Below are 72,089 nucleotides of genomic sequence, written 5' to 3'. Positions count from 1 at the left end.
CAATAAGATTCGTTCAGCACGACATACCCTTCACAAAACCGTGCTGACTGTCCCTGATCAGATTATTCTTTTCTAGATGGTTATAAATCCTATCTCTTATAAACTTTTCCAATACTTTACCAACAACTGAAGTGAGACTCATTGGTCTGTAATTACTAGGGTTGTCTCTACTACCCTTTTTGAACAAGGGAACCACATTTGCTATCCTCCAGTCCTCAAGCACTATTTCTGTAGACAATGATGATTTGAAGATCAATGCCAAAGGCTTGGCAATCTCTTCCCTTGCTTCCCAGAGGATCCTAGGATAAATTCCATCCGGCCCAGGGGACTTGTCTATTTTCACACTCTAATATCTCTTCCTTGTGAACCTCAATCTCTTCTAGTCCAGATGCAAGTATCTCTGTATCTTCATTTTCTATAGTGAACACTGTCAAAAAGTATTTATTTAGTGCTTCCCCTATCTCCTCTGACTCCATACACAACTTCCCACTATTATCCTTGATTGGCCCTAATTTAACTCTCGTCATTCTTTTATTCCTGACATACCTATGGAAAGCCTGAGGGTTAACCCTGATCCTATTCTCCAACAACTTCTCATGTCTCCTCCTGGCTCTTCTGAGCTCTCTTTTTCGGTCTTTTCTGACTTCCTTGTAATCCTTGTGTACCTGACATATGCTTCCTTCTTTTTCTTAACCAAACCCTCAATTTCTGTAGTCATCCAACATTCCTGATGCCTAGCATCCTTTCCTTTCACCCTAACAGGAATATACTGTCTCTGGATTCTTGTTATCTTATTTCTGAAGGCTTCCCATTTTCCAGCGGTCTCTTTACCGGTGATCATCTGCCCCCAATCAGCTTTTGAAAGGACTTGCCTCGTACCATCAAAATTAGCCTTCTTCTAATTTAGAACTTCAACTTTTAGATCTAGTCTATCCTTTTCTATCACTATTTTAAAACTAATAGAATTATGGTCACTGGCCACAAATGCTTCCCCACAGACAGCTCAGGTGCCTGCACTGCCTTATTTCCCAAGAGTAGGTCAAGTTTCTCTTGTAGGTAAATCCACATACTGAATCAGAACATTTTCTTGTACACACTTTACAAATTCATCTCCATTAAACCCTTAACACTATGGCAGTCCCAGTTGGACTACAGCAATTCAAACAGAGGACTGACCACCATCTTTGGGCATCAAGGAATGGTCAATAAAAAACAATCTTGTCAGAATCTCCCACACCCCAAGAAGGAGCAAACAACACTGAGTGTCTGCAATGTGAAATTCCTAAACCAATCATGTTTCTGTTCATGTGTTTTCCAGCTTCATTTTTTTGATGTCAATGAAGAACACCTGAACTACCTCTAAAGATGAACATCAGCTCCAGCCATTGCTCTGAAATGCAGACCCTGTAAATGTCTGATGGACGTGTGGAATTTAGCTTCAGGTCTGCCTTTTGAGTTTGACTTTACTTCAGTGAATATTGGGTGGTCCAGATTTGACCAACATTTACACCATTGCTGTTCATGAGCGAGATACTGAGCTAATTTTATTACTTTGCATAAAGAGACACGCAAGTCACCATTTGGCCCATTTCACAATAATGTCTCCATGGTGATACAACATTTTAACATTGAACCGTGAGACATGCAAAGAAATATTGTTAAGAGGCATAAAGTGACTTCATCCACACCAGGACCATCCAAATCCCTGAATTTGACTAACTGCAAATTTTACAACATGAGACACAAAATGTACCTGTCACTCTCCCAGGCTCTTTACTCCCTGGAACAGTGACAAATCTTGTGGTAAAACCTGAACCAAGCAGGAACGAGGGGGTGGGTGGTGGATGGGAGAGTGATACCACACGGCATGGGGACACCATCTGAGACTGGAGGGAATGATCCCTGGATTCACAAAAGTGGTCTAGGAAGAGGTCTGGGAGAGATTACAACTGGGGAAGGGGAAGAGAAGCCTGGAGCAGGGAATGGTGAAGAGATGGGAGTGAGAGCTGGAGTGACACTTGGACAGACCAGAGGGTGGGAATGGAGGGACAGTCTCGAGGGGTTAAATATCCTATTCCACCATCTTTTCTCAAGAAAAAAAAATTCAAAACATTAAATCCTTACATTTAGCTGGGCTTCTCCAACTAAAATGTGAAAATACATCGGGTTTGACCTGACAGATCTCACAAGAGGAGTCACAGTCTCACTGCCTGTGTCAGTAGTTATAATGGAGGAGAGCGTGTGGTCTGCAGATGCTGGAGATCAGAGCTAAAAATGTGTTGCTGGAACAGCGCAGCAGGTCAGGCAGCATCCAGGGAACAGGAGAATCGAAGAAGGGCTTATGCCCAAAACGTCGATTCTCCTGTTCCCTGGATGCTGCATGACCTGCTGCGCTGTTCCAGCAACACATTTTCAGCTCAGTGGTTATAATCACATCTGTAGGGAGGAAAAACATTTCATTGGAGGAGATTGAAAAATGCAGTCAGGGAGGGGAATGAGGAAAAGGCTGTAAACTTTGATTGAATGTCAGAGGGCTCCGTCACCGGGTTTACAGCAGAACAACAGTCAAAATTGATGAAGGGAATGCTGAGAGATGGGTTCAACCCATCGGGCCATCCCCACCCCAGGGGAAAATGTTCATGGATGGTTCTGAAGAATGATAAAGATCAGAAAGGAGGAGTGATCATCATCACTTTATATTTACAGTTGTGTCGATGAGTTAATACTAATACAAGAAGAAACGGTGAGTCAGTGGTTGCAGCAGGTGTCGATGAGGATAAGGTAGAAACAGCTGAAAAATGGGCAGTAGACAGGGACACCCCGTATACTGAATCACAGCTGTGTACCTCACCACACTGCACGGAGGTGGGAACTCACCCCATAGTTAAAGAGGGCTCACTGAAAATTAGGCTGTTGTTCATGCACAACATCAAAGATTCAATATTGGATTAATAATGAATTTCAAACCTTTGGGAATAGAGTGAACTGTATGTTTTTGATTCTAATTAAAAACAAGATTTTGTGCTTTACACCCTCAGGTTGTTCTCACAATCTCGATAAACTATCGTTTGGCAAATATCAAACTGAACTCAGCTTTTGAAAAAGTTAATGAACAGCAGATTGCAGCAGTTTTCCTGAACATAATTACAACAACATCACTCAGAGAGTTGGCTCCACCCCCCTGTCTCAGACCCACAGTGAGTTAACTCTTTCTGCTGGCAGCTTCCTTTCAATTCCCCCAGACACCTTCCATATCTCTAAATGTGTATTAATGGAAATTTACAGACATCCCATTGGGATTTGCCTGTTAGAGACTTGGCCTTGACCAGCCAAGACATGTGTTATCTTCTGAGACAAAGTGTTTGTAAATGGGAGAACCTGAAACTGACTCCAATCTCTTGGGTGTCTGATCTTGAAGAAAACTGTTTCACACCACCAAACCTGGAGAGTTGTTTCTGAAACTGGGATGACAGTCACCAAGTCATGCAGCACGGAAACAGACCCTTTGGTCAAACCTAGGATTATGTGGGAAGCAAGAGAGGAAATTGCAGAGCCGTTGGCAATGATCTTTTTGTCTTCACTGTCAACAGGGGTGGTACCAGGGGACTGGAAAGTGGCGAATGTGGTGCCCCTGTTCAAAAATGGGAATAGGGATTACCCCGGGAATTACAGGCCAATTAGACTTACTTTGGTGGTAGGCAAAGTAATGGAAAGGGTACTGAGGGATAGGATTTATGAGTATCTGGAAAGACACTGCTTGATTAGGGACAGCCACCACGGATTTGTGAGGGGTAGGTCTTGCCTTACAAGTCTTATTGAATTCTTTGAGGAGGTGACCAAGCATGTGGATGAGGGTAGAGCAGTGGATGTAGTGTACATGGATTTTAGTAAGGCATTTGGTAAGGTTCCCCATGGTAGGCTGATGCGGAATGTCAGGAGGCATGGGATAGTGGGAAATTTGGCCAGTTGGATAGAGAACTGGCTAACCGGACGAAGTCAGAGAGTGGTGGTAGATGGTAAATATTCAGACTGGAGCCCAGTTACAAGAGGGGTTCCGCAGGGATCAGTTCTGGGTCCTCTGCTGTTTGTAATTTTTGTTAATGACTTGGATGAGGGAGTCAAAGGGTGGGTCAGTAAATTTGCAGACGATACGAAGATTGGTGGAGTTGTGGATAGTAAGGAGGGCTGTTGTCAGCTGCAAAGGGACTTAGATATGATGCAGAGCTGGGCTGAGGAGTGGCAGATGGAGTTCAACCCTGTCAAGTGTGAGGTTGTCCATTTTGGAAGGACAAATAAGAATGCGGAATACAGGGTTAGCGGAAGGGTTCTTAGTAAGGTGGAGGAGCAGAGGGATCTTGGGGTCTATGTTCATAGCACTTTGAAAATTGCCACTCAGGTGGATAGAGCTTGTAAGAAGGCCTATGGTGTATTAGCGTTCATTAGCAGAGGGATTGAATTCAAGAGTCGTGAGGTGATGTTACAGCTGTACAGAACCTTGGTTAGGCCACATTTGGAGTACTGTGTGCAGTTCTGGTCGCCTCACTTTAGGAAAGATGTGGAAGCTTTGGAGAGGGTGCAGAGGAGATTTACCACGATGTTGCCTGGAATGGAGAATAGGTCGTACAAAGGTAGGTAGAGAGTGCTAGACTTTTTCTCATTGGAATGGCGAAGGATGACGGGTGACTTGATAGAGGTTTATAAGATGATCAGGGGAATAGATAGAGTAGACAGTCAGAGACTTTTTCCCCGGGTACAACAGAGTGTTACATGGGGACATAAATTTAAGGTGAAGGGTGGAAGGTATGGGGGGGTGTCAGGGGTAGGTTCTTTACCCAGAGAGTGGTGGGGACATGGAATGCGCTGCCTGTGGGAGGGGCAGAGTCAGAATCATTGGTGTCCTTTAGGCGGCAATTGGATAGGTACATGGATAGGTGCTAAAGAGAGGACAAATGTTCGGCACAACATCGTGGGCCGAAGGGCCTGTTCTGTGCTGTATTGTTCTATGTTCTATGTTCAGTTCATATTGACCATAATCCCAAACTAAACTCATCCCACCTGCCTGCGCTTGGCCCATATCCCTCCAAACAATTCTTATTCATGTGGTTATCGCAACGTCTTTTAAATGTTGTAACTGTAGCTGCATCCACCACTTCCTTTGGAAGCTCATTCCACACATGAACCACTCTGTGTAAAAAACTTGCATCTCGTGTCGTTATTAAATCTTTCTCCTCTCATCCTAAACATATACCCTCTTGTCTTGAAATCACTCACCCGAAGGAACAGGCACCTGTCATTCATCTTGTCTGTACCCCTCGTGATTTTATAAACTTCTATAAGGTCATCTCTCACCCTCCGACACCCCAGTGAAAACATTCTCAGCCTGTCTAGCATTTCATTATAACCCGAATCCTCCATTCCTGGGAACATCCTGGTGAACCTCTTCTGAAATAAATTGATAAATGCATTGATAATCAGTGCTATTTTATGCACTCAATGGTGAAATTACATGACGTTTAAGAAGCAGTTCAGTGATCTAGTCTGTGAGCAGCGTTCTGATCACCTCGGGAGCTGTTCAGGAACACAGAGGGCTTTACTGCATATCCTCAAGTTGCTGAAAGCAGCTGGTTTTATTGATATTTGAAAAGTGAAATATTGGAAGAAATTGAGCAAATTCTGTTTCTCCATCACTGCATTTTACAGCTGCATTCACGTGGCTATGACTTCCACCTCATTTGCTTTTCCAACTATCTTCCGGGCCATCAGCCAGTACAGATACAACACATTTTACCTCTCCTTCCAAGGAATTAATTTGTAAGTCCATAATGCATTGGAGCAGAATTTGGCCATTCAGCCCATTGAGTCTACTCTGCTATTCTATCATGGCTGATAAGTTTCTCAACACCATCCTCCTGCCTTTTGCCTGTAGCCCTTGATTACTTGTAAACAATGTTGTACAAACATATGAATTAAGATCATAATTAGGCCATTTGCCAGAATCAGGAAACAGTGGAGAGTAAATGCCAAGGCAGTGGTGACCCAGTGACGGTCAGTGCCTGGGAAGTATTGGTCCAATCACAGTCAGTGCCAAGACAACAATGATCCAGTGAGTTTTCATGCCAGGGAAATGGTCATCCAGTGCGAGTCAGTGTCAGGGAAATGGCGATCTAATGAGAGCCAGTGCCAGGGAAATGGTGACCCAATGAGAGCCAATGCCAGGAAAATGCTGATTCAGTGAGAGACAGAGTCAGAGAAAGAGTGACCCCGCCAGAGTCAATGCCATGTGAACACTAATGCAGTGATAAACAGTGCCAGGGGAAGTGTACCCTAGTGACAGGCTGTGTCAGGATCTGGATATCAGTGGGAGTAGTTTTGAAGGGGGCGTAGGAATCATTCAGCCAGTCTCAGGGAAGGAGGGAAAGACACAAACAGGATCTTTATGAGATGCTGCAATCGTAGGGCAGTGAACACCCACTGGCCTGACCCTCCTACTGTGAGTAAACAGTGGTCTGTCCATGGTCAGGGAGCAGAATAGCCCCGTGTTCAAGCTGACTGCAGAGAAAGCTGCAGGAAACCCAGGAAATGAAGATGTACAAAACTGAACCCCAAAGGTGAAATTGTTTTCTCCTCATCACCAGTGACTGGGAGATTAATCTTCCAATCCAGTGCATTCCCAAACCGGGAAGAGTGACAACCCTGACCATGTATTAGATTAGATTAGATTAGATTACATTAGATTACATTACAGTGTGGAAACAGGCCCTTCGGCCCACCAAGTCCACACCGACCCGCCGAAGCGCAACCCACCCATACCCCTGCATTTACCCCTTACCTAACACTACGGGCAATTTAGCATGGCCAATTTACCTGACCTGCACATCTTTGGACTGTGGGAGGAAACTGGAGCACCCGGAGGAAACCCATGCAGACACGGGGAGAACGTGCAAACTCCACACAGTCAGTCGCCTGAGGCGGGAATTGAACCCGAGTCTCAGGCGTTGTGAGGCAGCAGTGCTAACCACTGTGCCACCCTGTGAGTGGGTAGCAATTACAAAAACAGCTTTCCCAAGTGTTCAGTGTTCCCATGAGCCAGCACACAGAGAGTTAAGGATTTCTGAATCCATTGTAAAGTCAGAGCTAAGAGAAATTTCCATAATTAATCAGCTGGAATGTTTCTCCACCATGACGTTCTTACCTAAGGATAAGCTGTATTCAAAACCATCTTCATCAAAGAGTATATAACGAGTGTAACTCTGTGCTCCAACTGCAGATCCACCTGAAGGTGCTGAGAGTCAGTCAGTGCGTTCACCAGTGATCTGAGAGAACACCAAGATGCTGAGAATCTTCTTCACTGTGTCTGTCCTCTTTGGGCATCAAATTGCTGCTCAGGATCCAGAGCAGGAGGTGATCGACCTCTGTAAGGGTGTTGTCTGTGTCGGGCCAGAACAAGTCATCCAGGACAAGGTCAGTACAGCTGAGAGTTTCCTCTGTTCTGTTGTGTTTGTACCAGTGGAAATTATTCCATGTTGTTTTTAGTCCCTAACCTGCAGTGCACCGACAGTGCACATCCCAACCCTGAACCATGAGGCTGGACTGAAATTACTCCTCGGGCCTCATTAACACTTTCTACATGAGCTGCAATCGCCTGCCTGGCTCCCACTGCCAGCTTGTACAGTAAGAAGAATATCAGGGCTTCCATCTCCAGCAGCAGGTGAAGGGAGGGGTCAGTGTGCTCACAGAGAGGGGGCTGGTGGGGGACAACACAAGGACTGTAGAGTCAGGGAGCTCTCCTACTGCTCCTGTCTTCACTCAATCTAACTCTGTTTCTGAAAGGCAGCTGATCATAGGCTGATGGTCTCTGTGTTCAATGTGGAAGAGGCCAAGTCTGGTTGTGAGTGGAATCCCCTCAACCCCAACCCTGGAAAGCCCCTTAATTCCATATTTTTTTTGAGATTAGATTAGAGTCCCTAGTGTGGAAACAGGCCCTTCGGCCCAACAAGTCCACGCCAATCCTCCGAAGAGCAACCCACCCAGACCCATTCCTCTACATTTACCCCAGACTAATGCACCTGACACTCCGGGCAATTTATCATGGCCAATTCACCTAACCTGCACAACTTTGGATTGTGGGAGCAAACCGGAACACCCGGGGAAAACCCACGCAGACATGGGAAGAATGTGAAAACTTCACACTGTTGCCCGGTGCTGGAATCAAACCTGGGACCGTGGTGCTGTGAGGCAGCAATGCTAACCACTGAGCCACCGTACCACCTTGAATTTAAATTCTATAATCTGCCCTGGTGGGTTTCAACCCAGGTCCCCAGAACCTGACCTGGGTCTCTGGATTAATAGCCTTGTTATAAATCCCATGAGGCCATCACATGCCCCAATCCAGCAGGGTGGAAGTAATGATGTTGTTATCCTTTCATTCAGTGAAGGTGTCACTGGCATGGCTGCTATTTGATGCCCATCCATCATTCCCCAAGGCATTTCTCTGTTTAAATAATTTATTAAAACAGACAGAGAGATGCACAACACCGGGACATGTGGGCATTAACATTGGCTCAATGTCGGAGCATTTCAATAACATTATCTCAATGTTGTTATTGATAACCCAAAGGGACAGAACAGGACAACATGAAAGATGAGCGAGTGAGAGAGAAAGGGAATGAATCAGGAGGTGCTGCTGTCAGGAATCCCATTAAAAACTCCAAACTCTGTTTCAGACTCAGTCCCTCCAGAACATGAAGGCTCTTCCACACCTGGACACTTGGGACAGTTCTCTCAGCATTGATGCACTTTGGTGGGAGTACAGTTTATACCATACAGTGACATTTTTTACTCTCATTTCAGAATTATGATGACGTGACATACGTAAACGCACAATATGTTGAGACAGAGGTTCATGGAACGGATTTGGAGCAAGTAGTGGAGCTCGATCTGGACAAACTGTTCAAGTATTCACGTTTTGGCAATGCTGAAGGTATATCAGATATCCCATCAAAGTAACAACAGAATATAGTGACTGTTCACTCTTTCACATTTCTTGCTTAATACTTTCTACATTGACAAACACATTGACAAAAGATTCCACAACTGTCAATCCCTGGGGATCCCTTGGTCACATGCTGCTATTTAGTCAAAGTGTCACCCTCTTTTGATACTTGGCTTTATGGTCCCAGAATCTGGGAAGGTTTCCCTCTTGTGGTGGGAATGGGATTTCAATCTCACTGCCTGACTTCAGCCATGATCGCTGAATTGTCCTCACACAAATAAAGGCTCCCTGCCAGGCTTGAAGCCCACTGTTGGATTCCTTATGGAAGGTGACACACTGCACATTCACCATCTGCTATTCCCTCCATCTCTCCCAAAGACCCACAAACAGCCTCACTCACTGACATCTCATTAATGTTGAATGTTATAAGACAATTAAAACAGCTGCAGTCCTCTTTCCAGCTCTGATGTCTTCGACACTGTCCAAAACTATACTGCTGTCCTGTTGGTACGGTATTTGTCTTGTCTCCTTGTGGTCTCTGGGCTCTCCTTCTAAAGATGACAAATAAAATCTCAGCATTGTTAACACTGCAAATCGATTATTTCACCATTTAGGGAAGGTCTAATTCTTTCTTGGAATAACTGTTGTGAACCAAAGTTTAAAACAGAATTTCTTTGTTCTGCCTCTCACAATGTGATCTATTTAACGCTGGGGAAATCGAGCAGAGGGAAAACCTGTTTACTGTATTGTAAGAGGCCATTCAGCCCATCATGCCTGTGCCAGCTCTCTTAAGGACCACTCACAAAAGGCCACTTCTCCACCTTCTCCTCATAGCTCAGCACATTCTCCCCTTTCAGCATCAAATTCAATTTCAGCTCAAATGGGTTTTTGGTCACATTGGGAAACTTTTATTTGTGAACAGGGGAAACAGATGTGTATTGTTGTCTCGTTTAGAAGATCAAGAATGGATTTTGTTGATGGGCCAAAACACCTATCAGTTGGGAAAAAATGGGATTGCTTTATGGTTTATGAGTTAGCTTCTATTTGGGGATTTTCTGTAGTGTTCTTCACTGATGGCAGATGTGTAAAACAGTTGCTCAAGACAGAAAGAGAGACTAAAGTTTGCAGAAGCTCTGTAGGGGAAGATAGAGAATGGAATTGTCGCTCGTGTGACTCTTGTCAAAGGTGCTTTTGGAACACACTTTTGGGGTGTGTTTTGAAATCATTAATTTTACGCTCTATGAAAATAATCCACTTCAATCTGTTTTATTTTCACTCCTTATAAACATTGCCTGCTTTACTGTTCAAAGCAATCTGCACGTTTGAGTGCTTGTGGTTTTTGTGACTGGTCTCTCTCTGAACTAAGAACATTTCACAATATGATCGATCCAGCCACAGGCCCATCTGGGATTTGATTTCGGCTGTAATACCATCAGCTGGGATCATCATATTTTGATTTGTGGCAGAATTTTTTAAAATACTGCATTTAAGAAAGATCTATGTCTTTCTTTTTAAAGTCACAACTTGGCGGTGGTTCGGGACCTAAAACAGCAGCATTGTGGTGATGTTTGTTGCACATTTTAATGTTGCTGACAGCTTTGTGGGAGTTAAAGTAATAACAGTGGGTTATTTGATCAAAATTAAAACTAGGGAATTATCAGATAAATGGAAGGTACAATGCAAAGTAGGATCTCATGCAGATGAGATTGTTCAAGTAATGATCCAACAATGAGAATGTGTTTCATTCATTCCTGGGGTGTTGGCATTGCTGGCTACACCAGCCTTTATTCCCTATCCCTCCCTGTCGAGACGGCTGTTCAAAGTCAACCACTTTTCTGCAGGTTTGGTGTCACATATAGACTAGTCCAGGCAAGGGCAGCATTTATGTCTCCAAAGGGGTGTTACTGAACCAGAATGGTGTTTTATCCCCAATAGTGGTTACATGGCTATCAGCGGATACTTAATTCCAGGTTTTTGTTCACCTTTGAACTCAAATTCTACCCTGACAGGATCTGAACCGGAGTCCCCAGGACATTACCGAGCTCTCTAGATTAATACATGAGCAATAATACCATGAGACCATGATGTCTCCCCAGTTGAAGAAAGGAAAATGAAAGTATGAGGTCACAGGTGAAAGTAACACAGTTAGGGATAGAAATGACAGGCCTTCAGTTTGGAGAAGAACAGAAATAAGGGAAAGAGAATTCAGAGAAAGTTGAAATAGAATGGGAGGAAAAGGTAAGAAAAATTAAAATGGAGGCAAGGTGAAACCAAGGAATCTGAAAGAAAGATAACTTGAATTCTAAAGAGCCAGGGAACTCTGAGAACTGGAGGAGCGAAAGAAAAGCTTCAGTGGGAAATTGAAGAAAGAAGGAGGGAGGAGCTTGGAGGATGATTCTGGTTCCAATCAGGGATTTCCTTAAACCAAGAATCTACACAGAATCCTTACATTTACTGACAATGGAGTCAAAAGGTCTTGTGCCTCATCTGAAAAGGTTGTTGAACAGAGGATGTGGCTTCGAGAGGTCTGGACCTGAACAGGACAGTGTGTTTTGGCAGGTACAGCTCTGACTGAGTGTGTCAGATTGTCAGAGGGACAAGCGGAGTAGAACTGCAGAGTACAACACAGTCAAAGACACAGTGCTCAATATTTAGGAGATTGTGCCTGAAGCTTCGCAATTAACAATTAGAATCGCAAGGAAGAAACCTAATTAAAAATTGTCAAATTTACAAAAGAGAAAGAATTACTGTGGGATCAGTGGTTCAGGTGTGAGGGGTTGAATGACCTTTTCCTGCTCTCCGTTTGTATGTTTGTGTCCACGTGTGTTCCTGTATGATGTGGAATTCACTGCCTGGAATAGTGCAGGAAGCAGCTTCAATCACAGCGTTCGAAGATGAACATCTAAATAATGAGAGAAAAGATGTGGATGTTTGGGAAGAGAGTAGATCCGTGTAATGAGCTGGTTACATCAACCAAACAGCCAGCACAGGAGACCCCTCTCCCAGCGCTGTGTCACTCTGTGAGGCTATAATTCAATCTGTCACATCAGTGTCTGCCCCACTTCAGCAATGTCAGCCTGATCCCTCACCTGTAACCTCTGACTCACTGTCAGTGACACCACAAATGATCACTGAGTAAAATGTTATAACAGAGTTTTTCCCTTTCTACAGAAACAATAGTTCCTATCTCTGCACCTTGGGTACTCACTGGATACTTGGTAAATGGAACATTTCCACAGAGATTCAATGTAAGTGAGACCATCGTTCCTGAAGTTAACTGTCCGCCCACACCTACAGATCAAACAATTAAACAAAGATCGTTCTTTTCGGGTCGGTTCTTTGTGAGGTGAGTTTTGATGTTGCAATATTGTGATTAATGTTTCTTTATGTGATTGGGTGAAAGGAAAGACTGGTAGGTATAGGGAATGCTGGATGACTAAAACCCTTCATTCCCGGAAACATCCTTAGAAATCTCTTCTGAAACCTCTCTCCAGCTTTAATAATGCCCATCCTATAACAGAGTGACCAGAACGAGACACATTACTCCAGAAGAGGCCTCACCAATCTCCTGTACAACCTCAACACAGTGTCCCAACTCTGATACTCAAACATCTGAGCAAGAAGGCTCAATGCCTTCTTAACCACTCTGTCTACATTTGATGCAAACTTCAAAGAATTATGTATCTGAACCATTGGGTCTCCCTGTTCTCCAAAATCATGAAAGATCCTACTTTTAATTGCATAAGTCTTGCTCTTGCTTGTTTTAGCAAAATGCAATACTTTGCACTTATCCAAATTAAACAGCCCTGGAGATGGCGACGGTGAGCTGAGTTCACAAACTGCTGCCATCCTTTCGGTACTTGGGCATCCACAATGCTGTCAGAAAGGGAGTTCCAGGTATTTGATCCAGTGACACTGAAGGAACCCTATTTTCAAGTCAGGGTTGTGTGTGGTTTGGAGGGGATCTTACAGGAGGTGGTGTTCTCATGTAATTACTGCCCTTAGTCCTTCTAGGGAGAGCACAGATTTAGACGTTGATGCCAAAGAAGCAAGCTGATTGGTTGAAATACAATCTGAGTGATTTTCCAGCCTTCCCTGTACAGGCAAGTGGTGTGTAGTCTATCCCACTCCTGACCTGTATCTTGTCGATGGTGGACAGGGTTCAGTGAGATACTTGAGAGAAAGTGAGGGCTGCAGATGCTGGAGATCAGAGCTGAAAATGTGTTGCTGGAAAAGCGCAGCAGGTCAGGCAGTATCCAAGAAACAGGAGAATCGACGTTTCGGGCATAAGCCCTCCTGAAGAAGGGCTTATGCCCGAAACGTCGATTCTCTTGTTCCTTGGATGCTGCCTGACCTGCTGCGCTTTTCCAGCAACACATTTTCAGCTCAGTGAGATACTGCAGTGTATCTTGTAGATGGTACACGCTGTTAACTTTGTGTGTTGATGGTGGGAGGAGACATTGCCAAAGGAGCTGATTTCCGGGGCTGAGGTGGGAGAGATCGCCCTTGTCATCGAGGCTGTGTCTGAACAAATGTGATATTAAGGAGTTCCAGCAAAACTGGAATCAATGGGAACTGGGAGGAATTTCCACTGGTTGGAGTCATACCTGGCACATGCTCACTAACCACCTCCCTCTTCAATGGGACTGCCTGAAGCCGTCTCAAAGCTGTCTCTGTTACCAGTTTCATTTCATTCTTCATCTCAATTGACCCCTCCTGAGAAATCTTTTCGGGTGTTAAGGAACACCAGCCCAAATAAATCTCTGAAGAAGAGTCCCACTGAACATGAATCACTGACTGCTTCTGTCTCCAGAGATTCAGCAAGACCTGGACAATATCTGGGATTGGGCTGACAGGTGGTAGGTGACATTTAGAATGGAGAACATAGAACATACAAGAGTGCAGCACAGAAACAGGCCCTTCAGCCCAACATATCTGTGCTGACCATTCCGAACTACCTGCACAAGGTCTATATCCCTCTGTTCCCTTAAATGTCTCTTAAACTATACTCCCATATCTACATCTTCCAGCACCCTGGGTAGCACATTCCAGGCAGTGACCACACTGTGTATAAAACCTTCCCTCGCACATTCTCCTCTCACCATAAACCTGTGCCCACTAGTGTTTGAGATTTCCACCCTCGGATAAAGACTCTGACTGTCTACCCTCTCCATACATCTCATTATTTAATATACTTCCATCAGTTCATCCCTCAGCCTCTGATGTTCTAGTGAAAACAATCCGAGTGTGCCCAAACTCTCCTGATAGTGAATACACTCCAATCCAGGCAACATCCTGATAAATCTCTTTTGCACCATGTTCGAGGCCCCCACATCCTTCCTGTAATCTGCAGCGTGACATTGTAACTTTTATACTCAAGCCCCAGACTGATGAAGGCAAACAAGCCATTATTCCTTCTTTACAACCTTCTCCACTTGTATTGCCACTTTCAGGGAGCTATGGACTTGACCCAAGATCCCTCTGCAGATCAATTCTTGCCATTTATGATATAATTTTGAACTCTTGCATTTGACCTTCCGACGTGCATGATCTCACAATTGCCTGGATTAAACACCACATGCCATTTCATTGTCCATCTTTCCAAGCGATCTCTATTTGTTGCTGTATCCGTTGACAACCTTCCTCACTGTCCATAACTGCACCAATTTGGTTTGCACCACATAACTGTCAGGCACTGACCATCTCCAACAAGAGAGAAGGTAAACATCACCCACTGACATTCAATGGCATCACAGTCACTGGATCCACCACTTCAGTGAAAACAGACACAACATATTCATTCAGCTCCTCGACCACTTCTGTATTCCTGAAAATAAATCCATCCAACTCTGTCTGGAATGAACCCACATCCGTTTTATCCAAATATTTACCGTACCAGTGGGAACGTTTGCAGGACATTTCTCTGTTTTTTATGGAATTCCTCACCAAACCTGTCTCCCCTTATCGGCCACGGGACTGTCCATTCTGATTGCTTTTCGATTCTGTTCCTGTAGTCATGATGGAGCAGAAAGATGGAGGGTTCCCAATGGGCTGAAAGCCTGACTCCTGTTGCTGTTGCCCTGTAACCTACTCTGATTCAGGCAGGTTTTGTCGCGAGGAATGAGAATTAAATGTCTATATTCTTAATTCTGTTGCAGGACTATTCCCAATGTAACTGATGGGAAACAATATGAAGAACTGGTCCTTGATTTCCTGAAAGACTTAGAAGAAGACAAGAGAATACTTGATGAGAAATTTGTTATTGGTTGGTTTCAGAAATATGGGCTAACACAAATAGCTTTAGAAAAGGAATTGGAATGAAACTTTTCTAGAAGGTTCTGTTACCTTTATACATTTTGAACAGTGAGATCTGCTTAATTCTGAAATTGTTTTGTCTTCCCCAAACTACACATTGCATTAACCCAGACTACTGTGCCTAACTCTGGTCTCCGTACCTTGAGAAAGATATACCCTTTTCATAACTTCCAGTGAATGCAGTGACTGTTCCTTAGACATATTACGGACATGTGCCCACATTGGTGGAATTGGTCAAATTCCCAATGTCCTATCTCTATTTCTAAATAGAAATCCCTGTATCCTGTTTTTTAACACTGCCCTTTACTGGCAGTCAGTAATTTTACAAGCATTTATTCTTCAATCAAAATTATTCAGATACAATAGCATCAACAGGGAGTATTTAGTTCCCGATTTACATTCACTGTTCCCACTGGTTGTTTAATCTAATGATTCCAATCAATGGAATTATCCAAGTTACACTTCATTGGCCCCGGAATTCTGATCAGGTTCAGTCGTTGTCACCGACACACTTCCCCCATTCCCCCTGACCCGACAACAGACCCGACATGACCGTGTCAGACTGGACAAACCCCCTCCACCTGACACCCATGACCCAGCTGGTCCCAAATCTCCATCACCTTCTCACCAACCCCAGGAGTCTACAGATCCCTCATCACTGACACACGACTCCCCTTCGCCCCGACCACAGCCCCATTGGAATGGGATACCTTCCCCCCACCCCATTACCAGCAAAACAACAGCCCCTCCACTTCACCAGCCTTCACACCCTACTCAGCCCAACCCCACTAGCCCCTGAACAGACACTCCCTGCTCCTGCCAATGGGTTTGGAACTGACAGCAATTTGCATTCCCCCATCACCACCCAACACCCACACAGCCCCTGCCTCACTAACCTGAAACCCAACCCAAAGCGACCCAGGTGGTACTGACCCTCCGTCCCGACCTGGTAGCACCGCACTCCATCCCTCAACCCTCTGGGCCTGACACCGCCCCTTCACCTCATCCACCTCATAACCCCAGCAAATCCATCAGTCACATTCCTCTCCAATGTGGTGCCAGCAGAACTGAAATGGTCCTTCACTCCATCCCAGCCCTTACACACCCCAAGCTTCCTCTCATGTACCTGACAATATACCTCTCCACCCGATGGTGGACAATATACCTCTCCACCACCTCCGCACGATGGTTTTCAGCTGTCCTGGGGGCTGTACTGTCTTGTCTTTCCCCTGGGTCATAAAAAAGACCATCCACCATTCAATGAGATAATTGCTGATCTTCTCCTTCAAACCCACTTTCCCACACTGTCCCTCGATTGGGTAATCTGTCCAATGATGTCATTGCACTCACTGTAATTCACTCTTGGGTACGGAGAGTAAAACTACTGATGTCATCCACTGCTACAACTGAAGTGAGATTTTTGTACTCTTCACTCCCTTTGTAATAAAGGATAAGATACTGTTTGTTTCTCCAGTAGCTTGCTGAACCTGTCCATTAACGCTCTGTGTTTGATGTAGAAGGACATCCAGGTCACTCAGATGCCACCATTTTCCAGTCACTCACCAATACTAAACATTCCCTTGGGATATTTTTTCCACATTTGGTTCCCATCACATTTTCCCAAATTCTATCCCATCTGCCCAGTTCCTGTCCACTCCCTCAACTACACATTAACCAGACATCAGGTTCCAGCTCTGGTTGCTCTGACTGTCCCGGACAGAGCTGTCCTGAATGCTTGTGTTCCTTTTAATATCCTTTATAGTGAGGATTTCTCTTCAAAACTAAATTATTGCTCAGTGTTTCAGATTCATTTCTGACCAACCATCTCTGTTGGGCATTGGTGACATCAGTTTAAAGACTTCTTCCAGCATGTACAGAGGGTTAAATTCAATTGTAGATGGGGAGCTGGGTCCTTCACTGGGAAGCAGGGATTAAAAGTTCTTTTCTCTAATCTTGTTTGAAAAGAATGAATTGCGCACAGCCTGAGACAGGATGGTCCTGGTGATGGATTATACTTCTGTTTAATCTGGGTCAGAATGTTTCACGTTGATGTGGTCAGAGCTCATTGACAGTGGGAGGGATTACAGAGCCTGGTTGTTTGAGGTTGGTTGGTGCTGGAACTGCCCTGTGGAGTATTCCTACATGGAATGGATTTGTATTCCATCAATACTCATTGTTGTGACCCTTTTGGAATGATGTCCATCTTCATCTGAAAGTTAGTGACACATGAGAATCAGTCAGCTTTGTGCTGTGGTTTCTGGGGTCAGAGGTCGCTCTTGTTGAACTCTGCAGCACAAGGGGAGGAGGCAGGAGAGTGGGAGCTTTCATTGAGGCTCAGGACCAGGAGGGGTCAGTGACAAGAGGAAGAGGGATGTGGAGTGGAGCCTTGAGGAGGGTGAGGATCTTGCAATTGGAACCAGAAACATCCAGACACATGGAGAATTTTATATTCGTGAGGAATGCGTTCCCAGTCTCACTGGAGGAATTTACATTTGAACTGAAACCAATAAAGAATGAAGAGACTGGAAGTGGGGGACACTGCGGTTACTGCCATCAGAAACACCAGGCCAGGGTGAAAATTCTGCCCTCTGTGTGGGCAGTAGAATATTCTCTTTTCCTGCCATTCCTGATGGTCAGTCATTGTGCTGGGAATGAGGAGAAAGGTTGTTTTTCAATCCAGTTCAGTTTTACTCAGGTCAGTGCAGGTTCAGAAAACAGCTGGATCTAGGTGAGGAACAACAAGTGGAAGATTTTGGGAATCAGGAATGAAGCAGCTTCAAACTGGTCCCTGAAATGGAGAAAGAATCCCAACATGAAATCAGAATCCAGAGTCTGACGTTAGAATAAAATTCAGCTTCAGATCTGCTCCCACCCACACTGGGAGCTCCCATTCACATATAGACTGACTGAATGTGTGATTGAAGAAATGATCTATTCCAATATGATTCCTGTTAACAGGCTGTTCATTCACAGGCTTCTCGTGTGGAGTGAAGAAGCCATTGTCTTCGAGTCAGTGTTTGTCTGTGTTTTTCTAACTCCTGGGAAAGTATTCTCACTGTGAAATAAAGAGGGTGATGCATCACAACACTCAGTCTCCTGTTCAATTCTTACTCTGAGGGAAATCCGGGTCACTGATCGCATCACAAGTTTAACATGAGATAAAATCTTCCACATTTCAATGAAATGAATCTGTCGATGTATTGAAGATCAAAAGTAATAATTCTCCCATTTCAGAGAATTATCCTGTATTACTGTAGGGCATTTGGTCCACCATGTACCAGTGCCAATGGGCAAACTGACACTGGGGATTTAAAGTCAGTTACATGTGTGGCTCAAAGATTGATGTATTTCTAATTTCTTCATTACAACCTACTTTCCCAACAATTGTGGCATCATCTGCAAATCCCTGATCCTTTGGAATGGAGAGCAGGTTCGATGGGCTGAATAGCCCACTCCTGTTCCTACTTCCCATGGTATTGTAGTTACAGTGAAAGTCACCATCGTCCCAGAGGCTGTTCTCTCCCATTAGATAGAGGTGGCTGCTGGTGCAGAGTTATACCTGAGGGTCAGCAGTCCTCAGGCAAGGGGTGAGGGGGAATATGATGGGGTAGCATTGTTGGTGTGTGATAGAATAGTAAGAAGTGATTTGGAATTGGAAGATGGAGTAATCAGGTGAGAAACGCACCTCCTGACTTCCCAAAGCCTCTCCAAGGCACAAGTCAGGACTGTGATGGAATATTCCCCAAGATGTGCTTCAGAATCTCGCCAAAGCTCCTCAGACAGAATTTTCCAAACACTCAAACATTTCCGCCTCAAAGGACAAGAATAACAGATACATGGAATCACCCCCATCTGCACGTTGCCCTCTAATCTACTCACCGTTCAGATTTGTTTAAGTTAAATTGATTTAGTTCACTTTCAATCCCCATTAAACACACTTCACTGGAGTACTCTGAATGCTCCCTCTCGGTGTAGCTGATACAAGTCCCTGACTCATCACTGAAGCAGTTCACACAAAATGGAGAAATATTACCCGTAACTGGAAATGGCTGACCCAGCACGAGATCCGACAGGCGACCCACCTTTGATCACTCGACTCAAAGTCCGTAGTTCTTGTGCCATGGTTGGTCTGTGCGATGAACATAGATCATAGGACGTGACAGCGCAGTACAGGCCCTTCAGCCCTTGATGTTGCGCCGACCTGTGAAAATAATCTGATGCCCATCCAACCTATACCTATGGATGTCCAATGCCCATTTAAATACCCCAAATATCTGTCCTAAATCTATCACCCCTCAATTTAAAGCTTTGTCGCCTCCTGTTAGCCTTCACCATCCAAGGAAAAAGGCTCTCACTGTCCACCCTATCTAACCCTCTGATTATTTTATATGTCTCGATTGAGTCACCTCTCAAACCTCCAGTGAAAACTGCCTCAATTCTCTCAGCCTTTCCTCATAAGATCTTCCTTCCATACCAGGCAACATCCTAATAAATCTCCTCTGAACCCTTTCCAAAGCTTCCATATCCTTCCTATAATGCGATGACCAGACAACACGCAATACTCCAGGTGCCACCTTACCAGCTGAAGCATGACCACGGGCTCTGAAACTCAAACCACCTTCCAAATAAATGGCCACACACCATATGCCTTCTTAACAACCCTATCAACCTGGGTGGCAACTTTCAGGGATTTATGCACCCGGACACCGAGATATCTCTGTTCATCTGCACTGCCAAGAATTTTACCATAAGCCCAGCACTGTACTCCTGTTACTTCTTTCAAAGTGAACTACCTCACACTTTTCTGCATTAAACTCTATTTGCCACTTCTCAGCCCAACTCTGCACCTTATCCATGTCCCTCTGTAATCCACAACATCCTTCGGCACTATCCATAACTCTGCCTACGCCCACCTCCAAATAATTTATAAAAGTGACAAACAGCAGTTGCCCCAAAACAGATCCTTATGCCATACCACTGGTAACTGAGCTCTGGAATGATCATTTCCCATCAACCACCACCCTCTGATTTCTTTCAGCTCGTCAATTTTTGATCCAAACCGCTAAATCACCTTCAACGCCAAAACTCTATATTTTGTACATTAGTCTACCATTTGGAACCTTATCAAATGGCTCACTGAAGTCCATATACACCACATCAACTGCCTTACCTTCACCTGTCTGTTTTCTCACCTTTTCAAAGAACTCAATAGAGTTAGTGAGGCACGATCTACCCTTCACTAAACTGTGTTGACTTTCCCTCATCAAATTATTCCTTTCCAAATGATTATTAATCCTATCTCTTTTCCAACATATTACCCACAACTGAAGTAAGGCTCACTGGCCTATAAATACCAGGGTTGTCCCGACTCCCCTTCTTAAACGAGGGAACAGCATTTGCTATCCTCCAATCTCTGGCACTATTCCTGTCGATAATGATGACATAAAGATCAAAGCCAAAGGCTCAGCAATCTCCTCCCTGGCCAAACTGAGTTTTATGAACATAGAACATAGAACATTACAGCACAGAACAGGCCCTTCGGCCCACCATGCTGTGCCGCACATTTGTCCGAGCTTAAGCACCCATCCATGTACCTATCCAATTGCCACTTAAAGTTCGCCAATGATTCTGACTCTACCCCTCCCACAGGCAGCGCATTCCATGCCCCCACCACTCTCTGGGTAAAGAACCTACCCCTGACATCTCCCCTATACCTTCCACCCTTCACCTTAAATTTATGTCCCGTTGTAACACTTTGTTGAACCCGGGGAAAAAGTTTCTGACTGTCTACTCTATCTATTCCTCTGATCATCTTATAAACCTCTATCAAGTCACCCCTCATCCTTCGCCATTCCAATGGGAAAAGGCCTAGCATTCTCAACCTATCCTCATACGACCTATTCTCCATTCCAGGCAACATCCTGGTAAATCTTCTCTGCACCCTCTCAAAGCTTCCACATCTTTCCTAAAGTGAGGCGACCAGAACTGCACACAGTACTCCAGATGTGGCCTTACCAAGATCCTGTATAGCTGCAACATCACCTCACGATTCTTGAATTCAATCCCTCTGCTAATGAACGCTAATACACCATAGGCCTTCTTACAAACTCTATCCACCTGAGTGGCAACTGAAGCAGCTCATAATCATCAGCCACTTCAGCTGCTAACCTTACCATTTTAACTCTCTGCTCTTTCTCATGAGTTCGCACTACTTCAGCTAATGAATTTTTGAATTCCTCCAAAATAATTACCTCTCTAAGGGCATCCGTAGGTTTGCTCGATATTTAAAGGACTTATCCATCGACTAAAATTACTCAGTTTGATCCTTTCAAACTCAATATAGGTTTGACCAGGGTCCCTCCTTACATTCCTGAAACGTTGTGTATAGGCTTCTGGTACAAGCTCAGATGCACTTAAAATGGTTTTTTTCACCTCCTCATACTCCCCAGATCCCTCCTCTGATCGTGATGTGAATACCTCACATGCTCTACCTACATGTTTCATTTGGATCAACAAAACCCACATTGCCACTGGCCACTGCATTTGTTTAGCCACTTTCTCAAATGAGATGAAAAAGGCTTCCACATCCTTCTCATCAAATTTAGGCAATGCTTGAACATACTTAAACATTTTCTCACTAGGCCTCTGACCACCAGGGGCTTGCTCCTCCTCACTCTCTTCCTCACTGAGCCTACCCTCAGCCTTTATCTCCAGCCTTTAAAGCTGACTTCCCTTTTTAAGTATCAGTTTTTGAAGTTCAAAAGCTCTCTCTTCTGTCTCTACTCTCTCTTTTTCCCTCTCTTCTGCTTTTAATCGTAACTCAAACTGTCCCATTCCTGCTGCCCTTTCCTTATCTCTTGCCTCTCACTCAATCTGCTTCAATTGCAATCGAATTCTTGCCATCTCTGTAGATTCTGATCATTTCTCCAGCAAGTTTAAACACTGAGCTACTGCTGTAATTCTCTCTCCTTTCCTCACAGAAGCAGGCAGTTCCAATTCCAGCTTGTCTGCAAATTCCTGCAGCTTAGTCTTATTCACCTTTTGCAAAACTTCCAAAGTCACCACATCCACATTCAGAAAATGTTTGGCGACTGAAAGGGCCATTACTATTCCAAGTTGTGTCTCCCCAACCAAACCAACATCAGGAATAAAGGCACTACACTCGCTGTTTAAAATCCCACAAAGAGCCCCTAATCTGTTATGGACTACAGCAGACCACTCAAAACATTCTCAAGTAGGCAGCCCAGATCATAACTTTACAATTTGTTTTGGTAGGCGTACAGTGAAAGTTACCCAGAGTGAGGTAGCTAGGTTGACTACCAGGTTTTAAATCAGACAAAAGTTTATTCACAAGATTCACAAAGAACAGAATAAAGAACCCCTACAGAACGCAGTCTATCCAAATTAGACTTAATTATGCAGCTCCCAATATACACAACAGTCCCAATAAGCAAACCCCTTTATAACACAGTTACAAAAATGGAACAGATGCTTACAGGTTGAAGTTAGGAGGGCAGAAAAAGAGTCAGCCTGTTCACAAAGCCCCCAGCTGAGGTCCCAACTAGTTCTGGACTGATCTCAACTGCTCAGCTCGAGGAAGCCCATTCCTGATTAAGAGCGTTTGCCCAAAACATCGATTTTCCTGCTCCTCAGATGCTGTCTGAGGACCTGCACTCTTGACTCTGCTCAGTTAGAGAGCTGACCACTCTCCTTCCATAATACAGGTCACTTCTGATACATGACCACTTTGGCCTGAAGTCTCACCTGTTTGTATATAAACAAAAAGGCCTCTCTATACCGTTTAATCTCTGAACCAAACCAGTCTAATCAGCACCGGGAGTGTTTACGGCCCCTCTTTAAAAAACCAAGGACATAGTATCCTTGATGGAAATGTGTTGCTGGAAAAGTGCAGCAGGTCAGGCAGCATCTAGGGAACAGGAGAATCGACGTTTCGGGCATTAGCCCTTCTTCAGGAAGGGCTAATGCCCGAAACGTCGATTCTCCTGTTCCCTAGATGCTGCCTGACCTGCTGCGCTTTTCCAGCAACACATTTCCATCTCTGATCTCCAGCATCTGCAGACCTCACTTTCTTCTCATAGTATCCTTGAGAAAAGGAATAGCTTTTAGAAAAAAGGAACCAGTTTTGTGACAAGGGAAATGGGCCAAATGTTGGCAAATGGGACGAGATTAGTTTAGAATATCTGGTTGGCATGGAAGAGTTGGACGGAAGGGTCTATTTCCATACTGTACAGCTCTGTGACTGTAATAGTGTCCCCTCCAGCTGTGAAGTCATCCATGGGGCTCACAAGTATTTTTGTCACTGATCTGACTGCCTTTGAGCAATTTAATGCTGTGTTTTCACAAGATGTGTGTCCTGTGTGAAGCAGGATTAACTGTTTACCACGTCCATTGCCTTCAAACCAGTCGACTGCCTTGAATGGCTGATCTCTTTACAGAGTTCTGTTGTTGTGAACTGTTTACAACGGAACCAGTTCAGATTTCTTTCAGTGGTTTTGAGTTTGCTTCACTTGGCCATTCTCCTTCCCAGGAGAAAGTGAGGACTGCAAATGCTGGAGACCAGAGTTGAAAAGTGTGGTGCTGGAAAAGCGCAGCAGGCCAGGCAGCATCCGAGGAGCAGGAGAATCAACGTTTCGGGCATAAGCCCTCCTTGAATCCTGAAGAAGGGCTTATGCCCGAAACGTCGATTCTCCTGCTCCTCGGATGCTGCCTGGCCTGCTGCGCTTTTCCAGCACCATACTTTTCAACTGCATTCCCCTTCCCAGCATGCATCAGAAACTGCCCTGACCAGCCATTTTAGGTTACAAACATTTCAAGCAGAAAGCTAAAAATCACGCAACATCAGGTTATAGTCCAACAGCTTTAATTGGAAGCACACTAGCTTTCGGAGCAACGCTCCTTCATCATCGGAGTGTCACTTCAAAAGCTAGTGTGCTTCCAATTAAACCTGTTGGACTATAACCTGGTGTTGTGTGATTTTTAGCTTTATACGACCCAGTCCAACACCGGCATCTCCAAATCATTGAAGAAGAAAGTTCATCTTCTCAACAGCAACAAGGAATGTTCAATAAATACTCTCCCAGCCAGCCACACCCACATCCTGGGAGTGAATTAAAAATAACTCCTGATGTAACCACAGGATTCTCACTGTTTCTGTAAAGCAAACTCTGTCCCTGTCAATCTCACTTTCATGCAGCACTTCTCGATGGTTTAATCTGCTCTCCCAGTCTTTCCAGTACAACGGCACCCCCTGGTGGTTGTACTGCTTCAGATAAAAAATCCAATCACAAGAACCAGACATGAACCACAGCTTGTATCTCAAGACCATGACCATATTAACATTGAACCCTTTCGTGAGCGTGTTCCCTCCTCTGTCACCAGGGCCTGGGCAGCATCCTCCTCGTTTGTAAAGACAGATGCTTCCGTGTAAATCCCCTTGTTGGTCCCTAATCAGTCCTGCTCCTCCTTGAATCACTCAGTTATTATTTATATGTCTACAGAATACTTTGGGATTCCCCTTCATGTTAGTTACTGGTCTGTTCTTATAATTCCTCTTCAGTTAGTTTCTTTTTCCCATCCCCTCTGAACTTTCAGTATTCCTACAGATGTCATCCTATTCCAAACCAGTGCCTTTCCTCCCTCTGTCAACCAGACAGCCCTCCACCACACCACCCCCATTCCCCACGACACTGCTCGAAACCACCTACCCAGTCCCTACATCCACGCATCATCCTTAAACACTTCTGCCAGCTTCAACTAGACCCCATCACCAAGAATATCATCCCCTCCCCAGTCCTCTCTGCCTTCCGCAAGGACTGTTCCCTTTGACAAAAGGGTGCAATGTTAATAAGGTCAAGGTCTTGAGATACAAGCTGTGGTTATTTTTATCTGAAGCAGTGCAACACCAGAGTGTGCCATTGTACTGGAAAGACTGGGAGAGCAGATCGTTGTTTTACGCCACTTTCCCCAACAACTCCCTCCCCAACCCCCACCCACACCCCTAATACCTTCCCCTCCAACCGGAAAAGATGCAAAACTGTCGGTACACCATCCCCCTCACGTCCATCCAAGGCCCCAAACAGTCCTTCCAGGTGAGACAGATGTTCACCTGCCTCTCCTCCAGCCTAGTTTACTACATCTGGTGCTCCCGGTGTGGTCTTCTCCATAACGGGGAGACCGAATGTAAACTGAGGGTACACTCACCGAGCATCGCAGCTGGGCCTGCAGGGGCTGGCTGGACTTCCCAGTAACCTCCTATTTCACTTCGCCCTAACCACTCCCTTTCCGACATGACCATCCTTGGCCTCCTCCATTGTCACTATGAACCACACCACAAATTGGAGGAACAACACCTCATCTTCCGCCTGGGCAACCTACAGCCCAGAGGACCCAACACTGAGTTCTCCAATTTCAAATAACCCCACTTGCCATTCCCCAACTCCCTTCCCAGGCCTTCCCCATCCATTCCACTGCCCCCTGCTACCTACCGGATTAATTCCTCACATTGACCAGCCAGATCATACTCTCTTCCTGTTTTCATGTATCCCCATTTTACCACCCTGCCCCCACCACTCCCTTTATCTTCAGCTCCCCCCACATCCACCCCAGTCCTGAAGGGTTACACTCAACATGTTGACTTCACCAGCTGATGCTGCCTGGGTTGCTGTGTTCTTCCAGCCTACTGCCTGTCTATTTTGCATCTTGTCATAAGCACACTTTTTTATCTCTTTACATTATCAATTTCTACCTCCTTTCTGATCGAGGGTGTCACAAAGCTAGCCTCTTTTTTTCCCTAAAAGCCTGGCTCAAGGAGACTCTGTCCTTGATTTTTTTCGGAGGGGTAACAAACCTGGCCGGGCTCCTATCAGTCTGGTTTGGAACAGAGACAAAAAGGATTTTGAGAGGTCGTTTGTTTATAGGTAAACAGATGGGACTTCAGGCCAAAATGGTCATATCTTAGAAGTGACCTGTCTGAAGAAAGGGGAGTGGTCAGCTCTCCAGCTGAGCTGAATAGTTTGCTTCAGTCTGGAACTGTGAGGAGTTCAACAGTGAGCTGTGCGGAAACACTCTCTCTCTCTGTACTTCAACTTCAACCTGTAAACATGTGTTCCATGTATACTGGGTTTAAGGGGAGTTTGCTTATTGGGACTGTTGTGTATATGTGGAACAGCATAATTAAGTCTAATTTGGACAGACTGAGTTCAGTAGGGTTCCTTATTCTGTTCTTTGTGTTTCATTGTGTAACTTTGTGAATAAACTTTTGTTTGTTTTAAAATCTAGTAGTCAACTGAGCTAACTTACTCCGGGTAATGTTCACTGCACACTTATCTGTTCACTTCCACAGACCATTGCAAAGTTATGGTCTGGGCTAGTCCATAACAAGGGACTCTGGATTTATTTGTCCTACCCTTTCCCATTTTAGGGAACATACCTTGGTTGGAGCCAAACCATCTCCTCTTGGAAGGTTCAGTTCCTGGTTTTCCCACCAACCTCTTGTCCCAGTCAATCTGACCAGCTCTGCTCTTGCCCCATTGAAGTCAGCTCTCTGTCAATTCGTTTTTCTCACCCTGGATTGTTGCATGTCATTCTCCACCACCATCCTGGACCTGGCGCCACAATAATCATTGTCTCCTGTCTCTCACTGCCACTACATCCAATTGGCTCATTTCCAAGGACCAGGTCCAACAATACACCTTTCTCACAACTTAGTGAATGGGCTGAGTCAGACACATTCTGGATAAGTGGTGCTGGAAGAGCACAGCAGTTCAGGCAGCATCCGAGGAGCAGTAAAATTGACATTTCGGGCAAAAGCCCTTCATCAGGAATACAGGCAGAGAGCCTGAAGGGTGGAGAGATGAGTGAGAGGAGGGTGGGGGTGGGGAGAAAGTAGCATAGAGTACAATAGGTGAGTGGGGGAGGGGATGAAGATGATAGGTCGGGGGGGGAGAGAGGGTGGAGTGGATAGGTGGAACAGGAGATAGGCAGGTAGGAGAAGTCATGGGGACGGTGCTGAGCTGGAAGTTTGGAACTGGGGTGAGGTTGGGGAAGGCGAAATGAGGAAACTGTTGAAGTCCACATTGATGCCCTGGGGTTGAAGTGTTCCGAGATGGAAGATGAGGCGTTCTTCCTCCAGGCGTCTGGTGGTGAGGGGGCGGTGGTGAAGGAGCCCAGGACCTCCATGTCCTCGGCAGAGTGGGAGGGGGAGTTGAAATGTTGGGCCACAGGGCAGTGTGGTTGATTGGTGCAGGTGTCCCGGAGATGTTCCCTAAAGCGCTCTGCTAGGAGGCATCCAGTCTCCCCAATATAGAGAAGACCGCATTGGGAGCAACAGATACAATAAATGATATTAGTGGATGTGCAAGTAATACATTGATGGATGTGGAAGGCTCCTTTAGGGTCTTGGATGGAGGTGAGGGAGGAGGTGTGGGCGCAGGTTTTACAGTTCCTGCGGTGAGAAGGGGAAGTGCCAGGATGGGAGGGTGGGTTGTAGGGGGACGTGGACCTGACCAGGAAGTCATGGAGTAAATGTGCAACATTGACTGTAATTAACCAGAACACTGTCTTATCTAACTGACTGATGAATACATTTCGCTTATTTGAACATGACTAAACTAAAACAACTTATTAAACATATGATTCCCGACAGAGCGAACTTTGTCTGGTTTCACTGTGAGGGGGATATGAGCTGTCACCTCACCATCACCGAGTTCATTCTGAGTGTTGCATCTCTTCTTGAATTACTCTCCAGCTGGAATCTCCTCTTTCTGTTGTGTATCCCAGTCACTTGCTGAAAAGACAGTCAGACTCAGCCCCTGAGTTTCCGAGTATTATGGGGAGCAGCAGCAGGAAGACCTGCCTGGAGCAGCCTGAACCTGCTGAAGTAAAATATCATCAAACAGGACCCAGCGATAACAACCATAAACCCAGAAATACAAGCACAGCAACGGAAATAAACAGGGTACAGTTTGAGTCCACAGGGTCCGAGGGAGACCCTGAATTGTTCGACATTCAAGTATTCTGCAGGATCCTATGGGGGGGGGGGTGGGGGCGCGAGATAGTGGTGGGGTTGGGGAATCAGAAACAAGGGCAAGGTCCGCTGCTTTATCAGTCGGGGGACTGAACTTCCTCATTCCACATGAAGATGAGATAACTACGGCTCTCAGTTGAGCATTTGACGGTTTCTGATTGTGGCAGGGTAGGAATTGAACATGGGGCTTCATGGCCCAGAACTCTGGAACAGTGTGACCCTTCCCTCCCATGATGTCCCCATCTCTGGGACTGGCAGGTTTTGCTCTCTGTCTCTTTGATCTCATGGGTTGTTACACTCTTCATTATTTCAACATAGCTGAAAGGTGGAAGATTTTTATGGCATATCAACCTCATAATGTGATCAGTGTCCTGGACCTCCCTCAGAGTAAGAATTGAATAGGAGACCAAGTGTTATGATGCATAACCCTCTTTATTTCACAGTGAGAATATATTCCCAGTAGTTAGAAAGGCGTCTTTACTCCACATGAGAAGCCTGTGAACAGTTTTGCTTCCCTTATCTAAGGAAGGATAGACGAGCCGCTCAGAAATATTTCACCGAGTTTCCCCCAACTGTGGAGGATTTGTCTTATGAGGAAGAGGTTGATGGTTTGGGCTGAAGGTGGCAGGTAGGTGAGGGAGGGGGAGTAAGGCTCAATGGGTGAGGTGGTTATCCATCAGGTAAGGACACAAAATCTGAGCTTAGTGTCTGAGGGGGAGAGGGTATCAGGTCAGCCAGAGTCGGCTGGGGATAGATGTCAGCGGTGAGGAATCTGCCGTGTCCAGGGGATGGTGGGAGTTGAGGGAATTTCAGGTCCAGCTGAGTCATGGGTGTCAGGTTGAGGGGGTTTATCCAGTCTGACAATGTCATGTCAGGAGGTGTTGTCAGGTCTGGGGCAGTGGGGGAAATTGTGTTGGTGACAACGACTGACTCCCGATCGGAATTTTGGGGCTAACATAGCTGAATAATTTTACATGAAGAATTCAGAGGAACCTTGATTATCCAGCATTCGATTGTTTGGCCTTTGATTAACAGAGTGAAATACTCCCTACCCGTGCCCTTCGGATAATTGAGATTCCACTGTAAATGCTGTTTTGTTGGTTGGAGATAAAATGATTGACTGACAGTGGAGGGCAGTGTTTATAAATAGGATCCCAGGATTTCTGAGATCGGATGTTAGTGGAATTAGTCAAATTCTCAATGTGGGCACATGAACATAAACTGTCTAATGACCAGTCATAACGTTCACTGTAAATGAATTTGTTTTGAATTAGTTTCATTGTCACATACTCACTTGAGAACAGTGAAAGATTTACAGGTCACCACTTATGGTGCCATCTGAGGTACATAGGTACCTCGGTACAGATGCTTGTGTACAAAGTCTAAGGGATAGAAATATGAGAACAATAAGCAGATATAAAGCTCAGAAAAGCAGTCCTCCCAACATAATATAACAAAGAAATTTACAGAAAAGCAAATTTAAGACATAATCCACTTTATCCATTTCATGGCTCTGGGTTTGAGGAATTCCATTCCTCGGAATCCCGGTCCAGACCCACCACGATGTCAAAGAAAATGTCACACAGAGTCACAAACTGAGTGAAGCAGCCACAAGGAGACCCAGGCCAACACCGATAGAAACAGTCGTCAGAAGGAGCCCCAGGCCGGGCCAGGCCAACCATGCTGTCGCTGCACAAGGCTGAATGAAAACCCAGGCCATTGGAATCGCGAACCCGGACCCACCTCAACTTCAGCCACTGCCAAAGCAGCCGAGTCGAAGGACTCCCCCCACCCCACAGGGAGCAGCCACGGGGAATGACTGGATCCACTCCACTGCAGCAGCCTCCCAGAAACTCCTTCCTCCTTCTGAGCCGCCAAAGGAGCATAAGTTGAGTTTGGTGTTGAGCCAGCGCGAGGACCACCCCGACAGAAGTTGCCAGAAACTGGAACTCACCCCCAATGACGCTGCCACGAGTCTGTGCCGCTTGGGCCTACTCATCACTGACGATGCCATCACCACGACCGAGCTCCTCACCAAGAGGTCAGCAAAATAAAATAAAAGAGAAAAAAACACGAGGGAAGGGAGAGGGAAAAGAGAAAAAAACCGAAAAGGAACACGGATGGAGAGTACAAGCCCTGCACTCGGAAGCCCTCTCTGCCGCCATCTTTGAACATGGAGGTCGTGATACAATAAAAACACAAAAAAGGCAATTCTTTATTCTCTTCTCACTCAGATTCTACATTCTAACCCGAAACAACAGACAGTATTGCACAGTTCAGGGCCTCCTGCATGAGGTTTCCTTGCCTGACAGCAGTTTCTGGGAGTCCTGGTTGCCTTTCCTGCCACTCAGTTTCAATGACCCCAGTGTAAGGTAAGGATAAGGGTATGTTATTCTCTCAGTACAGAGACCAGAATTATCCACAGAACCCCAGGTTAGTACAATGTGGGGCAGAGGAAATGGGTTTCGATTAAGCACATCTCACTATTCCGAAATGTGGGAAATGTAACAGAAAAAGAATTATTCCACAGCTTTCTAAAAAGCGTTTGATAAAAGCCAAGATTTTAAATCTCTGTTCAAACTGTTTGTTTTCCTGTTTCAAGTCCTTCATGGTTTCCTCTGGGTGCTCCGGTTTCCTCTGGGTGCTCCGGTTTCCTCTGGATGCTCCAGTTTCCTCTGGGTGCTCCAGTTTCCTCTGGGTGCTCCGGTTTCCTCCCACAGTCCAAAGATGTGCAGGTCAGGTGAATTGGCCAGGCTAAATTGCCCGTAGTGTTAGGTAAGGGGTAAATGTAGGGGTATGGGTGGGTTACGCTTCGGCGGGTCGGTGTGGACTTGTTGGGCCGAAGGGCCTGTTTCCACACTGTAATGTAATGTAATCTAATCTAATATAGAATGCAAGCACTTGTTCATTATATTGTTACTCATCAAATATATTATGAAACGTTCTCCAACAAGACTATGAATGCAAACATTAATTCTCATTCCTCGTGACAAAGCCGATCTGGATCTGAGTAGACTAACAGGACAATACGAACAGGTGACAGTCACTCAGGCCATTGAGAACCCTCCACCATTCAGTGCAATCCCAGCTACAGGAATGTCATCAATAACCTCACAGAATGGGCAGACACGTGGCAGATGGAATTTAGGACAGGGAAGTGTGAGGTGAGGCACTCTGGGAAAAGGGATGTTGGGAATCATCATAGACTGAATGGGACAGTTCTGAAGACCGTGCAGGAACAGGGAGATCTGAGGTAGATTGATCGCTGAAAGAGGCAGCACCTATTAAGAAAGCATGGGGGACTTTGAGCTTCAATACTAGGGGTATTCAGTACAAATGGGGGTTGCCATGCTGAAGCTTTGTAAACCACTGGTGATGTCACAGGTTAAGTATTGTGTGAAGTGATAATCACCCACACTTTGGGAAAGGTGTGTGGGTCCTTGTGAGGGTGCAGATACTGGAATATTTGGAGGGATTTTTTTTGTTCTGGGGAAGAGGCGTTGCTGGTCCAGCATTTACTGCCCATCCTTCATTGCCCAGAGGGAGATTAAAAATCAGTGACATTGCTGTGGGTCTGGAGTCGCATGTCGGTAAGGGTGACAGATTTCCTTCCCACAAGGACATTTGTGAACTGGATATGTTCTTACAATAATCTACAGTGACCTGTTGGTTGCATTGGAACAGCTTTTTATTCCAGGTTTTACTGAATTCAAATGGCACCATGTGCTGTGGTGTGACTGAAACTGATGTCCCTTCAGCATAAGCCTGGGGTTCTGGATGGCATCCAGTGACATTACCATTGTCTCTTCGACAATTTTAGTATCAGAGTTCGGTTTGACCGTTGGTGAGAAAATATTTCTCGTGAGTATGGGAGCTTTGGAGGACGCAACTGGGGAACTGGGATGGGTCAGTGGAAATTGCATATCATTTACATCACATTGCTCTTCACAGTAGAGGACACTGTAACAGTATAGGACAACAGATACGGAAGGAGCTAATAGGTGGAAAGAACTTGTGACAATCTACCACATGGGGCAAAGTATTTGACAAACTGATGAGTTTGCCTGGATATGATGGCCTGCATCCTAGTGTTATCATCGCGCTCTCATATCTGCTTCTACCACCTCCCTTGGCAGCACATTCCAGGCATCGCCTCACACATCTCCTTTTCCCCTCTCACCTTAAACATGTGCCCTCTAGTATTTGAGATTTTCACTCTGGGAAGAAGGATCTGTTTATCCACTCTATCTATGACTCACATCATTATCTGTATTTCTATTAGTTTCTGATGCTTTGGCGAAAACAGTCCACATTTCCCCAACCACTCCCTATAACTTAGAAACTCCAATCCAGGTAACATCCTGTTGAACCCCTTTCACACCGTCTACAATGTCTCCACAATCCTTCCTATAGTTTGGCGATCAGAACTGCACACAATGCTCCAAATGTGGCCCAATTAACACGTTAGCAACGTGACTTGCTAACTTTTTGCCCAATGCCTGATAAGATGAAGGCACGTAATACGCCTTCTTTACCACCTTATCCATTGGCATTGCCACTTCCAGGGGGCTGTGCATTTCTACTTGAAGGTCCCGCTGTACGTTAATGTTCTGAAGAGTCCTGCCTTTTACTGTATACTTTTCTCTGACATTTGATCTCCCAAAATGCATCACCCCTCACTTAACCAGATGAAACTCCATCTGCCATTTCTCCACCCAACTTTCCAACTTATCTGTATCCACATTGACTATGAAATGTCACTGTCAGAGATTTGTGTAGAAATATCCCAGGTCTTTGTTCTTGAATTCCACCTTAATATTGTTCAGTTCAGTTTATGTTGGCTCCTCTGTTGGAATCCTCCTTATTTATTGCACTTTCCAAATTTTTTTAATCATCTTCAATTTTTAAATTTACACCTCAAATACCCAAATGCAGATCTAACAACATTTCATAAAAGTGCAATTGGGTAACTGTGATCTCTCGGCACTAGCACTGCATATATTTTCTAATTCAACATGTTAAGAGAAAGTATTACATACCACTGGAGCAAGTGAGACTTGAACATAGCTCAGGGGTAGGGACACTGCACTGTGTACTTGCTCCCAGAGTGAGAAACACCTTATGACCACTATTATCTGCTGGCTGCCTTTTGGCCTATTCTATATGGGTTAGCTTAGTCAGGTGGTGTTGAGTTTTTATGAGCATTTCTAGAATAAACTGGGGCCACAATGGGGTTCAGTTCAGTCGAAAAGACCCATGCCAGCAGCACAGTTGCTTAGATTTTTGGTGGGGGAGGGAACTCTATTTTAACAGGCTCAAAGTATTCAAAGTCAGAGGAATGTCAGTGCACAAACCGGTCTGAGTGTCTCTGAGAGAGTCACGGTGAATCCCTTCTGATGAGTGCATGGAAATAGACTAAAAGAAAAAAAAATGGTGTTCTCATGAGTACCTCATCAGATTCAAAATGATAGAATGAGGATGAGAATGGTACCTCACTGAGGTTGAGTGTCTGCGCAGGATATTGCTGATAAAAAGAATTGAGTCTTTCTTTTGCTGTTTACAATAAGATCCTTCCAAGTTGCCATGTATATGTAGAGCTCTTTATATTCTTTGTGCAACAGAATTATGTTCTGATTAAAGGTATTCTGGTGGAATTATGTAAATTTATTTTTAAATTCCTTCACAGGGTGTGGGTGTTACTGGCTAGGCCAATATTTATCACCCATCTCTCATTGCCCAGAGAACAGGTAAGTGTCACCCACATTGATGTGAATCTGGAGGCACATGTATTCCAGACCAGGTCAGGATGGCAGTTTCCTTCACCATTAGTGAACGAGATGAGGGATTTTCTCTGGGAGTTGACAATGCCAATGGAATGCTAGGTGAGGACAAGGGAGACTCTATCTTAATTTAAATCAATATTTAACTCAATAAGTAACAGTCTGACATCGGTGCCCTTATTATCCAGTTCGTAGAATCGTATAGCCACAGAATCCCGAGTGTGGAAGCAGGCCATTTGGCCCATCGAATCCACACTGGCCATTCGAACAGCATCCCACCCAGACCCGCCTGCTCCCAACATCCTATCCCAGTAATCCTACATATCCCATGGCTAATTCACCTAACCCACACATCTCTGGAGACCATGGGCTATATAACATGGCTGTTATCCACCTAAACTGCACATTTGCGAACATGCCAGAGGATGTTGCAGTGTGAGTATAGGACTGGGGTGATTGTGTTTGATGTGCATCTATTGTGATATTTCTAGTTTTAATAATTCCCATTGGTTGCTATTCATTGTGCCAGGCAGACCTTTACCCATTCCTGTGTCTGTCCAACTGCTGTGCTCTCTCTCTGGGCTCCATCTCCACCTCTCATTTACTCCTCCCACCTCCTACGACATCATCAGCACGTATTCCAAACTTCTCCCAGCATCAATCAGTTCTGAAGAAAGGTCACTAGCTCTGAAACATTAATTCTGCTTTATCTCCACAGATGCTGCCAGACCTGCCGAGTTTTCCCAGCAATTTCTCTTTTTGTTTGAAGAGGAGGCGGCTAGTGCCTGCAAGCTGGAAATTCTGAAACTGCAGGAAAGCGTCACCTTTTGCACCCTCTGAACTCTGTCTCCATCAGCAGTGCCTCAAGCTGGCTCAGAGTTGTACAGCCCCCATTTTCCTCTTCCTCCTCCGGCTCACCGGACATTCTAACAAGAAACCTTTTCTTTTCCTTTCACGCATTAAGGAACTCAAGAGTGGAATTGAACCCAGGTCCCAGGCACTGGAACGCAGCTCACCTCTGAGTCATTGTGCCAGCCCTGTTCATTGAGAACTGTCAATGTGACATTGGTGACCTCAAGTTCTCTGTGTCCCTTCCCATTTCAACTTATCTCCCTCTGAAATGACTGCGCTCTGTGGTTCCCAGTTCTAACCCTGACTTTCTGATCAAGCCTGCCAACAAGGGTGGTACTGTTGTTGCTTGGCGTACTGATCTCTGCATCTCAGAGACTGAGCGCCAACTCTCAGATGCCTCCTCCTACCTCTTCCAGGACCATGATCTAACCATTGAATGCCAGGCCATTGTGTCCATCACGGTCACTGATCTCATTTCACCTGGTGATCTCCACCCTGTGTCTCCAAGCTCATCATCCCTCGACCCTGCTTCTTCCTCCTTCCCAAAATCCACAAACACAACCATCCAGGCAGACCCATTGTTACTGCCTGCTCCTGCTCCTCTGACACATCTCTTCCAACCTCGATCTGATTTCTTCCCACCTTGTCCAGTCCATTCCCAATTACATCCCCGATTCTTCTGATGCCTTACATCAGTTTCAGAATTTCCAGTTTGCAGGCACCAGCCACCTCGTCTTCAGCGTGGACCTGTGATCCCTTTACACGTCCATCCCCGATCAGGATGGTCTCAAGGCTCTCCACCTCCTGAGAAAATGGCCTGAATCATCCCCATCCACCACTAACCTCCTCCGCCTTGCCAAGCCTGTTCTCACCCTGAACAACTCATCCCTTTAACTCCTCTCACTTTATTCAGGTCAAACAGGGGGTGGATGAGCACCCATATTGGCCATAGTTAGGTCTGTCTCGTTGTGGTGTACATGGGAAATTCTTTGTTTCAGTCCTGCTCTGACACCCACACACAACTCTTTCTCGTGTTCATTGATGACATCATCAGCGCTGAATCCCTCTCTCAGTTTGAATTGGAAAAGTTTATTTGTTGCAATTTCAACTTTTACCCTGCTCTCACCTTCCCTGGTCCATTCCTGACTCCTCCCTTCCCCTTCTCGATATCTCTGTTTCCAGTTTTGGCCACCAATATCCACCACAAACCCATCGACTCCCACAGTTACCATGACTAACCATCCTCTCACCTTGCTTCCTGTAAAGACTCAATTCCATTCTCCCAGTTCCTCCATCTCTGTCGTATCTGTTCTGATGATGTCAGTTTTGACAAATGGGTGCTCAGAAACCTCCACCATCTTCCTCAACCGAAGATTCTCCACACCACGGTTGACAGAACCCTCAGCCGTGTCCGACCAACCTGCCACATTTTGGCCCTCACACTCTCTCTTCCCTCCCACAACAGTGATAGGGTCCCTCTTGTCCTCACCACAGTCTAACCAGGATCCATATCCATCGAATCATTAGCCGCCATTTTCTCTCCCTCAGCGGGATGCCACCACCATACACGTGGCCCCCTCCCCTCCCTTGTCAGCGTTCCACCGGCACTGTTCACTTTGAGACACTTTGGTCTACTCCTCCTCCACTCCCAACACCTTCCCACATACCCACACTACTCTCCAATGGAATTGCCATCCTTTCTTTAACATGAGTACCAACCTTTTCCAGGCTGCCGTCAGTTCTGAAGAATGGTCGCTGGTCCCAAAATGTTAACTCTACTTCCTCCCAACAGATGCTGCCAGAGGTTTTCCAGCAATGTTTGGTTTTGTTCTTGATTTCCAGCATCCTCAGTTTTTAGGTTTTTAGCTGACTTGGTGAGCTTGGTTTGATTTATAATTGGAGAAAGTGAGGACTGCAGATGCTGGAGATCAGAGTCGGAGAGTGTGGGCGTTGGAAAAGCACAGCGGGTCAGGCAGCATCCGAGGAGCAGGAGAGTCGAGGTTTCAGGCATAAGCGCTTCATTAGCAATGAGCTTGATGAAGGTTCTGCTGGCACAATAGGTGAGTGCAGGGAACTTATATGTTAGTATAGAGTCGCAAGCAATGCTGGGGCTGTGAATTCGAGCCACCCCGGGAGGAGCTTTATTCGACCGTTGCAAGATCCACTGCCTCCGAAACCAATGCACGGCCTACCTGGCACGTCACTTCAGCCTCGTAGTTGCCTCCACAGCAGCCACTTCTGCCCCCACCAATGTCACTCACCAGAACACCAATAATGACATTGCCTACGTCATACATTACATCATTTCCGTCCCCGTGGATGACACTAAGGGCATCACTTCCCCCTGACCCCAAGGATGAGGGTCACTTCTGTTGGTGATGTCACCCACGATCCCATAACCACACCCACTCCAGTTAATGTCTCCGCCCCCACTCCCAACTCCAGCCCCACACCAGGTCGTAGCTCCCAGCCCTGCCATGTATTTACCATTCCCCTGATTTCCCCCTCACTGAGGATGAACATTCAGGCCTCAGCAAAGGCCTCACCTTCATTCCCCCACACTCCCGGATCAATGGGTTTACACGCGATGTGATATCAAAGATTTCTTCCTCCGCCTCCGGGCTCAGTTTTTCCACAAAGACTCCTGCCCACCCTCCGAGGACCCCATCCACCTGGACACCCCATGCTGTCTGTTACCCGCCCTTGAACTCTGCATTTCCAACTGCTGCCAGGACATTAACTGCCGCAAACTGTCCACCCCCCTCACCCATTCCAACCTCTCACACTCGCAACACGCAACCCTCCACTTCCTCCGCTCCAATCCCAACCTCACCATCAAACCAGCAGACAAGGTGGGGGCGCAGTGGTAGTTTGGCACATCGCTGAAGCCAAGTGCCAACTCATGGGCACGTCCTCCTACTGCCCCCTCAACCATGACCTCACCTCCCTCATTCCTGATGAAGAGCTTATGTCTGAAACGTCGATTCTCCTGCTCCTTGGATGCTGCCTGACCTGCTGTGCTTTTCCAGCACCACACTTCTCGACTTTGATGTATTATTGTCACAGATCTTGATAACTGGGTCAATGGGCTGAAGAGTAACAGTTGCAGTTTAGTTTGGTTTAATGCGATGTATTACACTTTTAGTAAAACAAACAAGGGCAGGACTGAAACAATTAAAAGTCGGGCCTCGGGTAATTTTGTAGAACAGAGACCTAAGGGTTCAGGTGCACATTCTTTGAACTTTGCATGATTTACGGATAGGATGGTTAAGAAGGTGTTTGGCACACTTGCCTTCATTGCTCAGACCTTTGAGTCTCGGAATTAGGAAGTCATTTTGAAGTTGTATGAGACTTGGTGAGGCCTTTTCTGGAGTACTGAAATGCCGCTTCAGCTGGAAAGAGTATTTAGGCCCTTGGATGGTGAGCAGGGAGGAGGGGAAGGGGCAGGTATTGCACCTTCTGCAGTTACCTGGGAAGGTGCCCTGGAAAGGAGAGGGGTGTTGGTGATCGAGGAATGGGCTAGGATGTCCTGGAGGGAATGATCCCTGTGAAATGCAGACAGTGGGAGTGAGGGGAAGATGTGTTTGGTGGTGCCTTTCTGCTGGTATTGTCTGAAATGTTGGAGAATGGCCCTTTGAATGCAGTGTGACTGGTGAGATGAAAAGTGAGGGCAAGGGAGATGAGATCACGCTGTTGTGAGTGATGGGAGGGACAAGGGCAGATCCACAGGTCATGGTCAGATGTGGCTGAGGGCCCTGTCAACCACAGTGGCAGGAAACCATAGTTATGGAAGAAGGAAGCCATGTCAGCAGCGCTGCTTTGGAAGGTGGCATCATCCGAACAGATACGATATCGGTGAAGGAACTGGGAGAGTGATGATGGGAGTTCTTGCAGGATGTGGGGTGTGACAAATTACAGTGAAGGTAGCTATGAGAGTCAGTGGCTTTGCAGTGGATGGCAGTGGACAGTTTATTCACCAAAATGGGGATGGAGAGGTCAAGGTAAGGAATGGAAGTGTTGGAAATGGACAGTGTGAAAGTTATAGAAAGGTGGAAGTTGGAGACAAAATGCACAATTTTCTTCAAGGTCCGGATGGGAGCAAAAAGCGGCGCCCAAACAGTTGTCGAAGTAAAGAATTGTGGGAGGGTACCTGTGTAGGACTGGAACAAGGATTGTTCCACATACTCCATAAAGAGACAGGCAGAACTGGGGCTCATGCAGGTGTCCATCGCCACTCCTTTGACTTGGCCAAAGTGAGGTGAATTAAAGGAGAAAGTGTTCAGTGAGAACAGATTCAGCCAGGCAGAGGAGTGTGGTGGTGGATAGGGAGTGTGCAGGCCTCTAGTCTAGCACAAAGCCAAGAGCCGTCAGACCATCCTGGTGGGGACTGGAGGTATTGAGGGATTGGGCATCTATGGTGTGGCAAAGTTGGTATTGTTTTGTTTTCCTTATTGCCTTGTTTTCCTTATTGCTTCACTGTTTTGTTATACAGCAAAGACAGTAAATGGATCTTCCACCAGATGGTGACGATCCATCCGCTGCATGATTTGATTAACTGATGGATCCGACTCAAGGATCTGATTGGCCTGCACTACTCCGACCTTGTGAGTATGTATGCATGGGCTTCCCCAAATTAACACTGTGGCCAGCCTTATAGTCAACGTCCACACCCACAAACAAAGTGTTGTCATGCATCACCCTTTATTTCACAGTGAGTATACATTCCCAGCAATTAGAAAAACATCAGATAAGCAAAGGCGAGAAAATAAAGGCTTATTTACTCCATAAAAGAAACCTGTGAATGTGTCATTTTAAACAGGAATAAAACCTTTTCAGAATCACAGATTCAGTTTGTCTGTGCTCAATATGCGAAGATACTTTTGAGGAAGTCAGAATTGTATTTCATCTCCAGTCTCTGGATAATGATTTGGACCAATTTTAAAGTGCTTCATATTGGAGTCTCAAATATATTCAATGCCCCATTGGCAGGTGCCTCCAGTGAATATGTTGCCCTCATACTGGGCACCATCTATGGTTGATACAGTCATATTTGTCCAATTGTAATTTCACTTTACAGAAGGCACACATAGATTGAAATTTGCAAGCTGTGCTAAAAAATCCTCTGCATCGTTACAATTTAAGCATTCCCTTGTAAGTAAATATTTCAATCTGAAACTAATAGAGTGATAAAGTGTCATGATTTCACACGTAATTACTTCAGTACTTTGTGCTCTGCAACAATACACTGTTCTGATATCAACTTTAAACATTCTGATGAGCATGACTGGAGTAAGCAAATATAATCCATTGCTGTGTGAAGAGAGAACATTTTGGAACTTATCCTATCACCAGAAACTTCTTGACCTCAGTTTATACCCAATTTATTTAAAGCAACTTTATAGAAAAGGGAAATTAGTAGATAGCTGAATCCCTGTTAGCGCAGAGTCTACTACCTGTGAACAATTGGGATTAATCCGATGTGTGTGTGAGACTTTAAGATCAAATCACCAGAGGAGTCACTAAAGTCTTTCCCCTCTCCCTAAGATCCAGGTATCGGAAACGAATCCAGTCCTCCATTTGAAGCCAAGCCATTGTTTTATAAATATTTACCATCACTTCCTTCCCTTTGTGCTCTCTGCAATTTATTTTAACTGGGAAATGACAGGACTGCAGTTCCTAGTGAGAGCGAAGAACTAAAGAACTACCTACCCAGGATTATGTGTTGACACTTTGAGTTGAATACATGCAAGAGGAGCTTCAGAAAGTAATTAACCAAAAACATTTGAAAACTGAATGTCCAACAGAATCAGAAAAGGCAAAAAAAACCTGACTGTTTTAGTGAACAGAGCTGAAGTAAGCTCATGCCAAAATGAGGCACTGTGAGTTGGAGACAAAACTTTCTCACTGCTGGTGAAGGGCAGTGTTTATGAAGAGGACCATAGGGCTCTGAGGAGAGGAGATTGGGGGAACTGTTCGATACTGCAAATACTGGCCCATGCACAGAGTGAAATCCAATGTGTACCAGATGGGAGATCAAAAAAGCTTAGAAACATAGAATAGTATTAAGCACAGCTCACTGTTTGATGTCTGAAATGTTTAGAAAAGTTTTAACTTTTCTTTTGAAAGGCAACTTCCATTAGCCCACGTTTGTTAAACCAACAGAGGGAAAAGAAACTGCTATCAAAGGATTTGTTGTCAGCTTCCAAGTCCTTCTTCAATTGAAGCACACGATCTCCGTATGCTTGGCTGCTAAGATTACTGCCATCTTTTTCATCAAAAGCCCTGCAACAGAGTGAAGTAAATGTCAGTTTACTTTGGAGCATAAGGCCATTGAAAAGAAGAACAACAGCAGGCTATTCAGCTCCCACTTGAAATAACTGTAATAGAATAGACCATCAGATATCACAGGGAAATGATGTAGTTTGGGTGGGGCTCTGATCAAAGAGAGTGAAAGTGTTCTTCCAAACACCACCAAGTGAGATATTTGTGAGAATGACAGAAAGAAGAGAAGCCCACCTTCAGATAAACGGGCTCAGTTGAATGGGGAGGTATTGCCATGTTCTCCGAAGAAGGAAGTGAAGGTTTTGTGACGTGTGTCGACTCAGTAAAAGGTTTGTGTTAATCAGCATCTGCACCTGATGTGAGCAGCCCATTAATCACAGTCTGACCTGATTTTGAGTCACGTAGGTAAAAGAAGTGACGCACTTAATGTAAAAGACTTTGGTACAATACTCATAGAGATCAACACAGTGAGAAAATTAAACTTCTCAAATAATCCAGGCAAAAAAAACTGATGGCAAAAGTTTAGCTTTTGCAAACAGATGATATAAATCAAGAAAACTACACAGTCATAGAGATGGACAGCATGAAAACAGTCTTTGGTCCAACTTGTCCATGCCAACCAGATATCCTAACTTAATCTGATCCAATTTGTCAGGAGTTGGCCCATATCCCTCTGAACCCTTCCTATTTATATACCCATCCAGATGCCTAATGATGGTGAGACAAAAAGTGTTCAGCTATGTAAAGTGAGGCTTGAGTGTCTGGAGAAGAGTGGAGAATTTGTGGTAGGAGTACAGGTCAAACTCTCAGCTCCAGGAATACAACTTATCATTGCAAATGATGGAGCTGATACATCGATATCAGCTCTACTCTAGTTGAAAAGCCAGTGGAGGTGCAGGCAACTGAAGCAATGCAGGATGTTTATCCAGGAATCTTCCCAGATTGTGTCTTAATGAGATCACAGAGTCACAAGCTGAAGCAGGAGAGATCAAAAGGCACAGATAAGGAGGCATTATCCAAGACTGTTTTTGATCAGATAAGTGGGACAGAGCAGGAGCCAATTGTTAAAAATGCAAGTATCTTTCGATCTGCGAAGCTTATTGAGTTACAGCAGAAAGGTGAGAATTTAAAGCAGTTGTATCAAAAGGCATATACATGGAAGGAGAGTGAATGTATCCCTGTGCAATATGACCTGAAAAATGATGCCTTAATGAGGAAATGGAGACGATCAGACATTCAAGCAGATGAGAAATGGGCAGATGTTCATCAGATTGTTTTGCCAGTAGAATATAGGAGGTGTTGGAGTGGCACATGAGCTTGCACTTGGAGGTCATATCGGAATGAGGAAAACACAGGCTAAAATACAAAGATTTTTACTGGCCTGGACTACACAAAGATGGAGTTGAATTTTGCCAGGCATGTCATACATGTCAGCTAATAGGAAACCGCAGGCAGTAATAAAACCTGTACCTTTAATACCTATTCCAACATTTGAGGAATCTTTCACAAGAGTCTTGATTGATTATGTAAGTCCCTTACCTCAAACAAAAAGTGGGAATAAGTACTTATTAACAATAATGGATATATTGACGAGATTTCCTGAGGCAGTCCCATTACACAATATCACAACGAGAAGGTTGTAGAAGAATTACTTAAAATGTTCACTGAACATGAACTACCAGTAGAGACACTGTTACAATATCAACCCTTTGCTTCAGGAGACACAAAAAAAGCATTTTAAGTCATTTTGTTACACATCATACTCACCTGACATAGAACCAATCATGAATTTTTGCTCCGATTCGAACCAATGGATCTTTTGGCTCAGGTGTACTTGTGATTTGAGGAGTTAATATAACAAATACTTTGAAGTTATCTTGTATTTTGCCATCTTTTATGTATCCAAAGATTCCCCAAGGGGCCTCGAGAGGAACAATTGTTTCTGCAGACAAAAGGGAACACAGTTGCAGTGTTTGACAAGGTGATAATTAGGGGCATTGCCGGTCGTGATTTAAAAGTTACAAATGGGGGAGAGATGATGGACTGGTTAACACCCCACACATCTATCATTCTCTTGAAATACCTGTAGCCCTGCTTGATTGACAGCTCTGGTTAGAGACAAAAAAAACAGCAAATGCAGGAATCCAAGATGAACAAGCAGGAGGCTGAAAGAGCACAGCAAGCCAGACAGCATCAGGACTGAAGAAGGGTTACACCTGAAACATTGACTTCTCCACCTGATTGACAGTTGTGACTGTGACTACTTTTGTCACCTTCACAATATTTATTTAATCGAGGTTAAGAGTTTAAGTGTTTGTGGTTTCTGCAGTTAAAGCTGCAATGAGTTTTGATGATTGCCAACATTTATATCCTGCCGTAAGAAGAGGTTTATTTTAACGGAGTGGAAAGTTATGAAAGAATGAACTTCTAAAAAAATTTTCATAAATCCTGCTGTCAATATGTGGTTCATTGCTTCTGTACAGTGTACCGTGGGTAAATAGGCAGTGGTGCACCCTAGCATTGGGGACTTGAGGGTCTATGGAGTTTGAGGGGCATAAATTGACCTGGGCATACAAGAAACTAGGGGTTGTTTGTGGCATGGATGGAAGGTTGGGGTGGGGATGACGGAATGGGTTTGGGACAAAGACTGCAGGGTTTTTCTGTTTTTATTGGAACTGGGATGAAAAGGCTGCCTCCAAACTTTTTCCCAGGATCATGGCCTGGCAGTAGCCCACAGCTGACATTCTGAGTGTCTTCCTTGTCATTTCCTCCAAGCGCAGGGAAGACAACTCTCACTTTCCATTTTCAGATGAAAATCCAGGCCTGCATCTCCAGATTCTCCAGCCAAGACAGACAGTTTCTCAGAATTCACCCTCTCAAGTGTCATCAGCAACTTGGATCTTGTAATGGGATCACCTTCTTCTAACATCTGGGGCCTCAGCACTTATATCCAGAGCATCCATTAATTATGCTTGCCATCATGAAAATGCTACTTTTATTTCTACTTCCTTTTTTCCTTCATTAACCAATACTCTTTCTTGCCGATATTTTACCTCCAATACTTACTGTCAAATTAGTTTTTTATGAACAACCTTATCAAAACATTTTAGAACTTTAAGCATTCTATTGGTACTGATTCCCTTTTACCCTCAAAAACCTCTTGCTTTCATTACCTAGATCATTGAGGAAAGGAATTGGGACATCATGTTGTGACTGTACAGGATACTGGTGAAGTCAATTTTGGAGTAATGTATACAGTCTTTGTTGCACTGCTCAAGGAGAGATATTATTAAATTGGAGAAGGTTCAGAAAAGGTTTGCCAGGATGTTGCTGGGTCTGGAGGCTTTGAGTTATCAGGAGAGGCAGGATAGGCTGGGACTTTTTTCACTGGTGTGGCGGGGGTTGCTTGGTAACTTTATAGAGTCTTACAAGATCATGAGGGGCGTAGGTAAGACAAATAACAAATAACTCTGGGGTGTGTGAGTTCAAAAATAGAGGGCATTAGTTTTAATGTGAGAGGAGAAACATTTAAAGGGGACCTGAGGGTCAATGTTTTTTCACAATGATGTTTCTTATGTGGAATAAACTGCCAGAGGCAGTGGCAGATGCAGGTACAGTTACAACATTTAAAAGACGTTTGAGCGAGTCGATGAATAGGAAAGGTTTCAAGGAATATGGGCCAAACACGGGCAAGTGGGACTAGTTTACTTTGGGAAACGTGCTCAGCATGGATGAGTTGGACCGAAGGGTACGTTTCTGTGCTATATGGCTATAACTCTTTTACTGTATTTTAGCATCTGGAGAGATTTGGAAAATTAGACCTCACAATTCCATTTTTCAGAACCCCAAGATTTAGCTATTAGATTTGTCAATTTTTGGACCCTTAAATTTCACCCAATCTTTTTGTCATCTCAGATGAATTATGTCAGTTTTTTTCAAGTTTGTTTGGTTTCCCTGTGTTTCTGATATGCAACTTATATCTTCTACATTGAAGGCTGAGGCAAAATGTATTTTCCCGTTTGCCTTGAATGTTCCTCACAGTAGAACTATCATCAATAGGAAATGATAGAGGCAATGTATATTTGAGCTCATCTTTATATTTCTACAAACGTTAATTCATTGTCTTTTTTTCATGTTTTTCTTTTGGTCATCAGAATTGTTTCTGAAATACTCTCAACTCTCAGGTTTACTGTTGTTATTTGGAATCTTACCAACCTATTCTTTTATTCTAATTCTGTCATTCACTTCCAATTATTGTTTCCTCAGTTTTGCACCAAACTGTAAGGATATGATTAAAAGTATATGAGTATACAAAGTAAAAGTATATGAAGTATTCCCACCAGCATTTGTTCTTCCTAATCTCCATCTGTACTGATTAAAATTCTTGAAATTCTGAACCAGGTTTCTTTCCCATCACTGCTGATTGTCATCCTTCAATTTCAGAACCTACTTCTCCACCTTTTCTATTCTATTGGTCTTGAAATGTTTCTAACCTGGAATATTTATTTCCAAACATTGGTGACTTTGTAAGAATATCTCTGGGTACTGGATCTATTTTCCTTTTATCTATTTATGTAACCAGTTTACCTGAAGTATTACAATTTATTTACTGATAATCTTTACATTGACCTTACTCACCGATACGCTATCCCCATGAAACTCTCTGTCTCTTCCTATGTCACTTGGCTTACCTTTTTCCAGGTCACCCCTCTGCCCTATTGCCTTGACTTTTGTCCCGGAGATTAGAAAACCTTACTTTACCCCACCTAGCTCTGGGCTGGATAAGGTCGCCATGTCCAAAGACAAATCAGAGATCATGATTGGAATAAGAAAGTGTGCTTGGTATCCCACTGTACCCATATATGGACAGCTTCCACAGATTCCAATAGGTTAGTAATGGAGGGCACAATGGACAGAATCCTTTTGTCCATTGGAACAACCACTAAGATCAGCAAGCTGGAATCCTTTAGTCAGTGTGTATCTACATACAGAAAGTTTCAAATAAGCCAGGTCAAATATTAAAGGGTTGTTTTCAATTCCAATGTTACAGTGAAGGAACAGGAAAATTACCTGCATCATTGTGGAACTGTGAATATTCAAAAACTCTTTTGAGGCCGGCCTCCACCGCATTATTGATATCCATTCCGTCTATTTCTGTTTCAACCCAGGGGACAGGCTTAAATTCTGCTTCTTCATAACCCTAAAACAAGAAAATAACATTTATTAACATATGATGTGTGGGAAATCGTGTCTCACGAACTTGATTGAGTTTTTTGAAGAAGTAACGAGATTGATGAGGGCAGAGTGGTGGCCATGATCGATATGGACTTCAGTAAAGTATTTGACAAGGTTCCTCATGGAAGACTGGTTAGCAAGGTTAGATCTCACAGAATACAGGGAGAACTAGCCATTTGGATACAGAACTGGCTCAAAGGTAGAAGACAGAGGGTGGTGGTGGAGGGTTGCCTTTCAGACTGGAGGCCTGTGACCAGTGGAGTGCCACAAGGATCGGTGCTGGGTCCTCTACTTTTTGTCATTTACATAAATGATTTGGATGTGAACAAGTAGGTATACTTGGTAAGTTTGCAGATGACAACAAAATTGGAGGTGCAGTGGGCAGCGAAGTTACCTTGGAGTACAACATGATCTTGACCAAATGAGCCAATGGGCTGAGGCATGGCAGATGGAGTTAATTTAGATAAATGTGAGGCACTACATTTTGATTAAACAAATCACAGCAGGATTTATACACTTAATAGTACGGTCCTAGCGAGTGTTGCTGAAAAAAAACCTTGGAGTGTAACTTCATAGCTCCTTGAAAGTAGAGTCGCGGGTAGATACAGTAGTGAAAAAGGAGTTTGGTATGCTTTCGTTTATTGGTCAGAACATTGAGTATAGGAGTTGGGAGGTCATGTTGAGGCTATAGAGAACATTGGCTCAGCCACATTTGGAATATTGCGTGCAATTCTGGTCTCCTTCCTAACGGAAGAATGTTGTGAAATTTGAACGTGTTCCAAAAAGATTTACAAAGTTGTTGCCAGGGGTGGAAGATTTGAGCTATAGGGAGAGGCTGACTCTGCTGGGGCTGTTGTCCCTGGAGCATCGGAGGCTTAGGGGTGACCTTATAGAAGTTCGTAAAATCATGAGGGGCATGGATAGGATAAATAGACAAAGTCTTTTCCCTGGGGTAGGGGAGTCCAGAAATAGAGAGCATAGGGTTAGGGTGAGAGGAGAAAGATGTAAAGGGACCTAAAGGGCAACCTTTCCACACAGAAGGTGGTACGTGTATAAAATGAGCTGCCACAGGAATGGAGGAGGCCGGCACAATTACAGCTTTTAAAAGGCATCTGGATGGGAATGGAAATAGGGAAGGTTTAGAATTAGAATCTCTATAGTATGGAAATAGGCCCTTCGGCCCAACAAGTCCACACCGATCCTCCAAAGACTAACCCACCCAGACCCATTCCCCTACTCTATCTCATGCACTTAACCCTATGGGCAATTTAGCATGGCCAATTCACCTGACTTGCACATCTTGGGATTGTGGGAGGAAACCAGAGCACCCGGAGGAAACCCACACAGACACAGGGAGAATGTGCAAACTCTACACAGACAGTCGCCTGAGGCTGGAATTGAACCCGGGTCCCTGGTGCTGTGAGGCAGCAATGCTAGCCACTGAGCCACCTTCAAGTTTAGAGGGATATAGGCCAAGGGCTGGCAAATGGGACTAGATTAGTTTAGGATAACTGGTTGACATGGATGAGTTTGACCAATTGGTCTGTTTCTGTGCTGTACATCTCTATGACTGTAAAGTGTCTCTGAAAAAGAACTTTGTTCAAAGGACTGTCCCAGGTTTCTGGATGGAGCATTAAGGTGACATTTAAGCTTTGAGTTTTAAAGGGAATTGGGAGATGTTGTTGGGATCTTGGTCTCAACACTTCTTAATTCATTTTGTTTTCCATTCAACTCTTTCATCTTGGTCATTTTTTGCACAATGGGCCATTTTCTCCCTTGGGCCTTTGGTATAAAATGTATGGAATGTTATTGAAAAATCTTCCACACTCAGTTACTGCAGATGTACACAAGATTAAGAAAATGTCAATGGCCTTGAATTTGGTCCTCGTTTCTGGTTGAGAAATTTGGACAAAAAATAACCAATTTCAAAAGAATATCTGATATTAGAAACAGGAACAAGGCAGTAAGATTTTGGCTGATCTTTGACTACACTTGATCTTCCAGTTTCTCACCTTGTTATGATACCTCCTGATGTGTTTTGAGCCCAAAGATTTATCTACCCCAGCCTTGAATATTCTCACCAGTTGATCATCGACAACTAAATAGTCTAAAGATTGATGATCATCTGAGTGAAGCTGGAGATTCCACAACAGGCTCATCGCTGCTTTCCAATGCTATCCCTATCTCCCTTGATATTATTTAGAAATCTATTGCTTGATGTCTTAAACATAATCAATGGCCAAGCTCCCAGGGGTAAAGGTTTCCAAACTTCACTGCCCTCTTAGTGAAGCGATTCTCCTCATCTCAGTCCGAAATGGCTGGTTCCCTTATTCTGAGACTGTGTTCTCCAATTCCCGAGACTCCAAGCCAACAGAAACACCCTTTCTACATCTACCTTAGCTGGCCCTTTAAGTGTTTTTAAAATGTCAATGAGTAGACCTCGCAGTCTTGAAAACTCTGGAGATTATGTGCCCAATCTGTTGTCCTGAGGATGAATATCAGTGCAGTCATGTTTCAGAGTTGAGGGGTAGAGTGGTTGTGGGCGATCGGTTACAGGCTATAGATCTGAAAACAGTCATTAAATAATTTATACTGGTACAAAAATGACAGAATGCAATAAACTTTGAATCGTACTTACATTCTCCAAGACGGCAGCCTCTGGTTCAGGACAGTCCAATTCTTCACAGAAATTGTCCACTTCTTGTACGTGGTTCTGCGCAGCAACCAGATACCCGAAGAGGACAGACACAGTTAAGAAGAGTCTCAGCATCTTGGTGTCTGCTCAAATCGGTCTTGAACGCACTGACTGACTCTCAGCACCTTCAGGTCGATCTGATGTTTGAGTAGAGACTATGGATCGCTTTATACTGTTTTGGGGTGATGGTTTTGAATATGGCTTGGCTGCAGGCATGAATGTCACATGATAAGGAAACAGATACAGAAACACCACAGCTGACTAAATATGGAAATATTATTTTATTACAACCTTGCGATGGATCATGGGCCCAGTTCGTCCTTTCTGTGGATAGTCAGAGGCTGGATACACCAAAAGATATGAAACAGTGTCCCTCAGAAATCCCGATCCAATCTTGTGTCCTAAAGTCTTCGGGTGGGTCTCTCACCCTGAATTCGATGTGGAGAATTGGAGAGATCTGATTAGATTCCTACAGTATGGAAACAGGCCCTTCAGCCCCACAAGTCCAGATTGACCCTCAGAAGATTAACTCACCAAACCCATTCCCCCACTCTATATTTACCCCTCAGCAAAAGTGAGGACTGTAGATGCTGGAGATCAGAGTCAAGATTAGATTGGTGCTGGAAAAGCACAACAGGTCAGGCAGCATCCGAGGAGCAGGAAAATCAACGTTTTGGGCAAAAGCCCTTCAGGAATGATTCCAGATGAAGGGCTTTTGTCTGAAACATTGATTTTCCTGTTCCACAGATGCTGCCTGACCTGTTGTGCTTTTCCAGCACCACTCTAACCTTGACTAATGCACCTAACACTATGGGCAATTGAGCATGGCCAATTTACTGAACCTGCACGCCTTTGGATTGTGAGAGGAAACCAGAGCACCTGGAGGAAACCCACGCAGACACGGTGTGAATGTGCAAACTCCACACAGACAGTCGCCCGAGGCAGGAATCAAACCGGCATCCCTGACTCTGTGAGGCTGCAGTGCTAACCACTGTGCCGACTCGCTGAGTTTGCCCTAGAAATAATTCATGGATAATAAAAACATTTCTAATTCCAGGTTAACTATACAGTTCGCCCGCTTGATTCTCACTGTGCCCCCACCTCCGATGTCACCAAATTCCCTGGCTACACAACAGTACTACAACCCACTATTCAACCATTCTGTGTGGATCTGGTTGTCCAGCATCATCCAATTATACCATTGACCAGGTGATTAACCCTGTTATCACCAGACTAGCCCTTCTGATCCAATGAACAACCCACCATGTGACTACACCCCATCCTGATCTGACTTTCCCCAGACTGAACCAACCACTCACATATGTGTAGAACTGCAGGAGATAGGCGAGGTCCTCAATGAATATTTCTCCTCAGTGTTTACTGTGGAGAAAGACATGGTGACGTGAGAACTTGGGGAAGTTAATAGTGATACCTTGAAGACAATCCATATCAGAGTCGAGGATTGCTGGATGTATTAGAATGTATGAAGGTGGATAAATCTCTGGTCCTGGCCAGATATACCCAAGAACGCTACAAGAGAGGAGAGAAGAAATTGCAGGGACCCCGGCTGATATTTTTACATCATTGTTAGCCACGGTTGAGGTTCGGGAAGGCTGGAAGGTAGCAAATGTTGTGCCCTTATTCAAAAAAGACAGCAAAGAAAAGCATGGAAACTATTGACCAGTAAGCCTAAACTCTGTGGGAGGTAAGTTACTTGAAAAAATTCTAAGAGAGAAGTTATACATGTTTTTGGAAAGACAGAGTTTGATTAAGTGTAGTCAGCATGGCTTTGTGCATGGGAGATCATGTTTCAGTTCTTGTTGGAGTTCTTTGATGAAATGACCAGGAGAGTTGTCAAGGACAGAGTGGTAAATGTAGTCTATATGGACTTCAATAAGGCCTTTGATACGGTTCCACATGGTAGGCTGCTCTAGAAGGTTAGATCGCATGGAATCCAGAGAGAGTTGGCAAATTGGATACTCAATTGGCTTGATGGTAGGAAGCAGAGGGTAAGAGTGGAAGGATGCTTGTTATGCTGGAGGCCTGTGACTGGTGGAGTCCCTCAGGGGTCGGTGTTGGGCCCATTACTGTTTGTTATCGAGAGCGATGATTTGGATGAGAATGAGCAAGGCATGATTAGTAAGTTTGCAGATAACATTGAAATAGGTGGTATTATGGACAGAGAGGAAGGCTTTCAGAAAATGCAGCAGGACTTTGATCAGCTGGGGAAGTGGGCCGAGAAATAGCAAATGGAGTTTAATATAACAAGTGTGAGGTCTTGCATTTTGGAACGACAAATCAAAGCAGGAGTTTCTTGGTGAATGGTAGGGCCTTAAGGAGTGTAGTGGAACAGAGAGACCTTGGAGTTCTGGTGCACAGTTCCCTGAACGTGGAGACCTACACCACAAGTAGATGGGGGAGTGAAGAAGGCTTTTGGCACACTGGCCTTAATTAGTCAGGGCACTGAGTATAGAAATTGGGAAATGATGTTGCAGTTGTACAGGATGTTGGTGAGGCCACACTTGGAGCACTGTGTTCAGTTTTGGTCACCTTGCAATAGGAAGGATGTTATTAAACGGGAAAGAGTGCAGAAGAAATATACAAGAATGTTACCAGGACTCAACAAAAGTTACAGGCAGAGGTTGGACAAGCTAGGACGTTTTTATTTCGAACATAGGAGACTGAGGGAGGATCTCACAGAAGGGTATAAGATCATCAGAGGCATGGATAAGGTGAATGCAATCTGTTCTTTGTCCCAAGAGTTGGGAATCGAGCACTCGAGGGCATCAGTTTAAGGTTAGAGGGGAAAGAATAAAAAGGAACCTGAGGGGCAACCTTTTTACACAGAGGGTGGTATGCATATGGCATGAGCTGCCAGCAGAAGTGGTTGCTGTGGGTACATTAACAATATTTAAAAGGCATTTGGACAAATACATGGAGAGGAAAAATTTGGAAATATATGGGCCAAGTGTAGGGAAATGGGGTTAGCGTGGTTAGACATTTTGTATGGCATCAACCAATTTGGACCAAAAGACCTGTCTCTGGATTGTTTGAACTCTATGACTCTATGATTCACCTCCCTCACCGGCTCATGCAACCAAATCTAATCACTGACCCCACCACCAATGGTCTGACCTAACCTCTCTCCCACCTCGGCCCTCCATGACCTTACGCAACTGCCTTTATCCCCCACCGACCACGACACCATCACCCAAACCAACTACTCCCAACCCTAAGATCAACCTCACCCTAACACCACTCCAGTAACTCCTCATCTGCTAATCTTTACTGTCCTTTAAGCCACCCGTCTGCCACTCTACCCCCAGACCTATCTACCACCCTGCTCACTCCCCCACCTGCCACTGTACTCCCTTACCCATCTGCCACACTGACACCTCCACCACCTGCCACTTTACCCATGTTTGTTACATTTTTACTCTCTCTCTAGCTTTTCACAAAGGCTTTCGGATAACTCTTCACCTTATTGCGATGTTGGTGCTTGTGCTGTAAAAGGTGGGTACTGCTTCTACAAAGATTCTCAGTGCTGCTTTCTGTGGGGAGTCTTATACTGGGTGAGTTCTGCAGGATCCTCCATCTGAAGACTGGTTGAATAATTGGAGAGTTCAGTAACTATAGCCGGATTCTTCGGGGGGTTGGAGCAATGTGGGCAATGGTAAGATGTGTGGCTGAATCGGGAGAGAATTCTGGTGAGATTTACTTCAATGTTTTGATCATCTCATTTCACCATTTACACTTTTCACAAGCAGCGTGGCAAATTCTCACTGGGCAATGGTGAGTCCCAATTGATGGCGATTATTGTTTGGTAATGTCCTGGTTGACGGTTTAACTCATCTCACTAATATTCCAGCTGTGCTCTTACCAAACTTGACAAACAAATAGCCATCAGGACATCTTTGCTAATTTTGAACCTGCTGGAACCATACCAGGATCTTGGTGGAGGGGCAATTGGAAAATTACAGCACTTTGCAACACTAGCCATAGGGTTTGTAGCATTGTTTCATTTTGTCTCCTTAAATTCTTCAATGCTTGTCTCTACAGATCTTAATTTCTTAAAGTATTAACACAAGTTATTGGGATTTAGTGGCAGTTAGATTTAAAGTTGAAAACAAGATGTAAATTGCTTTGAAAATTTTCCAGGTGATAACCAATCAGAAAGAATTGCAGGTAAATTTTAAATATCATTTGATAAAATCTACAAGTAGTAAAATACATGGACATGTTTGATACAAATCGGTCAGATGAACTGACTTTGCATTTTGTGACTGTTTTTCTGCTTCTCTCATGAGTTCAACATCAAAAGATGTAAAATACCATGTAAATATTACTGAGAGGCCAAGAGATGGGTTGTGGGTGTCTGACCGCAAAGTACACAACTCAACTCTGTAGCTCCCTCAAATCCAGGATCATGGTCAATGTCCCTGAAATCTGGACCACAAAAAGTTCACTGAAGTAAAGCCAGCTTCCAGAGGCAAATCTGAAGCCAAATTCTATTTTTCCGTCTTGACATTTAAGTGCCTGCATTTCAGAGAAATATTTGGTTCCCCTTTTTAAATCTGTAAATTGTTCACGTGCTCTTCAGTCTCCCAACGAACAATCTTCAGCAGAATCATAACTGACTGGATCATTGCGCATTGTCTTCATGTTGTTTATTTCCTCCTGGGACATGATCATTCGTGACAGACTGACATTTATTACCTATTCCTTCCTTTTGTTTAGACAATGGTGGCAAGTTGTAATGTTGAGCCACTGCGGTCTGTGATATGAGTATTTGTAGCGAGACAGGAGGGTGACCTCTTCTGAATAAGACCATTTGTTAGACCCCAGCAAGATGCTTGTGTACAGTTGTTTCTGACACAATTTATTACAAGAGGAATTGAACATGAAAGTAAGGATGCACTGAGCATTCATGTGCCTACATGTCAAATACTGGGTGCAGTTTCTATTTCCTTATTTAAGGAAGATTGTCAATGGACTGGAGGTGGTTTACAGAAAGATTACTAGATTAAAAGCTGAAGTGAATGAGTCATGCGGGATACACTGGACGGGATAGGCTTGTCTCCACTAGAGTTTAGAAGAGTGAGGGGTAATTGGATTAAGTGTACAAGACTCCTGAAGGGTCTTGACAAGGTGAACATGGAAAACATGTTTCTTTTTGTGGTTCAGTCCAGAAGTAGGACGTCATTACTGTAAAATTGGGTCACCCGATTGGAATATTTTCCTGTCAGAGGATTGTATGACTTTGGAACTCACTGCCTGAGAAGGTGGAGGTGCGGGTCATTGAATATTTATACATTTAGTCAAAGGAATGAAAGATTATCAGGAATGATGAGAATATGGAATTTGAAATACAGATAGTTCAGCCATGATCTTACTAGAGGAGGATCAAGGGGCCAAACGATCGGCTTTTGTTCCTATTTCGTATTTCTGTATGATTTGACGGGAGGTTTTAGAATTGCTGAAGAAAAATCTCTGGCGGCAGACCTTGAGCATTGACTAGTTTATGACACGGTGCATCATGTGGAGAAGATTGTCCTGACAGTGGCTCGGTAGAACTCCGAAGTATGGCAGAAAGGTACAAGGTTATACAGGGCTGAGACACAGGCTGACCTTTAATGCGGAGACATTTCTTCAGCCAGAGAGTGGTGGGCCTGTGGAATTCATTGCCACGGAGTGCAGGGGAAGCCGGGACGCTAAATGTCTTTAAGGCCGAGATTGATAGATTCTTGTTGTCTAGAGGAATTAAGGGCTACGGGGAGAACGCTGGTAAGTGGAGCTGAATTGCGCATCAGCCATGATTGAATGGTGGAGTGGACTCGATGGGCCGAATGGCCTTACTTCCACTCCTATGTCTTATGATCTTAATTACAAGGTGTCAGGATGGTTCGAGGAGATACTGAAGCAGGGGTCAGCTCTCGGGGTCAACCCCAATTGATGCTACTCATTCCGCAAGTGGACAGGATTGAAAGTTATTACTCAACGTGCTGTTTACAGAAATGCAGAACAAATGTAGGACAGGTGTCCTTATTCAGAGGAACAACACACGTTGGTAATATATCATAAACCAATTGATGGGGCTCAGCACGCTTGAGCAACTAAGCTACATGCTCTAGCAATACATCACAGTAGGGAAACACTGAGCAGGCAAACTGTGATACTTTGTACAGAGAAGCTACACTTTAGTATTACCTCCTGGTGAGGGAGGAATGAAGCGATGGCGAGAAAGCCTCTCACAGCTACATGCCAAGGACGAATGCTCTACGGGATGAGGGACACTTCAGCAAAATGGTTCCTTAACCGGCAGGGAAGCCACGATCAAGAAAATGGCTTCCACAAGTATCCTGAGGGGTCTGGACACAGTAGGGTTGTAGTTCCCACTCATGAAAGGATTCCGAATGAGAGGCACAGATTTGAAAGTGTTTGCAAAGAAAGTAAATGGAATATGAGAAAAAATGTTTCCACATGGCAAGTAGTTAGGATCTGGAATGCAACGTCTGATTCAGTTGAGGCACTCAAGAGGGAAAATGATAATTCCTGGACTTGGTATTGGGAAGTGATCCCAGCAAAGTGATCAAATTTGCAGTGCGGAAGCATTTTCCATGTTCTATGTTCTAGTTGGTGGGCGGCACATTATCAGAGAAGTGCTGAACAGGGTGCAGAAGTGATTTACAAAAATGGTTCCAGGAATAAGACACTTCACTTATGAGGCTAGATTGAAGAGGTTAGGACGGTTTGCTTTGGAGAGAAGGCGGCTGTGAGGAGATGTGATGGACAAACCTCAAATCCCAGTTTCTCATATGACAAGACAGCAACAATGACATTTGTATATTAAAAGCTAATCCCGTTACATAAACAGTGCATACAATACAGACCCAGCACGCCCCCGCCCCTCCCACCTTCCGACCACTCTAAAGGCAGCCCACCCCTACGTACCTTCCGGCTCTCGGTCCATTCCATGCCTCTTCCAGTTCTCGGTCCGCCCTGACACACCATTCGACCACCTCTAGGACAGCCCGCCCCAGTACCCGCCCGGGATGACAGCGGTCAGGATGGCCTACCCACCTTCCGGCTTCACTAACCACTCTCACTAACCACCTTCACTAACCACCATCTCTGGGGCAGCCCGCCGGTACCTGCCCGGGTGACAGCACTGAGGACGGGTACCCGCCTTCCGACTCTCTGTCTGCCCCTACGTACCACTGGGCTCTCACCCACCCCGATGCACCATCTGGCCAGTGGGCTATCCTGGCACACCTTCTGGCCACCTCTAGGACAGCCCGTCCCCTTCCCTGGGACGACAGCGTGCAGGGTAGCCCACAAGCCTTCTGGATCTCAGCCCGCCCCTACGCACCTTTTGGTGGCTCAGCTGCTCTGACACACCTTTCGACCACCTCTAGGGCAGCCTGTCCCGATTACCCCTTCTCGGGACGACAGTGCTCAGAACGGCCTCCCCACCATCTGGCTCTCGGGGCGACTGGCATCAGGGTGGCCTACCCAACCTCTGGCTTTCAGGACAGCCTACCAACCTTCAGGATGACCTACCCACCCTCCAGCTCTCGGGGTGACAGCTTTCAAGATGACCCATGAGCCTCCCAGCTCACAGTAAGGCCTGCCAAACCCAGGGACACGCAAGACAGATAATTACTAAAAAACAGTCCTGACTGGTGCACAGTCCAAATCTATACACAGTCTTCAAGATATAGAATCCATTTCCAGGAAGACTCCACTCCAGTATACAGTGTGCATTGTCAGAAATAGAGTCCACTCCAAACTGCAGAGTCCATTGCTAAAAAACAGAGTCCGCAACCAAGGGCAGAGTCCACTCCTGAAGGCAGCAAATGCACACCCCACAGCACACAGGTGTTCAGTCTCCATCGAGTCCTGGCCCAGCCTTGGAAAACCAGGCCCACTCACAGGAACATAGTACAGGTGCAGTTAACTCACAGGGGTTTGGTCCACTCCTAAAGGAAAGGTCTTCACCCAAACTCCAGGATACAGCAAGTGCTCACCTCCCAGCACACACACATGTTCAATCTTCAGAGGCCCAGTCCCAGGGCTAGGCCTCCCCACAGGAACAGCTCCTCTGGTAAAATGTATGTCTTTCACAAGGGTTCAGTCCAAACACCAATAAAAAGTGAAGACACATACAAAAAAAACAAAGGAAACTAGAGTCCAAGGGCTAAGCCCTACCACAAAATTAACATTGTCCTTTTCTCAAAAAGTAAAAGAGAAAAGAGTAACACACAGGCTGTAACCAGTCAGTGAATCCCCTAATGAGAACACATTATGTGCATCAGGAGTTTAACAATCAGTCCTCACTAAAAGGAATGCCAGTTAACAAACTGGCTAAATAATTCAGCCAGTTCAGGAATCAGGTTTCCCCCTCCAAAAAAAGAGAAGCAGAAACTAACAGTAACATACTGACTATAACACCAGCTAGCTAGCTAGCACAGAGTTAGTCCCCTGACACAAATGGAGTGTTCTCTCAGAGTGAGCAGAACCTCTGGCATACCCGTTTATGTCTGTCAGCCAGGACTCCCAGATTGGACCATGCTAACAGCCCTAATTAGAGAGAGCTCATATTCAATTAAGTCCACCTGGCTGATAGCTTTACAATCATAACATTCTAATGCTCCCTACTTTTATATTCCATTACTTTTGGTCACAAGGACAATTCTCTTCCCTCGTACCCACAGAGCTTGGATGCCAATTTTTTGTGTTTCATGATTCAGGACTCTTAAATCCCTTTCTTTAGTAGTTTTGAAATAGAGTCATAGAGATATATAGCATGGAAACAGCCTTTTCGGTCTAACCTGTCCATGCCGACCAGATATCCCAACCCAATCTACTCCCACCTGCCAGCACCCAACCCATATCCCTCCAAACCCTTCCTATTCATATACCCATCCAAATGCCAGCACCCAGCCCATATCCCTCCAAACCCTTCCTATTCATATACCCATCCAAATGCCTCTTAAATGTTGCAATTGTACTAGCCTCCACCACTTCCTCTGGCAGCTCATTCCATACACGTACCACCCTCTGCGTGAAAAAGTTGCCCCTTAGGTCTCTTTTATACCTTTCCCCTCTCACCCTAGAGCTAAACCCTGTAGTTCTGGACTCCCCGACCCCAGGGGAAAGACTTTGTCTATTTATCCTATCCATGTCCTTCATGATTTTATAAACCTCTATAAGGTCACCCCTCAGCCTCCAACACTCCCGGGAAAACAGCCTCAGCCTATTCAGCCTCTCCCTATAGCTTAAATCCTCCAAACCTGGTAACATCCTTGTAAATCCTTCCTGATTCCTTTCAACTTTCACAACATCTTTCTGATAGGAAGGAGACCAGAATTGCGTGCAATATTCCAACAGTGGCCTAACCAAAGTCCTATATAGCCACAACATGACCTCCCAACTCCTGTACTCTATACGTCTTTAGTATTGATAAGCCTTTGAACTAGGTCTTTTTCAATTTATAAAAATATATTATTTACTTTTTTACATTTTACAAATGCTTTCATTGCAGGTATGCACATCATATTTCTTAACAAGCCTCATGAGAATAATGAAACAGTGCAACACAGAGTGAGGACATCCAGCCTTGACAGTTCTATTTCCCTGCTCATTCTCTTAACCCCACAATGTTTTTCTCTTTCAATAACTTACCTAATTTGCTTCTGAACTTTGCGTTGGATCTGTATTTTTTATCTATCAGTGGAGAAATTCTAATTCTAATTATTCATTGAATAAGGACGTTTTCCTCATGTTGTCTTTAGTAGAATTGCCAGCATTTTAAAAAATTCTTCAACTTCCAAATCCATATTCAATAAGCTAGTTTGAAAATATTCATCAGAACTTGAACCAACACAATATATCTATGATCATTCAAACTTTATTGTTATCATTCTCATTATTTTCATGAGAAGGCAACTTTTGAAATAGTCATGGAGATGTACAGCATGAAAACAGACCCTTCGATCCGACCCGTCCATGCCGACCAGATATCCCAACGCAATCTAGTCCCACCTGCCAGCACCTGGCCCATATCCCTCCCAAACCCTTCCTATTCATATACCCACCCAAATGCCTCTTAAATGTTGCAATTGTACCAGCATCCACCACTTCCTCTGGCAGCTCATTCCATACACGTACCACCCTCTGCATGAAAAAGCTGCCCCTTAGGTCTCTTTTATATCTTTCCCCTCTCACCCTAAACCTATGCCCTCTGGTTCTGGACTCCCCCACCCCAGGGAAAAGACTATCTATTTATCCTATCCACACCCCTAACGATTTTAATAACCTCTATAAGGTCACCCCTCAGCCTCTGACGCTCCAGGGAAAAAGGCCCAGCCTGTTCAGCCTCTCCCTGTAGCTCAGATCCTCCAACCCTGGCCACATCCTTTCTGCAGTCTTTCTCCATTTAACTAATATTCAACTTGTGTATTCTTTTTGCCAAAGAGCATAAAGTCAGATTTTTCCACATCAGATTCCACTGACCAAGTGTTTTACCCACTTGCTTCGTCTATAACCCCCTGCAGACACTTTGGGTCAGACTCACCACTTGCCTTCCCATCCATCTTTGTGTCATCCAATTACTTGGCTATAACACTTTCACCTTCCTCATCAAAGTCAATGAAATATACCAGCTCTTTTTCTCTTGTAATAGTTGTATTTATTTCCAATTCACCCTCCCCCATTTTGCCTTAATGATTTCATATTTGCAATGCCATGATTGCTTTATATGGTAAAGAATCAAGCAAATGGTTTATCCAACCACCTTGGCCAATTCTTTGTTGCCGATTATTGTTTCCTCAGCCACATCCTCTCAGGGATTTATATTCACTTTGGACTGTCTGGTCATTTCTTATACACTTAAATAAGCTTTTGCACTCCATCATGATGTGACATGCAACTTACCCTCCGAGTCGGGAGTGTGGTGCTGGAAAAGCACAGCAGGGCAGGCAGCATCCAAGGAGCTCAGTGTTTATTTTCCTCCCTCTTTATTTTTTTTCCATTTCCTCTTGTTGGTTTTTTAAATTATCACAATCTTCTGGCTTACCATTAATCTTTGCGATATTATACATTTTGAAAATAATTAATTATTAATGAAACGGAAACTTGGGGAATAGTCACTCCCTGCTGCATGCTTCATGGTTTGACCTCACCCAATCCGAACTGCAAGGCCATCCAGTCAGTACTTTATCCTGTAGGATTCTTAGCCCCTCGGGCGTGCTCCATTATTTAGTAAGATCTCGGCAGATTTCATTGTAACCTCAACTGCACATTTCAGCCTATCCCTGATAACATTTTATCCTTCCTCGGCGTACATGATGTTCTAAGTCACTACTTTCATCAACATTTGACAAAGACGTTTACAATGCCTCATGACCCTCAGTGGAAAATAATTCCACTTCAGCTGTGTCTAAAATGGGCTTATTTAAGAAACATCAAAGAGGTCATCTTTGTGTTGAACCTCATGAGATGGGAGAGATATTAAATGACAATGTCAGGTCACTTTTTAATGTGGAGAAGAAATGAGGCGAGAGGATTCAGGGAAATAAATATTGAGGTTTTGAAAACAGTTCACATTACATGAGAGGCTGTGCTGGAGGTCCTCGAAAATACAAAGGTGGATAAATCACTGGTATTCATTTGAGTGTATCCCAAGATGTTGTGGGAAGTTAGGGAGGAAATTCTAGACCCTTTTCAGAAATATTTGTTTCATCTATAAGTCCAGGTGAGGTGCCAGATGACTGGAGAGTGGCTTGAGTGGTGCCTTTGTTTAAAGAGATGTAAGGAGAGGCCTGGCAGCTGGAGAGCTGTGAGTCTGACTTCAGTGGCGGGTAAGTTGCTGGAGGTCATTCTCATACATAGGATTTATATGCATTTCGAGAGGCAAGGAATCATTAGGGTTAATCAGCATGGTTTTGTGTAAGGGGAATCACATCTCACAAACTTGATTGAGTTTCTTGAGGAAGTATCCAGAGCAGTAGACGTTGTTTTCTTAGACTTCAGCAAAGCCTTCGACAAGGTTTCACATGGTAGACTAATTAATAAATCAAGATCCCAAGTGATTCAGGGTGAACTTGCCAATTGGATACATAATTGGCTTAATGGCAGGAGACAGAGATTGGTGTCAGAGGCTTGCTTCTCAGACTAGGAAAAAACAATGACTGCAGACGCTGGAAACCAGATTCTGGAGTAGGGAGGCGCTGGAAAAGCACAGCAGTTCAGGCAGCATCCGAGGAGCAGGAAAATCCGACGTTTCGGGGAAAAGCCCTTCATCAGAAATACAGGCAGAGTGCCTGACGGGTGGAGAGATAAATGAGAGGAGGGTGGGGTTGGGGAGAAAGTAGCATAGAGCACAATAGGTGAATGGGGGAGGGGATGGAGGTGATAGGTCAGAGAGGAGGGTGGAGTGGATAGGTGGAAAAGAAGATAGGCCGGTAGGACAGGTCATGGAGACAGTGCTGAGCTGGAAGTTTGGAACTGGGGTGAGGTGGGGGAAGGGGAAATGAGGAAACTGTTGAAGTCCACATTGATGCCCTGGAGTTGAAGTCTTCCGAGGTGGAAGATGAGGCGTTCTTCCTCCAGGTGTCGGGTGGTGAGGAAGCGGCGGTGAAGGAGGCCCAGGACCTCCATGTCCTCGGCAGAGTGGGAGGGGGAATTGAAATGTTGGCCCACATGGCGGTGTGGTTGATTGGTGCGGGTGTCCCAGAAATGTTCCCTAAAGCGCTCTGCGAGAAGGCGCCCAGTCTCCCCAGTGTAGAGGAGACCGCATCGGGAGCAACGGATACAATAAATGATATTGGTGGATGTGCAGGTAAAACTTTGATGGATGTGGAAGGCTCCTTTAGGGCCTTGGATGGAGGTGAGGGAGGAGTTGTGGGTGCAGGTTTTGCAATTCCTGCGGTGGCAGGGGAAGGTGCCAGGATGGGAGGGTGGGTTGTAGGGGGTGTGGACCTGACCAGGTAGTCACGGAGGGAACGGTCTTTGTGGAAGGCAGAAAGGGGTGGGGAGGGAAATATATCCTTGGTGGTGGGGTCCGTTTGGAGGAGGCGGAAATGTCGGCAGATGATTTGGTTTATGCGGAGGTTGGGAGGATGGAAGGTGAGCACCAGGGGTGTTCAGTCCTTATTACGGTTGGAGGGGTGGGGTCTGAAGGCGAAGGTGTGGAATGTGGACGAGATGCATTGGAGGGTATCTTTAACCAAGTGGGAAGGGAAATTGCGGTCTCAAAAGAAGGAGGCCATCTGGTGTGTTCTGTGGTGGAACCGGTCCTCCTGGGAGCAGATACGGTGGAGGAATTGGGAATACGGGATGGCATTTTTGCAGGAGGTAGGGTGGGAAGAGGTGTAATCCAGGTAGCTGTGGGAGTTGATGGGTTTATAAAAAATGTTGGTGTCAAATTTCTATTTGCCTCCTCTATTACCTGTTGAACTTAGATGCGAGCATTTTCTGATTCACGGATGATGATTACTTAATCCCTCTGTTCTGTAGCTTTCTGCAGTCCTTCTCCATTTAAATAATATTCAGATCCTCGATTCTTCCTGTTAAAGTGCATAGTCTCAATGTTTTATTAAATTATATTTTATCTGCCAGGCTTTGCCCATTCGCTTAACCTGTCTCTATCCCTCTGCAGACTGGTTGTGTTAACTCACCACTTGCTTCCCCACCTGTTTTTCTGTGATCCACAAACTTGGCTACAGTGTATTCATTCTCCTCATCCAAGTCATTGATGCACATTGTCAGTAATTGTGGCCGCAACACTGATTACCCCAGTGGCAGTCAATTAGTGACAGGTTGCCATCCTGAAAATGTCCCCATTATCCCTTCTCTCTGTCTTCAATTGGTGACATATAACTCTATCCATGTTCATATACTGTTGTGGTTCTGTTCGCCGAGCTGGGAATTTGTGTTGCAGACGTTTCGTCCCCTGTCTATGTGACATCCTCAGTGCTTGGGAGCCTCCTGTGAAGCGCTTCTGTGATCTTTCCTCCGGCTTTTGTAGTGGTTTGGATCTGCCGCTTCCGATTGTCAGTTCCAGCTGTCCGTTGCAGTGGTCGGTATATTGGGTCCAGGTCGATGTGCTTATTGATTGAATCTGTGGATGAGTGCCATGCCTCTAGGAATTCCCTGGCTGTTCTCTGTTTGGCTTGTCCTATAATAGTAGTGTTGTCCCAGTCAAATTCATGTTGCTTGTCATCTGCATGTGTGGCTACTAAGGATAGCTGGTTGTGTTGTTTCGTGGCTAGTTGGTGTGGCTAGCTGGAACTGACAACCGGAAGCGGCAAATTCAAACCACAATAAATGCCGGAGGAAAGATCACAGAAATGCTTCACAGGAGGCTCTTAAGCACTGAGGAAGTCACCTAGATAGGGGACGAAATGTCTGCAACACAAATTCCCAGCTCGGCGAACAGAACCACAACAACAAGCACCCGAGCTACAAATCTTCTCACAAACTTTGAATGTTCATATACTCTCCTCCAACACAACAGACTCCTTTCTTATCAAGGAGACTAATGTGTGTTCATTGATCAGACATTTTCTGGAACACCAGATATGTTATATTCACAGCTTCACTTTATCTCATCTGTTTGTTACCTTCTCAACGAACTCTAATTAAATTTTTAAAGTGGTTTCCCCTTCACAAAATAGACAGGCAGGAGGCTGGAAAAATACAGCAGGCCAGGCAGCATCAGGAGGTGGAGAAGTCGACATTTTGGGTGTAACCCTTCTTCAGGACTGCCTCAATTTCTCCACTCGCCTCACCCACTCCAAACTCACCCCCTCTGAATGTGCAGCACACCACTCGCCCCTCACCAACCCCTGGTTCACCATCAAACCTGCTGACAAAGGTAGTCCTCTGGAGAAAGGACCTCTACAGCACAGAGACCAAACGCCGACTCTCCGACACCACTTTCTATCTCCCCCTTGCCCACGACCCATCATGCCAAAATCAAACACACTGTCTGTGACCTCATTGTCTGTGGTGATCACCTCTCCACTGCCTCCAAACTCATAGTCCCCCAGACCCACACTTCCCGGTTCTACCTGCTCCACAAGATCCACAAACCCAACTACCCCGGCTGACCCATCGTCTTAGCATTTTCCTGCCCCACTGAACTCATCTCGTCCTACCTTGACTCCATCCTCTGTCCCTTAGTTCAGGCACTTCCTACTCTTCAGCAACTTCCAGTTCCCCAGCCCCCAGAGCTTTATCTTCATGATTGGTGTGCAGTCCTTATACATGTCCGTACCCCACAAGGATGGTCTCTCGACCCTCTGCTCCTTCCTCTCCAACAGACCCATTCAATCCCACTCCACCAATACCCTCCTCCGCCTGGCTGAACTGGTCCTCATCCTCAACAACTTTTCCTTCAACTCGTCCCATTTCCTCCAAATCAAGTGAGTGGCCATGGGCACCCGGACGGGCTCCAGCTCTGCCTGCCTCTTTGTTGGCTGTATCAAATGGTCCTGAAGAAGGGTTACACCCGAAACGTCAACCTCTCCACCTCCTGATGCTGCCTGGCCTGCTGTGTTCTTCCAGCCTCCTGCCTGTCTATTCCAGCATCTGCAGTTTTTTTGTCTCTTCCCCTTCACAAAGCCAGGCTGACACTGCCTGATTATATGATGTCATGCTCATGCTATGTTTGTTACATCCTTTCTAATATTTACCCAAAACCAGATGTGAAACAATCTCTTCTACAGTTACCAGTTTTATCTCTCCTTCCCTTTATAAATAAAAGCGTTGTACTGGCAATTTTCTAACTGTCTGGGACTTCTTCAGGTTCTAAGGATTCTTGGAAAATTACAACCAGTGTGTTCCTATCTCTGTGGTTACTTCCTTTAATGTTCAAGGGTTCATCCCATCAGGTCCAGGTGACTTATTGGTCTTTCGCACCATTATTTTCTCTTGCACTATTTCTTCAGTGATGGTTATTGTATGTATTTCCTCTCCTCCTTTTGCCCCTTGATTTGAGGTAATTTTGAAATGCTATTCACTTGTATTACTATGAAGACTGATGCAAAGTATTTGTTCATCTTCTCTGCTATTTCCTGGTTTCCCATTATTTCCCTCAGCCTCCTTCTCCAAGGTGCCTGTGTTGACTTTGACATCTCCCTTTTTAAATATTTAAAGAAGCACTTGCTGTCCGTGGCACTTTTTCAGCCTGACACAGTCTCGATGTGAACTTCCAGTCTCGCGGTGATACCAGAGCGATTTCCCAACCTTGTGAGCCCTGAGGTGACGCCAGGCACGGTCTGGATCAAGGCCCAGTGCAGACTGGAGGTTAGGTGTCACCACAGACTGGGTCGGAAGACTGTTTCTCTGGACATGTTTTTCTCCATTTTGTAATTTATTCCAAAATCCCAATGTTGGATGTTCTTGCTTCTCTGTTTTTCCATGAGCTCTATCTGAAATAGCTGAACCGAGGGACCTTTGTACCTAAGATTGTGCCATAAATGGCAACTTGTTCACTTTTCACTGTATTCATTTGAGTACATGGGACATGCTCATTCATTCATTCATGTCCTCTTCACAACTTACTTTTCCACTTGCCTTGGTGTCATCAGCAAATCTAATCACCAAACCTTTGGTTCCTCATTTATGCCATTTGTAAAAGTTGTAAAATGTTAAAGCCCCTGCATTGATGTCTTTGGCACACAAACCTTTACTTTTCACCAAATTTATGCCTAGTCCATTTCCTGTCACTTAGTCAACCTTTCATACATGCTAGTATGTGTCCATGCAAGAATACGGTTCCACTATCCCTTCAGCCACATCTGTTATAATCTTTGAATGAAGCTGAACAGGTCCTGGGAAGTCATTGTTTTTTGTTTACTAAGATTCTCACATAATGTTTGTTACTTATGTTCACTATTTGAAGTTCCACACTTTCATGGTTACCCTGCTTGTTCTGTGCCCCATCCTAATGATTTGTCTCAACTGGGCAGTCCTGTGGCATCCCCAAAGTCTCCATACTCTCTGTGCCTTTAAATAGTGCGGTGAGGAAGGCATATGGCGTACTGGCTTTTATTGGTAGAGGAATTGAGTTCCGGAGTCCTGAGGTCATGATGCAGTTGTATAAGACTCTGGTGCGGCCGCATCTGGAATATTGTGTGCAGTTTTGGTCGCCATACTATAGGAAGGATGTGGAGGCACTGGAACGGGTGCAGAGGAGGTTTACCAGGATGTTGCCTGGTATGGAAGGAAGATCGTATGAGGAAAGACTGAGACACTTGGGGCTGTTTTCATTGGAGAAAAGAAGGTTTAGGGGTGACTTGATTGAGGTGTACAAGATGATTAGGGGGTTAGATAGGGTTGACAGTGTGAACCTTTTCCCGCGTATGGAGTCGGGTATTACAAGGGGGCATAGCTTTAAATTAAGGGGGGGTAGATATAGGACTGAAGTTAGGGATAGGTTCTTCACTCAGCGAGTCGTAAGTTCATGGAATGCCCTGCCAGTAGCAGTGGTGGACTCTCCCTCTTTATGGGCATTTAAGCGGGCATTGGATAGGTATATGGAGGATAGTGGGTTAGTATAGGTTAGGTGGGCTTGGATCGGCGCAACATCGAGGGCCAAAGGGCCTGCACTGCGCTGTATTCTTCTATGTTCTATATGTTGGAAAAACAAAACAGTGAATGTGGTTCCCTATTATTTTCGATCTGCTTTTTGTGCCTTTACTGTGAGGTCTCTCGCGTTCCCCCTTTATAATTCTCCAGTCTTTGCTGCCAAAGGATCAGCAGGTTACCTTTACAGGTTAAATAATATGCGTTGGCCTTGATGTATGTATGTTGTGACTTTGTGTCTACTTTACATTAAGAAGCATCTGAGTCATCACTTGGCCTCTCTTCTGAGTAAGATTTACATGATGCTTTTCATCTTTGCTGAATGTTGTCACAAGATCTAAAGTGACTTCATCTGCACCTGGATAAACCAAAATTGGGAGATTTTGCAACATCAAATTGGCGGACTTTGTTCATTGGCTGTTTCTCAGCAACAAACTCAAACAAGCAGATAAAACATGTCCAGAATCCTGAGCCACTCCCCCGAGATCAAAGACATCTCGGAAATGACTACCAGACTACTCAGTCCTCTTGGCATCATGGGACTCCACATATCCATCAACACAGTAAAACAACAGCTCATGAATTTGAAAGACCCTATACAGATAATAAGCAAAGCTAATGTCATTTTCAAAATACCTTGCAAGAACTGTAACAAACACTACAATGGACAAACAGGCAGAAAACTAGCCACCAGGTGCATGAACATCAACTAGGCACAAAAAGACATGACCCAGTCTCACTGGTATTCTTACATACAGATGAGGAAGGATACCACTTCGACTGGGACAACACATCCATCCGAGGACAAGCCAAACAGAGACACGCAGGAGAACTCCGAGATACATGGCATTCCAACTGGAACTCTATCAACAAACACATTGACTTGGATCTCATTTAACATCCCCTGAGAAAAAAACAGGAAATGACATCACCACCGGAAATGACAACACCAACACAAGGAAACCTAAACACACAAATAGAAAGTGGGCCATAACACAAATTGCTTCATTCGGACACTCATTGAAGATGTTACCTACTATGGTGACACAACGTCAGAAAGCGAACCTTCCAACTCAACGAGCAAACTTACACCCAGAACCTCAACCTGAGCTACAAATCTTCTCAAAACTAGATAACTATTGTTAATGAATATCTTCAGGAGTGCTTTTCTATTGTCACCACTAAAATAACTTCATAGATGCCAGTATCCTGTCTCTAAGTCACCCTTTATTTATGTGTGGAGAGTCCATACACTAATTCAGCTCCCTCAGAGCCAGTTCTCAGAGTGAACAGGATGCCTGACACTCGTGTTTATATCTGTCAGCCAGGATTCCCTGACTGGGGCTGTTAATCTGGTCTAATGAGGGAAATCATATTCTATGAGGTCCACCTGGCTGACATCATTACAATCGTGACAGTCTAATGATCGCCACTTTTAAACCCCATTCCCTTTGACAGAAAGACTAACATTATGTTTCTCTTCCCTGTTAACTACTGAGCTTGGATGCTTCGTTTTTGTGATTCATGGTTCAGGACTCTTCAATCCTCTATTTTGTAGTTTTCTGCAGTTTTTCTCCATTCAAATAATATTCAACTCCTTTACTCTTGTTGGCAAAGACAAAACAAAATCAGACATTTCCACATAAGATTGCTTCGACCAAGAATTTTACACATTCGATTCGACCTTTCTGTATCCCTGTGCGGACCCTTCGGATTAGCTTCACCACTTGACTTCCCAGCTGTTTTAATGTCATCCATTTACTTGGCTGTCGTACTTGAACATTTCCCATCCAAGTCATTGAAATATATTAGCTCTTTTTCTCTTATCATAGTAGTTCTATTTATTTCCAATTCTCCTTCAACCATTTCCCCTTGACTGTTTAATATTTCTGGAATGCCAGTATTTTCTTCTGTGGTAAAGTTGAATGCAAATGATTTCTTCAGCTCCTCTGCCAATCCTTGGATCCCCATCATCATTTCCTCAGCTTCATTCTCTGAGACATTTAGATTCATTTTGGATTTTCTCTTGCTGTACGTCTTGATATTACATGCAAGTTTATCCCAAAGGTATATTTCCTCCTTTTTTTTGGTTTTCTCTTGTTGATTTTTCAAACTCTCCCAAACCGTTGGCTTACCACTAAACTTTGGCACATTGTATGTTTTTATAAAATTAAGTATGAATTCAACAAAAACATGGGGAGCAGACACTTCCTCGAGCATGCTCCGTCATTTTGTAAGATCCCGGTAGATTTTATTGTAAACTCAACTGCACATTTCTGCCTATCCCTGATAACATTTTATCCTCCTTTGCTCAACAAGAATCGACCTACCTTAGCCTTAGTAATATTCTCAGACCCTGTTTTCATCAGCTTTTGAAGAAGATGGTTACAAAGCCTCATGGTCCTCTGTGGAAAATGATTTCACTTCAGCTGTGTCTTAAATGGTCTCATTTATTATAAAAATTGTGTTGAACCCCATGAGATGGGTGAGATATTAAATGAATGTGTCACATCAGGTTTTACTGTGGAGAAAGAAATGTGGCTAGAGAATTCAGGGAAATAAATGTTGCTGTTTTGTAATCAGTTCACATTACATGAGAGGAAGTGCTGGAAGTCCGAGAAAATATAAAGGTGGATAAATCTCTGGGATCCAATCTAGTATATCCCAGGATATTGTGGGAAGTTAGGGTTGAAATTTCAGAACTATTTGTATCATTTATAATGACATGTGAGGTGTTAGATGACTAGAGAGTGCCTAATGTTGTGTTTCTGTTTAAAAAGAGATGTAAGCAGAAACTATCGCCCTGTGATTCTGACTTTGGTGGGGGGTAAATTGTTGGGAGTGATTGTGAAAGATAGGATTTATATGTGCATGGAGAGACAAAGAATGATGAGGGATAATCAGCATGGTTTTGTACAAGGGAAATAGTGTCTCATGGACTTGATTGAATTTTTTTGAAGGAGTAACCAAGAATATTGGTCCATCAGTCACATTGGCCTTAATCAGTCTGGGCATTGAGTATAGATGTTGGGAAGTTATATTGCAGTTGTACAGGACGTTGGTGAGGCCACACTTGGAGTATTGTGTTCAGGTTTGGTCACCTTGCTATCGGAAGGATATTATTAAACTGGAAAGAGTGTAGAAGAAATTTACAAGAATGTTGCCAAGACTTAAGGGACTGAGTTGTAGGAAGAGGCTGGACAAGCTAGGACTTTTTCCTTTGGAGCTTAGGAGACTGAGGAGGGATCTTACAGAAATGTATAAGATCATGAGAGGCATGGATAGGGGGAATGCATTCAGTCTTATTTTCCAAGGTTGTGGAATTGAGGACGAGAGGACATCAGTTTAAGGTTAGGGGGGAAAGAATAAATGGAACCCGAGGAACGTTTTTACACAGAGGGTGGGACGCATATGAATGAGCTGTCAGCGGAAGTGGTTGAGGCGACATTCAAAAGTCTTTTGGACAAACACATGGATAGAAAAGGTTGAGAAGGATATGGGCCAAGTGCAGGGAAATGGATGGACATTCTGGTCAGCATGGACCAGTTTGGGCCGAAGGCCTGTCTCCATGCTTTAAGGTTTTATGACTCTATGACTGTCTAAGGTTGATGAGGGCAGAACGGAATTTGTTGTTTACTTGGACTTTAGTAAAGCAGTTGACAAGGCTTTGCATGGTAAACTAATCAGTAAAGTGAGACCACATGGGAGTCAGGGTGAACTTGCCAATTGGTTACAAAATTGGCTCAATGGCAGGAGATAGAAAGTGGTGATGGAGGGTTGTTTTTCAGATTGGAAACTTGTAACCAGTGGTGCTCCGCAGGGTTTTGTGCTGGGTCCACTTTTGTTTGTCATTTATATGAATGGTTTCGATGAAAATATAGCAGGTATGGTTCGTACGTTTGTGGATGACACCAAAATTGGTGGTATAATGGACAGTGAAGAAGGTTATGTAAGATTACAAAGAGATCTTGATCGATTGGGTCAATGGGCTGAGGAGTGCAGATGGAGTTTAATTTAGATAAATGCAAGTTATTACATTTTGGTAAAACAAACACTAGCAGGACTTCTACAATTAAAAGTAGGACCTTTGGTGGTGTTATAGTACAGAGATTTGAGGTGTCAGTTATGTAATTCCTTGAATTTGCTCCAAAGAGCTTTTACAAATATATTAAGAACAAAAGGGTAACTCGGGAGAGAATAGAACCCCTCAGCAATGTGGCCTTTGTGTGGAGCCGCAGAAAATGGGGGATATATTAAATGAGTATTTTGCATCAGTATTTACTGTGGAAAAGGATATGGAAGATATAGACTGTAGAGAAATAGATGATGATACCTTGCAAAATGTCCATATTACAGATGAAGCAATGCTGGATGTCTTGAAACAGATAAAGGTGCATAAATCCCCAGGACCTGATCAGGCGTATCCGAGAACTCTGTGGGAAGCTAGAGAAGTGATTGGTGGGCCTCTTGCTGAGATACTTGTATCATCAATAATCACAGGTGAGGTGCCGGAAGACTGGAGGTTGGCTAACGTGGTGCCACTGTTTAAGAAGTGTGGTAAGGACAAGCCAGGGAATTATAGACTAGCGAGCCTGATGTCGGTGGTGGGCAAGTTGTTGGAGGGAATCCTGAGGGACAGGATGTGCATGTATTAGAAAGGCAAGGACTGATTAGGGATAGTCAACATGGCTTTGTGTGGGGAAGTCATGTCTCACAAACCTGATTGAGTTTTTTGAAGAAGTAACAAAGAGGATTAATGAGGGCAGAGAGGTAAATGTGATCTATATGGACTTCAGTAAGGCGTTCAACAAGGATCCCCATGGGAGACTGATTAGCAAGGTTAGATCTCATGGAATACAGGGAGAACTAGCCATTTGGATACAGAACTGGCTCAAAGGGAGAAGACAGTGGGTGGTGGTGGAGGGTTGTTTTTCAGACTGGAGGCCTGTGACCAGTGGAGTGCCATAAGGATCAGTGCTGGTCCTCTACTTTTTTTCATTTACATAAATGATTTGGATGTGAGCATAAGAGGTATAGTTAGTAAGGAGGTGTAGTGGACAGCGAAGAGGGTTACCTCAGATTACAGATCTTGATCAGATGGGCCAATGGGGTGAGAAGTGGCAGATGGAGTTTAATTCAGATAAATGCAAGGTGTTATATTTTGGGAAAGCAAATCTTAGCAGGACTTATACACTTAATGGTCCTAGGGAGTGTTGCTGAACAAAGAGACCTTGGAGTGCAGGTTCATAGCTCCTTGAAAGTGGAGTTGCTGATAGATAGGATAGTGAAGAAGGTGTTTGG

At 44.5% G+C, this 72,089-nt stretch overlaps 1 protein-coding gene across 1 annotated transcript; it reads right to left on the bottom strand.

The window, feature by feature from the left end:
- Nucleotides 1–39,668: 39,668 nt before the first annotated feature.
- Nucleotides 39,669–49,624, bottom strand: LOC148151335 (heme-binding protein 2-like). Its single transcript, XM_087976377.1, has 5 exons — nucleotides 49,488–49,624; nucleotides 49,140–49,402; nucleotides 46,337–46,466; nucleotides 43,034–43,208; nucleotides 39,669–41,266 (listed from the first exon to the last, which is right to left on the bottom strand). The coding sequence occupies exons 2-5, from the start codon at nucleotides 49,269–49,271 to the stop codon at nucleotides 41,092–41,094; spliced, it is 612 nt and encodes a 203-aa protein (XP_087832503.1). The 5' UTR covers nucleotides 49,272–49,402; nucleotides 49,488–49,624; the 3' UTR covers nucleotides 39,669–41,091.
- Nucleotides 49,625–72,089: the final 22,465 nt, after the last annotated feature.

This window comes from Chiloscyllium plagiosum, unplaced genomic scaffold (genome assembly GCF_037043375.1).
Source record: "Chiloscyllium plagiosum isolate Xiang-an unplaced genomic scaffold, Cpla_swu_hap1 HiC_scaffold_3, whole genome shotgun sequence".
Lineage (NCBI taxonomy): Eukaryota > Metazoa > Chordata > Chondrichthyes > Orectolobiformes > Hemiscylliidae > Chiloscyllium > Chiloscyllium plagiosum.
Note: the sequence above shows the minus strand (reverse complement) of the source record. Positions and strands in the feature narration are given on the sequence as shown.

Bases quoted from the DNA above. Each gene is read 5' to 3' on its own strand.
- LOC148151335 (XM_087976377.1), bottom strand. From the start codon at position 49,271: ATGCTGAGACTCTTCTTAACTGTGTCTGTCCTCTTCGGGTATCTGGTT. The intron at 46,467-49,139 runs GTAAGTACGATT...TTCTTGTTTTAG, and splicing joins AGGCTGCCGTCTTGGAGAAT to GGTTATGAAGAAGCAGAATT. The intron at 41,267-43,033 runs GTGAGTATGATG...ACTCTGTTGCAG, and splicing joins CATGATTGGTTCTATGTCAG to GGCTTTTGATGAAAAAGATG.